Genomic DNA, 60,948 nt, shown 5'->3' on the forward strand with positions numbered 1-60,948 from the left:
ACATTCTCTTTTTACATTTAACCCAAGTAGAGGATTATATGAGTATTCTTTTCCTGAGTTAAGAATCATCCTTAATATGTTCTTACACTGTTACGCCATGAAAGACAGAGATTGGATTTTTTTTTTTAAACAGGCTTGACAAAGACTAGTATTTTATGGTCATTTGGTGGTTACTAAACAAAGATAATGATGTATTTAAAATTTCCTTTTGCTTACTAAAAAGCCTAAATTCTATCCTGTTAGACTGCTGCCAAATGAATCTTCATAAAGTTTTCATAATCCAGAATAATGGTTAAGAGCATAAGTTCTGCACTCAAACTGCCTGGCTACAAACCTTCCTCCTCTGCAAGGACACTTAAGTAAATGTATTACTATGTGACTTTGGACAAATTATATAACCTCTCTGAGCCTCTGTTTCCTTAACTGCAAAATGGGGATAATAACTATATCTCTCTCATAGGACTGCTATGAGAATTAAAACACACATAAAGTTCTTAAAACGTACCGCATTTGGTTATAAATTAAGAATGAGTTATTATCACCAGTATCAAACTTGTCCCCAAACCTTCAGTGGCTCACCAATGCCCCATAATAGCAAACAATAATAGAGCATCTATCATGTGAAAGGCACTTTGCACTCATTATCTCTAGTTCTAAAACAACACCACCACAGAGATAGTACTACCATCATTTCACAAATGAGGAAATCAAAGTTCAACAAGATGAAGAAACTTGCCTGAGATTATCCAGCTAAGAAGTGAACCCCTCATCCATCTGACTCCAAAGCCCATGCTCTTTCCATCACTTTACACTGTGGTCAGGATAAAGGCCAAGTTCCTCATCTGCTTTCAAGGTGTTACATTTATTCACTCAATACACTAAAGCCACACTTACTAACTATAATCTGACCTTTCCTTATCTGTCTAAACTGGAATTCCACTTCTCCTCTGTTATGTGCCGTTCCAATTAAGCTGAACCAGGCATTATCCACCCCCTCATATTCTGTCTACAGTCTCACAGACCCTCACATTTGATCTCAAGTGGCCAAAAAAAGGACTTCTCTCAAAAAGGCATCACAGCACTTATTTGGTGGTCTTTAAACAAACCAGACTGGAAAAATAAATACATTTAACAGAGAAATAACAACCTTTCACTCTCATTATCGAGGAATCTTCTGCTACTATCTTCTCACATCTTACTTTTTTTTAACTTTTTTTTTAATATTTTATTTATTTGACAGAGAGAAATCACAGCTAGGCGGAGAGGCAGGCAGAGAGAGAGGAGGAAGCAGGCTCCCTGTGGAGCAGAGAGCCCGATGTAGGGCTCGATCCCAGGACCCTGAGATCATGACCTGAGCTGAAGGCAGAGGCTTTAACCCACTGAGCCACCCAGGCGCCCCTCACATCTTACTTTTTTAAAGATTTTATTTATTTGAGAAAGAGAGAGAGAGTGCACCTGAGTGGGGGTAAGGGAAAGAGGGAGAGAGTGAAGGAGACTCCCCGCTGAGCAGGAAGCCCAAGGCTGGGTTCAATCCCAGAACCCTGAGATCATGACCTGAGCTGAAGGCAGACACTTAACCAACTGAGCCACCCAGCATCCCTCCTATCACCTCTTCTACCTCTACTCTTCATTTAGTATTCCTGATCCTCCCTAGCAAATTCAGAAGCCAAAGATGACTGCCAAAAGAAAACCACCAGCACAAGAAACGTTTGGGGGAAAAAAAAACATTTGTTGATTCATTGGTTCCTAGATCAGAACCATATTCTAGAATATTCTATGATCTAGAGATAGATTGATCTTATTTTCCTCACATCACCACTAAAAACTTGCAAGTATTTTGCCTTCCTTTTGTGTGTGCTTTCCTGTCTCCTCCCCAGAAGATAAGCTCTATGAAGATATGAAAGGGTCTCTCAAGTTCAAGATATATCCCCAGAGCTCAGTGTAAAATCTCACATTTAGCAACAGATGGTTGAGTAAATGAAGTCGCTTGGCTTACCAGTTATGTAATCCTGGGTAAGTCATTTTATATTAATGAATTTGTAGATAACATTTGAAATAAAGTTATATACAAATCAAAAAAGATAACTCAGGGGGCGGCCTGGCTGGCTCTGTTGGTAAAGCATGCGTCTCTTAATCTTGGGGTCATGATTTCAGGCCCCACATTGGGTGTAGAGCCTATTAAAAAAAAAAGATAACTCGGTGGTGAAAAACTTGTTAAAAGTTAAATCTACCTGGAACAGCTGTCTCCAAATAAACCATCACAAGGATTAATACTCAGTGGAAAAACTGTTTACACTCAGGTGACCCAAAGTAAAAAGACGAGTTCCACTTGGGTTATTTTGAGCACCTCCTATGAGCCAGGTACTTTTCTAGATAATGAGAAGACAAGAACCCTGCTCTCAGAAAGCTTACATTCTAGTGGAGGGAGAAAGAAGATTTAAAAAAATAAGATGTCAGACAGAACACTAAGCCAAAATTATAAAACAGACTGATAAGAATGACTTGTGGCTTGTGCAACATTGGATGTCAAGAACAAACTCTCCAGAGAGTTTGGCATTTAAGTTGAAATCTGAATGGGAAGAAGCAGCCAACTATGAGAACATATGAACAACGGTAACTACTAATGCCAAAGCCCTCAAGGATGAAGCTGAAACCTGGTGGATCTAGCAGAGTGTCAAAATGAGGAGGGAGTGATAGAAATATGAAGGATTTTACAGGTTAGAGGAAGTTTTGATTAACTTACTCTCAGTAGAGGGAAGCCTGTGAGCGTTTTCAACAGTAGAATGACATGATCTCGGATTTTGGAAAGATCTGCTGGCTTATGCGACAAATGGAATAAAGAGGGCAAGGGTGAGAGCAAGGAATTTAGTCTGAAGGTCAAGCTGCTGTAATACTGAGCTGACTACAATGGTAGCAGCAAAAATAGAGAGAAGTCAATGGATTGAGGATATATTTAGACATACATGGCTGGTTTTTATTTCAGGGGTTTTTTTCTTTCCTTTGTTTTCTTTCTTTCATTTTGTTTTGTTTTTAATGCATTGAATATTACATTCAGTGCTCGGTTTTACAACTCTCAAAGTGTAATTCTCCCTCCCACCACAGTCATCTCCACTTAACAAACAGAGAGGAATAGGAATCTATAGTAAAAGATTAGGGAAGAGTTGGGAAATAATTTTGTATTCAAAATAGAAATATTAAAAATAAATTAAATAAAAATTTTTAAAAATATTAAAAATTATTATGTAGGGCTGAGTGCTGTGCTGTCGCTACTTCTAAAATAGCTAAAACCATAAATGCCAAGGAGAAGAAACAACAACAAAAAATCAACTCCAAAAAGCACTGGCTAGACATACAAAGGAAGACAAAATATTTTTACTCGTTTCTACCCTCTGGTGGCTACACATTACCATGGAATGTTTGTCGTTTTTAAAGCTCTGGGTAGGATGGCCGTTCACCACTCCCTTTCGAAATTCTACTGTCACAAGATATATTTAAATGGTGTTGGATAAAAAAAAGAAGAAGAAATGAAGAATGAGTCCTCTCTAGTTCTTGAAAATTAACTTAATCATAATAACAAATTCATGACGGGATATAATATTTCTATTTTTCTTTTTTTTTATAAGATTTCATTTATTTATTTGACACAGACACAGTGAGAGAAGGAACACAAGCAGGGGGAGTAGGAAAGGGAGAAGCAGTCTTTATGGTGAGTAGGGAACCCTATGTGGGGCTCCCAGCACCCTGGGATCATGACCTGAGCCAAAGGAAGATGCTTAGTGAATGAGCCACCCAGGCACCCCAATATTTCTGTTTTTCTTACAAGTCCACAGGATCACTTCTACTAGTACTTCACCTGCTCACTCAAGTCTTTTTTTTTTTTTAAGATTTTATTTATTTATTTGACAGACAGAGATCATAAGAAGGCAGAGAGGTACGCAGAGAGAGAGGAGGAAGCAGGCTCCCAGCCCGAGCAGAGAGTCCAATGCAGGGCTGGATCCCAGGATCCTGGGATCATTACCGGAGCTAAAGGCAGACTTTAAGCCACTGAGCCACCCAGGTGCCCCTCAAGTCTCGATTCCACAGCAAGATGTCATAAACAAACATTGTTCTGCCTTGTCTTTTTTTTTTTTTTTTTTTTTTGCTTGCTTGCTTGCGTGTGTCCTCCTTCTGCTAAGTTTTATATCCTTTCACCAGTTGTTTCCTCTTCAAAACATAACTGCAACTAAAAATGTGTTCTGTTCCTTGAACTTTTTTCCACCTTGAGAGCAGGCCTCAGAGTAGGAAAATATTACCTGACTTGGAAATGCACTCCACCCCCCATATTTCAGTCAACCTTCCCAAATCCCTTAAAAATATCTAATTATATATAATTGATAATTATGGCATAATTGACACACTCAACTCCTTTTTGAAAAGTTGTTAGGTATCAATAGAGACGTGTTTGAGCGCAAGGTACTACTCACCTCTCCACACTTTTCTCTGTTCCTTTGCAGGCCATCTCCGCGATCTGCCTCCAGCGGGCCTCAGTGGGCGCTGCTCTGGTTTTCACCACACTCCGTCACCAGTGGCTTTGGATTCAGCCATCTTCGTCTAGAGCTGGACTTCGCAGAGCATCTAAACGAAACCAGACCCCAGGACCTAACACATACACACCGGTAAGAACCGCTGTTCAGATTTATAACGTGCGTTGGCATTCTAAACGTTGAATCTTGAAATCATTGAATTTTTAAAAATTTATTTGAGAGAGAGAGAGAGCATGAAAAAGGGCGCCTGCATGGCTCAGTGGGTTAAAGCCTCTGCCTTCAGCTCAGGTCATGATCCCAGAGTCCTAGGATCGAGTCCCGCATTGGGCTCTCTGCTCCACAGGGAGCCTGCTTCCTCCTCTCTCTCTCTCTCTGCCTGCTTCTCTGCCTGCTTGTGATCTCTGTCAAATAAATAAATAAAATCTTAAAAAAAAAAAAAGATCATGTTTAAAAAAAAAAAAAAAAAAGCCTCTGCCTTCAGCTCAGGTCATGATCCCAGGGTCCTTGGATCGAGCCCCGCATCGGGCTCTTCTGCTCAGCGGGGAGCCCGCTTCCCCCCCTCCCCACCCACCCTGCCCCACCTTTCTACCTACTTGTGATCTCTGTCAAATAAACTAAAAAAAAAAAAAAAAAATCTTAAAAGAAAAGAAAAGAGAGAGGTCAGCGGGAGAAGCAGACTCCCTACTGAGCAGGAAGCCCAATGTGGGACTCGATCATGACCTGAGCTGAAGGCATTCGCTTAACCAACTGAGCCACCCAGGCACCGGAAATCATTTATTTTTTTATTTTTTTATTTTTTTAATTTCACCCCTGAACACAACTGTTTGCAGTCAGGAAGTACGCTAAGTCACCTCTGGAAGGACACCGGAGGCCACTCCACACGGGAGGTTCAGCAACCCCCTTGGTCGCACCAGTTCTCCGAGATTTCGCGCGGAGTGGAATCTGTGAAAAGCCTAAATTCAGGCACTCCAGCCTAAAGACCTCATTCCTGGAAATCCCTGGACTAAGAGAACAGAGAGACCTGATCAAGGAGCAAGGAGAGCCCTCCACCGGCTTTTTCCTCCGCGAAGCCTGGTGCCACCTCACAGGGCCAGGGCCTCTTCAGAGGGAAGACAGAGGTGTCCTGCAACCGCCTTGGAGCCTGCCCTTCTGGGGCATCCTGACTCTCTTTATCACTGAGATTCCATCGAGCCGAGGGAGAAGACGGCCTCTATAAGGATCCCTCCAGAGCAGACTCTCCCCACCTACCTCTCGCCGCGCGACCATCTTACCTTGGCTTAGCCCTCAAGTCCCTCGAGACTTAGCTTCCCGCCCAAAGTGCTCCTCTCCCTGTGATTGGTCGTCCGAGGAGCCTTCGGCCAATGGGGATGACGTACTCAGGCAGACGTCAGACCTAGGGCTGGGGGAGGAGGGAGGACGTCGGGCCCACAACGCGCCCTGCGCGAGGACGGCGGCGCGAGGTGTGTGGCGCCAGCCGCGTGGCCTCAGGCCCTCGCTGTCACCACGCCCCGGTGCAGGAGGGTGGCGGGGCCCGCAGAGGTACGAAGGCAACAGGGGTGGCTGCAAAGCCCGTGCGGCTGGGCGTGGGGGTGACGGCGAGCCCTGAATTCGGGCCTCGGGGAACCCCACGCTCCATTCCCAGAAATCTTCGCGCCGAGAGTTCTCTCTTCAAAGGAGTTGGGCCAGGGCGGCCAGAGCGTGCGGGACGTCCAGCATTGCAGGGCCTTCCCTGAAGCCCAGCTTTCTCCGCCAACCCCGATTCCTCAGTTCTGGACACGGAGAGGAACCCTCAGGTCATTGGCCCACCTGAGCTGCTTTGCTAAACCTTCCCGCACGAGGCTGGACTTTGGGAGGAAGCAAGGCAGGCTGGACAGAGGACCCAAGCACAAAGACGTCGGCGAGCGCAACTCTGACTGCAGAGCTCTTCCAGGTTGGGTCTGGGGGCAAGGCCGGGTGCTGGTGGGTTGGGAAGCCTCCCCAGAGCCTCTGTTTGGGACCTTGCAAGAGCAGCCACCCTGCGCCCCCATTTCTCTGGCTGAAATGGAAATTGAGCCTACCCCTTCTTAATTAACCCTTCCACTCTTTTCTTTCCTAATAGTTTGACGGGAACTGTTCAGATCCTCGGTGCCACCTGACAGAAAACTGCATGCCAGCGAAGGAACACCAGCTGTTCCTTCCTGTGCAGTGAGTGTGGGGGTTTCAGTGCAAAAAAGCTGGAAATGGAGTAGCCTGAATTCAGAATATCCAGCTTGTATCAGGAAGGGTAGAATGCTTAATTATGCTTTCTCCGTTGTTAGCCCGTCGATTAACCAGGCTGACAAACCTAAAGGCTAGAATCTTTGCCAATTTCCAGGCCGTATTAGGCTCGCTTTGGTCAAGAACATCTGAAGCAAGGGTGGCAGTGTCCTTATTTCTGTGAGAGATTTTCCCACCAAGTTCAGCACCTGCTTTTCTTTACTGTGCACCCTCTGCTGGTTAGTGTGATAGAGCGAGCTCAAAGAAAAGAAGATGTGTACAACTTCCCGGAGAATTTTCTATTCATTGTTGTTTCTTTAAAAGTGTTAAATTGAGGTTTATACCTGTGGAACTCAGAAGTGTCTTGCTCAGGAAGAATGCGAGCTGTCAGCACGGTAGGCGTTGAGTCTCAGTGGTAATGTGAATGAAGAAGGTTTGAGGATAACAACAATAGCTACCATTTTAGAAGTGATAGTTATTATGTGTCAGGCACTCGCAGTGCTAAGCAATTTTACCCGCATTGACTCATTTAATCTTTAAAACAGCTCCACCAGGTAAGTACTGTTATCATTATCACTTCCTAGATGAGAAAAGGGAGACTCAGAAAAGTTAGGTCATTTGCTTGAGATTATACAGCTAAGCTAATAAATAACAGAGCTGAGATTCAAATCTACGCTTGCTTCTAAGCTCCCACATGTAACCACTATGATATTTTTAAGAGACCCTTGGAATAATTTCTGGGCTTATGGTAACTCAGCTCGTGGCTATTATCTCCCACTTTTAAGATTTTCCTACCATTTCAAAAACGAAAAACAAATTAGGTATAGGCATTCTTCTGAAATACACTTTCTCATCTACAGGAATCTGATCTGTGAAAACCTAGGAAGTTTGTTAAGAGACCAACATGTGCTCTCCTGCCAGTTCCAAAATCCTATACAGGAATCCCCGGTTTCTCCGGTTAGCTTTTCTGCAGCTTCATCACCAGCAACAGACTGGTGTGTTCTGTGATGTCCTTCTGCAGGCAGAAGGTAAGACACTAATGCAGACTCAATTAAAAAGTCACTATAGAATACTCACTGTAGAATAAGATAAAATGAGTTCAGGGCCAGGGAATAAAGCACAAAACCAAGAAAATGTGGGCACCTGGGTGGCTCAGTGGGTTAAAGCCTCTGCCTTCAGCTCAGGTCATGGTCCCAGGGTCCTGGGATCGAGCCCCGCATCGGGCTCTCTGCTCGGCAGGGAACCTGCTTCCTCCTCTCTCTCTGCCTGCCTCTCTGCCTACTTGTGATCTCTGTCAAACAAATAAATAAAATCTTTAAAAAAAAAAAAAAACAAGAAAATGTGCTATCGCCCTTGAGCACTATAAGTTATTTGGTAAAGAGCTGTTTGTTTCTAGGACAGTTACTGTTTCCAAGAGTGAAAATGAGACTGTGCTTTTTTTCTCTTAAAATATGTAAGTAGGGGCGCCTGGGTGGCTCAGTGGGTTAAGCTGCTGCCTTCGGCTCAGGTCATGATCTCAGGGTCCTGGGATCGAGTCCCGCATCGGGCTCTCTGCTCAGCAGGGAGCCTGCTTCTCCCTCTCTCTCTCTCTCTCTCTGCCTGCCTCTCTGCCTACTTGTGATCTCTCTCTGCCAAATAAATGAATAAAATCTTAAAAAAAAAAAAATATGTAAGTAGAGGGGCACCTGGGTGGCTCAGTTGGCTAGGCATCTGCCTTTGGCTCAGGTCATGATCTCTGAGTCTTGGGATCAAGCCCTGTGTCCCTCTCTCTGCCCCTCCCCTGCTCCTTCTCTCAAATAAATAAAAATTTTTTAAAATATTTTATTTATTTATCTGAGAGAGAATGAGTGAAAGAGAGCATGAGAGAGGAGAAGGTCAGAGGGAGAAGCAGACTCCCCAAGATGCTGGGAGCCCAATGCGGGACTCGATCTGGAAGTCCGGGATCATGACCCGAGCCGAAGGCAGTCGCTCAACAACTGAGCCACCCAGGAGCCCTCAAATAAATAAAATCTTTAAAAAAAATAATTGAAAGTAGGGGCACCTGGGTAGTTCATATGGTTAAGTGTCTGCCTTCGGCTCAGGTCATGATCTCTGTGTCCTGGTATTGAGTCCTGTGTCCCACTCTTCCCTGCTCAGCAGGGAGTCTGTTTCTCCCTTTCTCCCTCCCTCACCCGTTGGTTCTTTCTCGGGTGAATAAATAAAATCTTTATTTTTTAATTTTTTAAAAGATTTTATTTATTTATTTGACAGAGAGAGATCACAAGTAGGCAGAGGCAGGCAGAGAGAGGGGGAAGCAGGCTCCCTGCTGAGCAGAGAGCCTGATGTGGGGCTCAATCCCAGGACCCTGAGATCATGACCTGAGCTGAAGGCAGAGGCTTAACCCACTGAGCCACCCAGGCACCCCAGTAAATAAAATCTTAAAAAAAAAAAAAAGAAAGAAAAAGTAATGAAGTAATATAAAGTTTATTAAGTGTAGAAATTCTGTAAAAGGTGGATAATTAAAATGTAACAGGGTGATTGTGAAGATGAAGCTAACATACACACAAGACTTAGAACAATGATTTTAATATACTAAGCACAATATAAATGTTAGACAATACTATTACATATATTCCCATTTTCTTGCCAAGCTTTTGCTTAATTTTTCTCATCTTCAAATTGAAGGTTTTTGTTGTTTGTTATTAGACTTAAAAATATATAGTTTATTTCCACTCTTTTCCTTTATACTTGGAATGTTCAGTCAGTATGAAGTAGAGCCTGGTATCATGTATTTTTTTTTTAAGATTTTATTCATTTATTTGACAGAGAGAGAGATTACAAGCAGGCAGAGAGGCGGGCAGAGAAAGGGAGGGGAAAGCAGGCTTCGTGCTGAGCAGAGAGCCCAATGTAGGGCTCGATCCCAGGACTCTGGGATCATGACCTGAGCTGAAGGCAGAGGCTTTAACCCACTGAGCCACCCAGGCACCCCTATCATGTATTTTTGTTGGCTTTTTAAGTCAGCTCCATGCCCAGCGTGGAGCCCAGTGGGGGGCTTGAGCTCATGACCCTAAGATTAAGACTTGAGCTGAGATCAAGAGTCGGACCCCTAACCAACTGAGCCACCCAGGCACCCTGAGCCTTGTATCCTATAAAAATCCCAAGACTAGGGGCGCCTGGGTGGCTCAATGGGTTAAGCCGCTGCCTACAGCTCAGGTCATGATCTCGGGGTCCTGGGATGGAGTCCCACATCGGGCTCTCTGCTCAGCGGAGAGCCTGCTTCCCTTCCTCTCTCTCTGCCTGCCTCTCTTGTGATTTCTCTCTGTCAAATAAATAAATCTTTAAAAAAAAAAAAAAAAAATCCCAAGACTAGGAGTCAGAGTCTTAGCTTTTAAGTGACAAATCCCAAGTCTTACTTCATCTCTCTGGAGCTCAGTTTCTTCATTTATAAAAAGGGATTATGACAACCAACATCGTGTAGCACTCTGTACTTTGCAGAGTGCATACAATATAGTCTAGTGTCTCATTTGATTCTTACAACAGCCTTGTGAGATAATGTGATTTGGTTCCAGTTCTACAGATAAATGAATTGAGGCTTAGGGAGTTAATTTTCTTACCTGTCGGTTCTCTTAGTAAGTACAGAGTTGGGATTCATTCCTTAATTCAAAATTTTTTTAAATTTTTTTTTTTCTTTTTTACAGATAGAGAGAGAGAGAGAGATTACAAGTAGGCAGAGCAGCAGCCAGAGAGGGGAGGAAGCAGGCTCCCTGCCAAGCAGAGAGCCCGATACGGGGCTCGATCCCAGAGACCCTGAGATCATGACCTGAGCTGAAGGCAGAGGCTTAACCCACTGAGCCACCCAGGCGCCCCCAAAATTTTTTTAAAAAGCAATTGCCTATTGTATGTTAGAACAGTGTATAAGCATGGGCATATATACTATATGAAGATAAAATCCCTTCTTATACAGAAATCATGTAAAGGGGAGAGAAACCTGAGATAACAGTGGATCCGAGTAACTGCAATATAATAAATAACACTGGAGTAAGCAAAGGCTGAGACAGGAGCACAAGAAAGGGGCACCTTCCCAGAAGTGAGGAGGTTCGAGGACATAGGTTAGGGTGATTTTCTTGGAAAAAAATAACCTCTTAGTGGAGATCTGGAGGATAATAGGAGTAGAAGGAAGTGGGGAAGATTTCCCCAGCAGAGAGAACAACATGTACAGAGATGTAGATACAACCAAGGATTTGTGAGTGGCTCACTGTGGCTAGAGGGCAGACTCCAGGAAGTGTATTGATGAGAGATACGGGGAGAGAAATTAGCAGCAACGTGTGAGTTCTGAAGTATTGTGCAAAGAAGTAGGTCTTATCTCAGAATATTGGGAAATGTATTTATTTTAAGATTTATTTATTTTAGGGCACCTGGATGGCTCAGTGGGTTAAGCCTCTGCCTTTGGCTTGGATCATGATCTCATGGTCCTGGGATCAAGTCCCACATCAGGCTCTCTGCTCAGCAGGGAGCCTGCTTCCACCTCTCTCTCTGCCTGCCTCTCTGCCTACTTGTGATCTCTCTCTGTCAAATAAATAAATAAAATCTTTAAAAAAAAAAAGATTTATTTATTTTAGAGAGTGTGTGTGCAAGCAGGGAGAGGCAGGGGGAGAGGGGGGAATCTCAAGCAGACTCCCTACTGAGTGTGGAGCCTGCCGCAGGGCTCAATCCCATTACTCCGAGATCATGACCCAGAATGAGACCCGGAGTCAGATGCTCAACTGACTGAGCCACCCAGGGGCCCCAGGAAATGTATTTAAAGATATTAAGAGGAAGGTCATGATCAGATGTCTACTTTAAAGATAGCACTTAGGCTGCATGAGATGGATTGTTGTTAAGCCCAGATAGGACGTCATTTTGGAATCCAGAGAGGAAATGGTGGCCTAAAACTAGACATTGAGAATAGAGAAAAATGTATGGTTTATAAGCAAAAAGAATTTAGAAAACTTGGAGCAGTTAAGGGCGTAGGGTCTGTAATGAAACTGCTTGGGTTCAAATCCTCTTCCTGTGACTTGCTAACCATGTAATTGTGGTGGGTATGTTACTTAGCTATGCCACGATTTACTCATCTGTAATAGCAGCTACTTCACAGGATTGTAGTGAAGAGTAAATTAATGAATACTGGTAAAACCCTGAGTTAGGATATTACATGGCATGCAATAAGGATTCAAGAAATAGTGTCTTTTTTTTTTTTTTTTTTTTAAGATTAATGTTTGAGGGGCGCCTGGCTGGTTCAGTCAGTGGAGCCTGTGACTGTTGATCTCAGGGTTTTGAATTTGAGCCCCATGTTGGGTTAGAGGTTACCTAAAAATTTTTAGCTTTTCCATCCTCCTTGCCACTTGCTGTGCGCTCCCTGGTCTCTCTGTAGCCATGCCTTGCAAAATCAAGGAAATCAAGGACTTTCTGCTCACGGCCAGGTGAGGGATGCCAAATCCGTCAAGATCAAGAAAAGTAAGGATAACGTGAAGTTTAAAGTTCAGTGCAGAAGATACCTTTACACCTTGGTCATCATGGACAAGGAGAAGACAGAGAAACTGAAGTAGTCCCTCCCCCTGGGTTTGGCAGTGAAGGAGCTGAAGTGAACCTGGCCCACTGATTTGAACTATATTGAAGTTTTAAAAATTAGAAAAAAGTCTTTAAAAATAAATAGATAAGGGGCACCTAGGTGGCTCAGTGGGTTAAGTCTCTGCCTTTAGCTTGGGTCATGATCTCATGGTCCTGGGATCGAGCCCTGCATCAGGCTCTCTGCTCGGTGGGGAGACTACTCTCTCTCTCTCTGCCTGCTGCTCTGCCTGCTTGTGATCTCTCTCTGTCAAATAAATAAAATCTTTAAAAATAAATAAATAGATAAAAATCACTGATTAGATACAGTGGCTAAAGGAGAACAATCAAAGATGACTTGTAGTTTCCAGGCTTGGGCAGTTGGATGTAAGAAATAGGAGGTTTTGCGGTTAGGGAATGGAGTTCACTTTCTAGAAAGGTTGATACAGGCTATGGCATGTTTAGTGGCTCAGGAAAAAGGTATTTGGGCAGAAGTAGGACCTGGGAGTCAGCAGCAGGCCTTTGGAAATTGAAGCCATGAGAGAGGCTGAGATTGCCAGGGAAGTACCCATAAAGAAGGTGGCTGAGGACAGACCACTGCCTGGTAGGTAGTACCTAACAGGGTCAGGAGAGAATTGAACCCTGATTGTCTACATCCAAAGCTCACATTCTATTATAAACAGCTTCTGTAAAAATTTTAAAACTCTCCTGTGAGTCTAAAAAAATTTGAACTCCTCCTTTGTGTCAAGCAGTGAGTTATACCTTCGTGAGCAGATAGTCTCGCTCATAGAGGTTCACTTCAGTGGAGGTGGACACTTACAATATGGATATCTAAGTGCTCTGATAGCTAGAGTACCTCCCCGTGCCCAGGAGCACCTAACCTAGACTTGACGTGGGATGGGGAAAGGCTTTCTGAAGAAGTAATGACCAAATTAGATTTTCAGGATTTTGTTTTTAAGATTTTATTTATTTGAGAGAGAGAGTGGGAGTGGTGGTTGGTCGGGGGTGGGGGTGGCGTGCAAAAGGAGAGGAAGCATATTCCCCACTGAGCAGGGAGCCTCACAATCCCAGAACTCTGAGATCATGACTAAAGCCCAAGGCAGACAGTCAGCCGAAACACCCAGCAGCCCCTAAACTAGATTTTAAAACATAAAATGGTGTTAGCTAGGTAATGGCAGAAGGTTCCAGGTGGACAGAAGGAACCGATTTCCCCTATTGAACTTCCATGGAGGAAAACTGAGAGAAAGAACAGCACATTTGGGTAGTAAAGACTGCTCAGTCCATGAACATGCCAGTTTGCTTAAGATAAAAGTGTCTGGGGCGCCTGGGTGGCTCAGTGGGTTAAGCCGCTGCCTTCGGCTCAGGTCATGATCTTGGGGTCCTGGGATCAAGTCCCACATAGGGCTCTCTGCTCGGAAGGGAGCTTCCCTCTCTCTCTCTCTCTGCCTGCCTCTCTATCTACTTGTGATCTGTCTCTGTCAAATAAATGTTTAAAAAAAAAAAAAAGATAAAAGTGTCTGGATTTCCTTCCAGGTGAGGCAGTCCCAGCTCATTGCTGTATCCTGTCAGCCTGCAGCCCCTTCTTCACAGAGCGCCTGGAGCGGGAGAGGCCAGCTCAGGGTCGGAAGGTGGTGCTGGAGCTGGGGGGCTTGAAGATCAGGACACTCAGGAAGCTGGTGGACTTCTTATATACCTCAGAGATGGAAGTATCTCGAGAAGAAGCCCAGGATGTGCTTTCTGCTGCCCGTCAGCTCCGTGTATCTGAGCTAGAATCCCTTCAGCTAGAGGGTGGGAAGTTGGTGAAGGCTCCCCAGGGCCGAAGACTGAACAGGGAGTGCTTACAGCCTCCAGCAGCTGCACCAATCTCTGCCAGGGTGGTGGCATCCAGCCGCCGCCCTCGGACTCCACTGCCTGTTACCCAGACTCCTTGCCCTCTTGGGCCAGTGAGATTGAAGTCCTCAGGGAAGGAGGAGGGGCCCCTAGAGAAAAGCAACCGACAGAATGCAGAGAACTTGTCTGGCAATCTGCCCAAGAAGAAGGCCAGAGCTTGCCCAACTCCACAAGAAAAAAGCTCTTCACCATCAAGCCACAGTCAGGGACCAAGAGAGAACAAGAGTGACCCTGCCCTTGTTTGTACAGCACTTTCCCCACCCAGTATGTACCCTTCTGTGGATGAGCGGCTGTTGCCCAGAAAGATCAGACTGAGTCGCTCAAAGCCGTCTCCTGATACCCATACATCCAAGCCTTCTAGCATGGTAAGCGGACCCACCTCAGTACCCACAGCCCCTGGCCGGCGCCTTTGGCGGCAGAAGAGTATAAATAAAGTACCAGAAGACAAGGGGAAACCAGGGAGAGCTAGTCCTCTACAGAGGACCCCAAGCCCATCTGGCCTTGGAAAGACAGGTGGGAGCAAGAAGCGGAGCCCTGAAGTCAGGGCACCAAACTCAGACTCTGCAGAAGAGGGGCAGGTTGGAAGGGTGAAACTTCGGAAGATTGTCAATGGGACATGCTGGGAGGTGGTACAGGAGCCTCCTCTCAAAAACTCTCAAGACAACCCTCAGATCCCAGAAGCTCAACACTCAGAAGGGACTGCGAGTACTCAGGCATCCTCACATAAAGAGCAGGGACTGTCATCTGCTCAGGTAGACCTGTGTCAGGACTCCCCCGTGTGCTCTAGACTCCAAGACATTCTGCTCTCTGCTAGCCACTCCCCAGACCACCCAGTGGTGAAGTCTGAGTTCGGGTCCAGTCCAGAACTGATAGGAAAGGAACCTGGGCTGGATATGGACTGCAGAGAGCCTTATGCATTTGACACAGCCCTGCTGGGGCAGCCCTGTGAAGCCGAGGAGTACCGCATCACGAGCGCTGCTGCCACCAGCGAGCTGGAGGAGATCCTGGACTTCATGCTGTGTGGCTCAGACATTGAGCCCCCCATAGAGTCTCTGCAAAGTCCTGGAGTGGAGGGCTGCAGGACCCCTAGCTATCACCTGACAGAAACAGGAAAGAACTGGATCGAAGGGGAAGAATGGTGTTTGCCAGACTTGGAACTCTGGCCCAGGGAGCTCACAGGACTGGAAAAGGAATCTGTTGGTGAGAACAGAGAGCCAGTTGAGCCCTTTAGCCCCCTTGTTATGCCCTCTGAGAACAAAGAGCCAATTGAGTCCCTTAGCCCCCTTGTCATACCCTCTGAGGTGAGTGAAGGGGAGGTACTTTCAGTAGGAGGCTCTTGGACTCCAGATCTGGAAATTACCAGTTCCCAACCACTGGATGGTCCGAGAGATAAGCTTCATATTGACTCTCTTGCCCTTCCCCAAAGGTCCTATGAGGACCTCTCACCTCCCTGTTCAAACTGGATGGACACTGGGCCAGAAGTGTCCCTAAGTATGGATGAAGTGTTGTATTCTGCTCCAGAGGCAGGCAAGGAGGTACCTGGCAACCCTGACTTGTTGGACCCGCGTCCTGCCAGCTCCGAAGAGGAAGAAGAGATTGATGTGGTGGACTGGACATCCGAGGGGAGGCTGGTGCCCACTGGTATTCCCTCTGTGTGGCCCGACCCTTCCTCAGAGTCAGACACAGAAGTGGACATACTAACGTAGAACAGGAAGTAGGTTAGGGGCAATGGTAGGGTGGGAAATGTTGGCTAGCGAAAGGTATATTGACAGAGGCTAGCATATACCCTGTCCTCTTAGCACAAGAGGCAGGTGTACTCCTAGCTCTCTTAAGGTCCCTTCTTCTCTCTCCAGGCTTTGGGAGCCAGGCAAAGTAGTACCATAGGTACAAAATTATGAACTTGAACCACCTTATTTCATTGTAATCTATTTTCCAGTTAACGATAAACAAGTGAAACTATAATCTGTGTGGTCCCCAACTATACTGGATCATAAGTAAAAACCAGCACCAGGTCTCCTAAGTTATGAGGCATCTAGTCACTGCTAATTCAATAATAAATGAGAAAGAATACCCTCTACAAAACACAAGATATTTTAGAAGGTGTGAAACAGTGCTGGGGTGGAACAAGTGGGTACGACTAATAGGACATTTTCCCATACCTAACATGTGTGGCTTATTTAGTCCAGTATGGGAGGTCTAGCCAGACCGCTGCAGGGGCCAAAAAGACATAACTTCCGTCATCACTTCCAAGAAGTGAGTTGAAAAAGATACATACTTTTTTTAAAAAATAATTTGCTCCCCCCCCCCCCGCCCTCGCACAATTTTTGCAAGTATTTCACATGATCTACCAGAGAACCTAGGAGCTCCAGGTTAATTTGTGACCTCAGAATATGAAAAAAAAAAAAAAAAAACAAAAAAAACAAAAACAAGGGGAACCAATCCCACAAAAAGCTGGTTTTGCCCATTTCTTATCAAAGATTAAGTTTTACTTTATTATTCAAACACTTTATTTCAACTTTTATTGAACCAAATCCAAGAACAATTCAATGCCTTACTAGCAGGTTGCCTCACAAGTGAACCATCCTTTCTGGAGGGAAAGAAACCACGACTTCAGGTACATGACTAAAGTTTGGCCATGTTCCATCATAAATGCTCCAACATCACCAGAGACAGGAAGCTGTAAACATGACAAGGGGAAAAATAGGTTAGAGAAGGGGTCCAGGCACTCCAAAAGCCCGAGGACACTGTGCCCTCCACCCCAGAACCCACAAACCAAGGAGAATTCAAGAATTGCATCCTCCCCCATTTTACTCAGCATATCAAGTGCCTGACAACATGTCCAAAGACTAGAGATAAAGACCAGTCAAATCCTTGGGGCCATGAGGGATACTACTGTAGTTTTCACATGGGATTAACAGAAAACATACTAGAAATAAAACAAAAAACACAAAAAGGTAGGGTAGGGATAAGCACACATGAGGTTACACAAAAATTCTGGCCAGTATATGGGCGGGAAATAGCAAAAACAAGTGTCAATAACTTTAACTCCCAAACGAGGAAACCAGTGGGATTTACACCACCAGCTTTAAGAAACAAAACAACCGCCATCAGGTGTGCAAAATAAATCTAACGGAAACAAAAAGGGCCCGTTTCCCCACCCAGGGCAATAATCCACATCTTCAAAGGGCGCAAAGTGCATTTCTACAGTCATTCACATTACCATCAGCACCCTATAACTTAGCTCAAAAACATGCATCCAATTAGCAAAGAGCACATCAACAGGAAATAATTTTACTGCCGAGTTCTAGTTTTCCTACCCAGGAGCAAAGGGGAAATCCTGAGCAAGAAAAGTTGTAGATCGTGTGTGAAATGAGGGCTGCTTCGCAAATACCCCAAATCCACCCAAGCCCCCTTCAAACCTCAGCGTTGAGGACTTCTATCCAAAACACCCTACAAAAGGTGCTTCTTCAGCTCCTTCACCACCTCTTGAGGCTCCGGGAACTTCAGTTTGCGTGGGGGCCCCTTCTTAATCCCAGTCCAGAGCTCCACACCTGGGAAAAGACCAAGAAAGCCAAGTCACTTTGGAATGCACCAGCACGCCAAATGCCGAGGTGCCCACGGTCTGAGACCAGCGCCTCCCGCCTGCTCCCGGGCCCCCACTCACTGCTGCCGTCTGGGCGCAGCAGCGTCACCTCGAAGCTGCCCCTCCGGGGCTTGGCAGGGTTCACCTCCACCGGAAGCTCCGGGGTCTCCAGGCGCAGCGCCTGGCTCAGGGCCGCGGCGTTGCGCCCGTAGACGCGTCAGCTCGTGCTAGAGAGAGACGGGGAAGGTCAGAGGCTGGGGCCTTGGCCTGCGACGCCCTAGTCCACCTCCCCGGGCCTCTCCAGGCCCCTCACCAATGCTCAATCACGACGGTCGCCTCCCCTGCCTTCGCCGGCCTCTCCTGTTTCGCCGCCGCCGCGACCACCGCCACCTCGGCCTTCCGCTTTCTCCCACGAGAAGCCATGGCGCCCGGAGCCCTGCCGGAGCCTTGCCTGGGCGCGAACAGGGGTCGGGCCAATACCACTCCGAGCTCCAACCACAGGCCCGGAAGCCAGCCGCCGGGACAAAGCGTCTCGCTAGCCGCGCAGAGCGTGGCCCGGCGCACACGTGGTCTGGGGGGCGGGCTCCCTGGGCACAACCACTCTTCCCGCGGACGGAGGGGAGGGTGCGCTCCCTGGGGCACAACCACTCTGCCCGTGGCGGGAGGGAGGGAGCTACAAGAAGCTCCAGACCGAATCACCCGCGCTTGCGGAAGGGCGCGAACTAGGCAGCTCTGCAACAAGCCTGGCTTCACACAGGCATTTCTGCAAGCCTCCGTCGGGTTAAATAGCTTGGACCACGACATACAAACCCCACCCCCGCTCCCTGGAAACCGCGGCCCAATCCCAAACCAAACCCATAGCCTAATTAGGCGAGGTCAGTACTCTGGGATTCAGGTAACTAGACTTCCCTGATCCTGGGACCATTGACGGGCAGTTGGAGAAACTCATCAGGATGGCCTTTGAAGTTGAGGAGGAGACAGGCGCTTCCTTTGCAATGGCCAGGCTTTTCTTTTCTTTTTTTTTTTTTTTAAAGATTTTATTTATTTATTTGACAGAGAAAGATCACAAGTAGACAGAGAGGCAGGCAGAGAGAGAGGGGAAAGCAGGCTCCCTGCCGAGCAGAGAGCCCGATGCGGGACTCGATCCCAGGACCCTGAGATCATGACCTGAGCCGTAGGCAGCGGCTTAACCCACTGAGCCACCCAGGCGCCCAGGCCAGGCTTTTCTAATAGGCAAGGAACACACAAAGGCACAAACAAAAGGAAATCCCAGTTTCTTTATTATGGAAAACCATCAACTGGGCGTTGGGAGTAGGGAGTAAGTGAAACCCCATTCCTGCCCAAGCGCTTTTTCTGGGAGGCCCCACCACACAAAGGAATGTCTCAAACCTATTCCCCTTCCTCCCAAACTCCAAAAAATAGGGGGATTATGCAATATTATCTTCGATGAGTACACTCAGTGGTTAAAGGTGCCTCCTTGGGACCAGTGACAAAATTAGCCTTATACTTTTTAATGAAGGCCACAGACCAAGCCAGAAGTGCCTAGAGAAGCAAGGGTCCTTGAGGGAAAAGTTCTAGCGCAGACTCCATACACAGGCATCTTCTGCTGGGTTGAATATAATCTAAGCAGACTGTGTAGGTCCACTAAGAGGAGGAATGAACACACAGCATGTTGGAGACATGTGAGTGGTGTACAAGAACTGATAACTGACCCAAGCTTGGAGGGAAAGCATTTCCTCATCCATGGCAGATTTCTCCCTTCTTCCAGTGAAAGTTGGTCACAGCAGTGGAGGCCATCCTGGAGGGTGCCTGTCAATTCCCTGGAAGCCTCTTTAAAATGAGAAGCAGCACCCTGCCCCTCTCAGGGATAGCCAAAGGAGAAAACATAAATAAAAGGCCGAGGCCTCATACAAGGCTTGTGGTTACAGGAGGGGCAGGGCATCAGAGGTGAGGAAGCACTGACAAGGCAGGGATTCTATTTGTCCTTCTTGCTTTCCCTATCTGGTACTTCCGTGGGGTTTGAAGCCACAGGCCGCTCCTCAGGGGCATTATCTCCACCCTTTGATAGCTTCTTGGCCCGCTGATACAGTTCATTCAAATTGAATTCTCGGATCACATTCTCCTGCACAAAAGAGGTACAGACGCACATCAGGGTTCTGGTGGGACAGTCCTTACTAGGAAGTAAGAAGTATTCAGACACTTAAACATAGACAGTCTAGGAAAAAAGGAAGGAAAGGACAGAAATCTATTCTAATCTAACTCTCCTTTTTTGGGTACCTGGAAGAGTCAACCCTGTACAGTTAAGTACCCATTATGCGACCATTTCTGTGCCAAGAATTACAGCTACATTATTTAATGTCCTCTACAAAACAACCCTGTGATCCAAGTGTTACTCTCTTCAATTTTCTGCTAAGGAACCTCAGGTCTTCAGACTATACTGACGAGGGCCCTTGAGACTGAATCTTAACTAATAACTGTTCCCCTGTACTAGGAGTTCTGGCACATGGTAGAAGCACAACAAATCTGCTGAGTGAATTCATGAATGAAATCTGGTAACTAGACCACATCCTCAAAACTAGTGGGCCAAGCAGCAGAGCCAGGAATCAAACCCAGGCTGGACTCCAAAGCGGACCACTGTTCTACACCCTTCTCCAAACCACTCGCTCACTCTTTCAGATACCTCAGAGAAGGTCCAAGAGACAGCTCGTCCTTTCTTGTCAATCTGTGGCCTCCGCATGACCTCCTTGCCACCTTGGAATAGGATCAGGGTAGGGAGCTGCTTGGTGAGGGGCGACGTGCTCACTTTGTATCTACAGGACCCAGAAAGGACTCTATAAATGCATGTCTACATCACTGCAAGTGATTTACTGCTAGGCCCTCTCTCTAGGCCCTTACATACCGTTTACTAACATCAGTGTAGCGTCCAATGTCCACCTTCCCAAAATTTAGTCCTGTACAGTTGTACCTAAGAAAAATATATTATTTAACATAAGGAAAGAAGAGAGTGGGTCAAGGGAAGTGGAAACACAAATATTTGGGGAGGGGGAAAAACGCCTTTGGTTGCAATGTGAGAAATCAAGGCCAAAAACAATGAGAGGGAAAGCACAGCACCTCTGCTTCCATCATCCCTCCCCATACAGTACTCACTTGAGGGAGAGGTCAGCATAGATAGGAGCAAATGACTGGCAGTCATTAGACCAATTGGCAAAGAATTCCACAATCCAAGTGACCCTCTTGTCCCGCTCTAGCTCTTCCTGCCACACACAGGGAAGAACCAGTGAGCCGAATCACAAAGGCTTCCAGAAAGATTCAGACTTGAGCATCTAATTCTTCACCCTGGCTTTCCCTCCCCTCTCTCCCTCACTCCTGAAACAAACCACAGTACCCTTGACTTCCAATCTGAAGCAGTTACTCCTCCTAGTGAGTAAAAAGCACAACTACAAAAACACCCACAAAGGACACAAGAAACAAGGAGAGAGGAAGAGAACTCACATCAATGGTTTTATCACTGAAGTACTTGATGTACTCAGGGCCCATATACAGAGGAGGTTTACACGTCATCAGGAACACTAAACATAGAAAACAGATGTCAGAGGAAGCATATAAGGCCTACAGCAGGGGATTTACTTCCAAACTGACTCAAAGATTTTAGGCCTCAAAGAATATGCGTTGTGGACATATGCAGACCACTGACACATTCCCTTCTTCTTAAAAAGTTTCTGTAGATTCTTATCACCTAGCCACATACATAATTAATTAGGTACAAGATATGAAAGAAGGGTATGGAGAGACCTATCTGGGGTTGGAATTTGGTTCCCACACTGATCTCCTTACCTATGCAGAGTGTGATGTAAAGCAGGCCCATGCGAATATCCAGACGGAAGAAAAGAATTGCATTGGCCACTTTACTAAACATGAAGATGTTGCCTATATGTTGTTCCACAGTGACTGAAACACAAAGAGGTCATAGGTCAGGCTGGGCAGCATGCTCCTATATCCTGTTTGTCACTCTTCCTGTGGTAGTTTGAAATGGGAGAGGGGGAAGAGGATAAAATTCCAAGCTCAAATTCAGCCCTGGCATGGAGTGAAGGACTCAGTCACCAGAAAATGCCCCTCTCCTAACAAGAATGAAAGCAGCTCCAGAGGGCATGTGGCCTGAGCTGGAGAAACTGAGGCGCAGGCTAAACTTACTGGATCTGCGGTTCTTCATCATCACAATGGCACTGAGGAACATCAGGATCTCCACTTCTCTCTGGAACAGAATCAAAGTGACCGGAAGGCCATAAACACAGATGCTTTGGGTGGGGACGGGAGCCAAATATGGACTAAAAACCAATAGAGACCCAAATTGGCAATGGTACCAGCAAAGAAGTAACTGGAGTTGGCAAACATGTAGTGGGAACACCACCGGTCAGGTTCTACCCTGCCACAAACTGGCTGGTGCCCTTCAGCAGATCACTTTAACCTCTGAGCTTTGGTTTCCTCAGTGGAAGAGTATCTGTCTCAAAATGTTACCGTGAGGAGTAAATGAGATAATGGGTATGAAAGAAATGCATAAAGCCCAATACCATATAATATTGTAAGACATTATTACCAACTCAAAATAAAACAAAATAAAAATTTTTCCCATCCAATATTCATAGTTTAATCCATGTACCTTTAATAGGCTTTGAGAGCTGAAGGGGGCCTCTCGGAACTTTGAAAGGCCCTTCTCAGTACCCTGGGCTTTTAGTTCTTTCTCACTTTCTAGACTCTAAGGCCTGTGAGACAGGCAATAATCACGTCAAAGAAACAAGGTAATTTCAAAGAGTAAAGACTGTAAAGCCTAACAAGGACCCTGTGAGAGAAAGCATGGGAAGGGGAGGCAACTACAGTCTAGGTGGTCTGAGGCCTACCAGACCTTTCTGTTTACCCAGGAACCCAGATCACTATTTCACACAGAACCAATCAACCACAATTTACAGCTAGAAGTCAGAGACCTTAGGTCCTGGGTTTTTAGCATCAGTCTCCAACAAAAAGTAATCAACTGGCTTTAGCAACAGACATGTAAAGTGGAGGCTAGGGAATACAACAGATCTTACTAAATATTCCAGAGCAGAAAGCAGCACATTTTCACAAATGAAGTTGGATTGGCAGCTGGCATTTAACAAATGTGGAAAGATGAACTTAAAAGAAAAAAAGAAAGGACCTGTGGTCAAGCAGGAGGCCAAACGTAGGAATGAAAGGAAGAGCACCTAAAGTCAGTGGGTCAATGGCAAAGACTGGCTATGTATACTCCAAACTCAGTTCCTGTTTCCTCCTGCACATACTGCAGCCGGATTCTCAGTCTACTTGAGCCGAAGGAGCACTGTATGACTAGCATTCCTGCATGGAATATGAGTGGAAGCCACGTGCCATGTCTGCGCCAGCCAGTAAGCAGGTGTGTGTCCTCGCATTCCAGCTTCGTGTCCTCATGGGCTGGCTGGCTGATGATGGCATGACCCTACGGCCATTGGGGGAGGCAGAAGGAGCCTGGGTTCCAGACAAACGGTATGAAGCAGAGTCCCTTTTGGTTGTTCTGCATGTTTGTTCCTTGTTTTTAGAACTTTTATTATGGAAAATTTCAAACATACATAAAAATAGGCTACTAGAAACTAGCAGAATGTGCCCCCCCCCCATTTGCCACTTTGGATTATTCTGCATAATAATTTTGAGCCTAAAAGCAATTAAGAAGTAGATACAAGAAAAGCTCCTTGCCCTCTATTTGTCTAAAAGCAAGACATAATTTTTTTCTTTTTTAGATTTTATTTATTTATTTGAGAGAGAAAGCATGTGCAAAAAGCATGGGGAGGAACAGAAGGGGAAGGAGAGGAAGAGCATCTCAAGCAGACTGTGCACTGGGCTCGGAGCCCCACACCGGGCTGGATCTCAAAACTCTGAGCCAAAACCAAGAGTCACAAGATTAACTGACTGAGCCACCCAGGTGCCCCAAAGCAAGACATAACTTTTTTAAAGTATTCCTTCAACCCTTACCAGGAAGGATAAAAGTTGATCAAGGGAGACAAGTTTAGACCCTATCATCCTGGAGACAGCACCAAAGGAAACTAACAAAACAAACAAGAGCCTTTATCTACCTTATTTTACCTTCCCGCAGCCTGCCTTTCTTGGAAACCTAGAACTTCTTTCCTTTGTCCAGTCATTTCTCCAAAAATGTATTGCTCTTTGTTGAGGATATGATATAAGTCAGAGTTCTTTTTTTTTTTTTTTTTTAAGATTTTATTATCTATTTGATAGACAGGGATCACAACTAGTCAGAGAGGCAGGCAGAGAGAGAGGAAGCAGGCTCCCCACTAACCCTGAGACCATGACCTGAGCCAAAAGCAGAAGCTTTAACCCACTGAGCCACCCAGGTGCCCCATAAGCCAGAGTTCTAACCAACCTCTGAGTTAATTCATTTTCCCTGGGTATCTCCAGTGCATACATGATATACATGTTAATATACTTGTCTTTCGTTTTTAATATTTTATTACAGGGGTCTCAACCAAGACCTCGGAGAGGTGGTGGAAAAATTAATTTTCCTCCCCTACAATACTTTAATCCCTTCTACTCAGATTTAACAGTAACATTTGGCAAAACAGTTCCCTTTCATCTATGCTACCCACTTTTTTGGGAGAAACTTAAAGCAAATTCTAAACTTCAGCATGTATCTCTTACACATAAGGACTTTTTAAATAGAAACTTTTTTTTTTTAAAGATTTTATTTATTTATTTGACACACAGAGAGATCACAGGTAGGCAGAGAGGTAGGCAGAGAGGGAGAAGGAGGCTCCCTGCTGAGCAGAAAATCCAATGCAGGGCTCTATCCCAGGACCCTGAGATCATGACCTAAGCCCAGGCAGAGGCTTAACCTACTGAGCCAAGCAGGTGCCTCAAGCCTTTTTTTTAAAAAGGAGGGGAGGGTAGAGAGGGAAAGACAAAATCTTAAGCAAGCTCCACACCCAGGTTGACCTGAGCAAAATCAGGAGTTGGATACTTAACCAACTAAGCCACCCAGGTGCCCCAAGGACTTTTTTAAAAGAAGCCCCCCACCCAGCCTTTTTAAGTTATTTATTTTAGTAATCTCAACTTTCAATGAGAGGCTCAAACTCACAACCCCAAGTTAAAGAACTACATGGTCTTCCAACTGAGACAGCCAGGCACCCTGGGACTTTTTTTTTTTTTTAACAAACCAAAATACCATTTCACACTTAACACAATTAATAATTCCTTACTGTCATTTGATACTTGGTCCTTATTCAAATGATAACCATAATTTCAAACTGTCTTTGTGCAGTTTGTGCAAATCAGGAACAAGTAAGCCAGAACTATGCAATGCATTTGGCTTATGTGTTTCCTTGATCTTCCTTTATCTCTAAAGAACATCTATTCTTGGGGCGCCTGGGTGGCTCAGTCCTTAAGCATCTGCCTTCAGCTCAGGTCATGGTCCCAAGGTCCTGGGATCGAGCACCCTTGCTCAGCAGGGAGCCTACTTCTCCCTCTGCTTGTGCTCTCTGTCAAATAAATAAATAAAATATTTTTTTAAAAAAAGAGAGCGAGAATATCTATTCTTCATTTTTACCAAATCCAATCTACTTATCTATTGAAGACATTGAGTCATTTGTACTCCTAACTTTCCCACTTTCTGGATTTGGCCGCTTGCTAACTTAAGGTATGTGTTACTCTGATGATGGTTTTCGATCTCCCATATTTCTTGTAAAGTGGTAATGAAACCTAGAGGCTTGAATACAATGCAATCCAAATCTTTTGCCAGAAATACATCATGGGTGGTGCTAAGACTCTCCCTATTGCCTCCCTTCAGAGGATACCCAATCCTTTCATCTGACGGTTTTAGCATTCACAGATGATCATTCCCTAGTTTTATCATTTCATTAGGGTTTGACATATGCTTTTGTTTTTATTTTGTTTGTTTGTTTTTGTTTTTAATAAGCTCTATGCCCAGTGATGTGGGGCTTGAACACATGGCCCTGAAATCAAGGGTTGTATGCTCCACTGACAGAGCTAGTCAAGTACCTCTGCTAAATAATTTTTAAAATGTTATCAATCCTTGACACTCCTGGGTGTTCAGTCGGTTAAGTGTCTGCCTATGGCTCAGGTCATGATCCCAGAGTGCTGGGATCAAGTCCCACATCAGGCTCCTTACTCACTGGGGAGCCTGCTTCTCCCTCTGCCTGCTGCTCCCCATGCTTGTGTTCTCTAACAAATAAAGTCTTAAAAAAATAAATTTTATCAATCCTTCCATGTTTATTAGGTCAAATTTATCTAAAGAAATCAATTATTTGGGGTGCCTGGGTGGCTCGGTCATTAAGCGTCTGCCTTCGGCTCAGGTCATGGTCCCGGGATCCTGGGATCCAGTCCTGCATTGGGCTCCTTGCTTGGCAGGAAGCCTACTTCTCCCTCTCCCACTCCCACTGCTTGTGTTCCCTCTCTTGCTGTCTCTCTCTCTGTCAAATAAATAAATTAAATTAAAAAAAGAAAGAAATCAATCATTTGTCTATTAAATCAGATTTTTCTAACAGTAGTCTAATGCTATGTTACAATGTCTATGTCATTCACCTCACTTCATGTCACCTCACTTTATCATCTGCTATCATCATCATCAGGATAAGTGTAGTACAGTAAAATATTTTAAGGGAGGTAGACAGAGACCACAATGACATAATTTCATTATGTTACTTTGTTATAATTGTTCTAATTTACTATCAGTTATTGCTGTTAATCTCTGACTGTATCTAAGTTATAGATTGATTTATCACAGATATATATATATGTATATATATATATATAGGACAAAACATTATATATATAAGGTTTGGTACTATCCAGGGTTTCAGGTAACCACCCGGGGTCTTGCAATGAATACCCACCGCCCCAGCTGCCCCACATAAGAGGGGACCACTATAAAAATAGGAACTCCTGAAGTCGCATGGCCACAACTGAACTTATCAGTAACACTGGGAAAGGGCAGAGGAAGTATGAAAGCATTAACAAGGGATGGAGAATAAAAATAAGGGAGTGGGTCCCAGTAAAGGTCAAGATTCACTTTGGGGGCTGGGAAAAAAAGACAAAACTCAGGTTGACCCTCCCCATCCAGAACACAGCTGTAGCTGTAGAGCAGAGAGCATAGAGCTTCAACTCATTTTTCTCTGCTCTTACTCAAGCACAACAAGTATCTCGAGAGAGATTTCTTCACAATTTATTTTTATTTATTTATTTTTTTTTTTTAACAATTTCTTTCCAACAAGTCTAACACTTGTGTTCATTTCTGCATCCTCAGGATGCAGCAGAGTGCCCAGCAGATAGGGCGCGCTCTGGAAATGTTAACTGAAGAGACGGCTGATGGAGTGTGCAGGTACAATGGCCAAAGAGTTGTTTCAGGTCGTATTCACTCACTAGTTGACTCATGAGTGACTAGTTTGGCAACTCGCCTAACCTAACTCATCTAACCACGCCGAGATCAACTTCTCCATTAATAAAACAGGAGTACTACTACCCTCCTTTATCTCGCTGGCTCAGGAGGCTTTACATGATGGGTAGCCCTGTCACACTACACACGTGTTAAGTTTGGGTACAGCTGTTGACCAGCATGGATGGTGAGATGGAAAGAACCCTGCACTCAAGACTAAGAGCCAGCCTGTTGTGCAAGTTCACCGGCGGTTTTCCCATCTTAATTAAAGCATGAAGAGGTTTAGGCTCGATGACGGCCCAGGCCCTACATTCTAACTATCTGTAAGTCCGCTACAGGCTCGGAACCTCAGGTATCCTTAAAAAGGTGAACCTCGGGGCTCCGCATGCAACCTCGGGGAACAGGGACAGTGAAGGTCGCGGGGTCCGCTCACCCAGTCAAAGTCACACGGGTTGCCGTCTTCGCGTTGCGTGGGGAGACTGTTGCAGAGAGGGGGTAGCTTCCTCACGAGTAGGAATGCAACAGAAAGCAGGGCTGACAGAAGATAGTAAGGTCGGGCCAGCCATCGTGAAAGTCGTGGCACTGAATACACCAGAGCAATTAAAGGTGCCAGGACCGCCATCTTCCCGGCCTTTGCGGCGCCCGCCCACCTCCGGCGTCTGTAGGTCTGATCCCGCCCCTCTCACCATTGAGACAATGGAAATTGGGTCTAGTCTCGGATGCTCCGCCTCTGCGCCCGGAACTAGATCTCTGATTGGGAACTGCAGATCGTAGGGGATTTGACATCTTATTGGTCGATCTAGCTGTCGCCTTCTCTAGCTAAGTCATTTTATTGGATACGCGACCGCGGCGATCGGAGACTACAGAGAAAACTTTAGTAAGTTTAGAAAGCACTTCCTGAACGTTCTCATAAAGCGACGGAAGTAGTTGCCAGAAAAAGGTAGGCGGGGTACCCAATGATAAGCGGCTCCTGGAGGAAGAGGGCGGAACATCGTGAAAGGATTGTCCAATGAAAACGACCGACGCCAGACACCGGGACCGCGCCGGGGAGGAGAAGACCATGGAGAATTTCTCGGCACTGTTCGGCGCTCAAGCTGACCCACCACCACCCCCAACCGCACTCGGCTTCGGACCAGGAAAGCCTCCACCTCCTCCCCCTCCTCCGGGCGGGGGCCCGGGCACGGCCCCGCCACCCACCGCGACCGCGGCCCCTCCCGGCGCTGACAAGTCGGCGGCTGGTTGTGGTCCCTTCTACCTTATGCGGGAACTTCCAGGTGAGTACTTGGCCTGGCCGAAGGCAGCCAATCATATCAGCGAGGAGGTGATGGGCGTGGCTCTCAGCCCGCCGGGGTAGGTGTGAAGGAGCCTAGGCAACGCGTGTCGGGACCTTGGAGCTCCAGAGGATTCACGGCCAGAGGGATGACATGAATTTTTGGCCTGGATTGGGAAAGGGGGAGAATGCATTTCCATAACCATGTTTCGCACCGTATTTGGCTCTGTCCCTCATACTGGTTTATTTTCCTAAAAGTTTCCTAAAAATTTTCCAGAGCTTGAGTTTGGAGTTAGGGAGGCCCGATATAACATCCTTGCAGATCTTAAGGTTTTTCAGATCTGTCCCAAACATGCTCTTGGTTTGGGGCACGTTGCCCTCATTCTAACGGCCTCTCTGTTTCTTCAGCTGTCGGAGGGAGGGGTTAGAATCGAACCCAAAAATTGTTTTGTTGAGTACCTTCTGGGTACCAAGCACTGTGTTCTAAATGCTTAAGATACAGCCGTGAGTAGGGCTGACAGGACCTTTGCCCGTTTTGGAGTTTACATGTCAGATGCTGCGGCACAGAACACACCAGATAACAACAGATAGTGGTTAGTGCAACAAGGAGAAAATGTGATAAAGAATTGAGGCAGAACTGCTTTAGCTAGAGTGATCAAAGAAGCCATCTCTGAGTAGATAATATTGGAGCGTCAGTGTAAAGAGCCAGTCCTGTGTGAGTGGGAGAGATAAGATGCAAGAAATGAGGTCAGAAGCCGTGGTGTGAGGGAAAAGCTTGGAATATCTGAGGGTCAGAAGACCAGTTGGATTCCAGTGAAGTTTCAAGGGAAAGAGTGATAGGAGATGAAGGGGGGAGGAGTAGGCAGAGGCCTTTGTAAAGCGTTCACATTTTAAGTTCAGGAGCCATTTTATTATTTATTATTTATTTTTAGTAATCTCCGTTCGGAAAGTGGGGCTTAAACGCACCATCGGAGATCAGAGAGTTGCATGCTGTGCTGCCTGGGCCAGCGAGGCACCTGTCAGGGGGAGCCATTTTAACACAGGAAAGTGACATGATCTGATTCACTTATTTGTAATTATCCAAACAGCTACATTAAGAATGGAAGGTGGGGAAATCAGTCAGAAGTTACTGCTTAGTAGTCCAGGAAAAAGATGATGGTTTGGACTAGGCAGTGGCAGTGGAGGAGAGAAGCGAACTGATGCAGGATAAACGTTAGGGACAGAGCTTATAGGAGTGAAGGACTGAATAAAGAAGTAGAAAGGAACTGAAAATACTTGTAAATTCTTGGATTGAATAGTTGGGTGGATGGTAGTGCTGAGACCAAGAAGGAACAAGTTTGAGGAGGTGGAAATCAAGAGTCATTTTGGACATGTTAAATCTCCGGCTTGGGTTTCAGTTCCCCCCAAGTCCTACTGCTACATCGGGAACTGAGGGAAATAATAATGCATACTGATACAGTGCTTTGAAGTTCACACTGCTTGTAGTTGAAAAAACTGAAGTTATGGTTGATGTCTACCAGCAGTTTCTCTGTCTATTCTGATTGTACCTATTTATGTCAAGCAGTTGACAGATACCGAGTATGTGTTGGGCAAATGCTGGTTTAGGTAGGACGGACGGTATATGGTGAGAAGGGGGGAGAACTAATAAGTCTAGTTCTCGCTTTTAAGGAGCTTATTTGACTTAGGGATATAAAGTATGTGGTTTAAGGGTAGTGACTGTATTTCTTGTTAAGGCTAATCTCATTTCTTCATGGTCATGCCTCATAATACAACTGTAAAGAACTACATGATGGAGACCCCTGGCTGGCTCAGTACATGGAACATGCGATTCTCGATCTTGGGGTTCTGAGTTCCAGCCCTGCATTGGGGGTAAATGTTTATACTGGTTTTTTTTTTAAGATTTTATTTATTTGACAGACAGAGATCACAAGTAGGCAGAGAGGCAGGCAGAGAGAGGAGGAAGAAAGCTCTCTGCTGAGCAGAGAGCCCAATGCGGGGCTCGATCCCAGGACCCTGGGATCATGACCTGAGCCGAAGGCAGAGGCTTTAACCCACTGAGCCACCCAGGTGCCCCTAAATGTTTATACTCTTAAAAAAAAAAAGATCTACATGCTGTTTTTTTTTTTCAAAATGTGTTCCTTGTTATCCAAAATGACGGAAAAAGTTGTCACTTGAGCCAGAGCTTTAAAATTTCGAATTGAAGAAAATTTCGAAGAATTGTCTTACAATTACATCAGCTTTCCTAAAACAAACTTCCTAAAAGGAAATGAGATGAGAAGTATGTTTCTCAGGAGATAATGGAGACTTATTTGGATGGACTAGAAATGTGACACAGGGGAGTAATGGTAGATCAGCCCCCAAAACTAAGTTATAGTAAGATGTGTTTTACTGTGAGTGCCAAAGGAATTTGAGCTTTTTCCTGAGGACAATGGGAAACTACTAAGATTTTTGAACCAGAGTATTGTTTCTAAAGATACCTGCAGAATATGGGTGCCATGTACTGAAATACAGAAGCCATGAATGAGGTGGGGAAGATTTGGAGGTTAAAAAAAAAAAATGAATCTGCAAGGAATTGAGTAAGAGGAAGTTGGAAATGTGAGACTGGTTCTTAGGAGGGGAATTTTTAGGGGGCTGGGGAGAGAGGTTTATAAATTATTTTCATGGAATTGATGGTCAAAACAGGAAGTTGGAGGGACTCATAAAGTGTTTAAGAAAAGCAGGAGTGCCTTCTCACCTGAGCCTTGAGGATGACTCCCTAGAAGAGGGTAGCTGACAGAGGGGGGGAAAAGGCAGGATGCTAGAATGACAGGAGGCAGTTCTTAGTTATGAGGAGCAGTACTGTGGCACTGAGTGTTCTGCTGCTGTAGTCGACCATACTTCTGAAATGTTTGACACAAGAAAGAAAAAAGGGAAGGGTAGGGTAAGGCCTTGGGGTATGGAGAGAAAACACCTTGCTCACTTAACTGAGCACTGACAGTGTGCACTGTGTTGGGCAGCAGAGATACACATATGAAGAAGAAAGACTGAGTCCCCAGGGGACTCAGATCAGAACCTGGGTTTTTCCAGGTGAATGATTATGAATAAGCACTTTCTTGTCATCATTTGCATTCTTCGAGTTCATCCTAACTGTAGCTGAAATTGTAGGCTAGCTAGCTCCATCCTTGGCCACTAGATCCTTATTAGATTATTAACAAGCTCCTATTTGAAAAAAACCATGTGGTATTTATACTGGTAGTGCCTTGCATCTATACAGTACTTTATACTTCTCAGTATTTTCATTTGAACCTTGAAAAAAAACTGTGTGCTTAAGATAGCTGTTACCCCACTGCAGAGATAAGAGGAAACTGAGGCATAGAGCACTGCTAGGATTAGACTTCCAGTTGCCCAGATGCTGATGGGACTATCTTTCTTTGAGGCAGAGCATTATACTTGGGCTTATGAGTAATAGAGATGGTGGTAACAAGTTAGTCAGCAGTACCTAAAAAAATCCCATTTCCTATGTAAAGGTAGTAAGTGTTTCTTGCTAGTTTAAAAAAAAAAAAAAAAATTCCTTGACCAGACACTCAAGCCATTGGGTCATATTTGGCTCTTACCTTGCTGGTAGCTGAGCTTTGAGGTAATACCCTGCTATGTCAGAGAATAAAAGTAATCATTAGTATGTTATATGAAAAGCACTCAGAACAGTGTTCAGCATAGAGTTAGCATCATGTAAGTGATTATTGTGGTGAGTCTTAGTTGGGGAGAGTGTCTCTTTCTTTGGATGGTTTCCATCTCTGCCCTCTTTGGATATTTGTGGATTTTTCTCCTTGTTGCAACTTACCATACTATATGTATTTTTAGTGTTCATTATATGTTGTTATTTACAATTTTGATGTTTCTTTAAAAAATAAATTTAAGTCTTTGTAATTCTCACTTAAAAGATTATTTAGTCTGAAATATAGTCCTTCACTTTCCCTCTGGGTGACTTAAAAATTCTCTCCTATTGGGACTAATATTTTTTTGTTCTTCTTCTCCCTGTATCCTCTAGGTAGCACCGAGCTGACAGGCAGCACCAATCTGATCACACACTACAACCTGGAACATTCCTATAATAAATTCTGTGGGAAGAAGGTGAAGGAGAAGCTAAGTAACTTCCTGCCTGACCTGCCAGGGATGATTGATCTGCCTGGTTCCCATGATAACAGCAGCCTCCGCTCCCTCATTGAGAAACCCCCTATTCTTGGTGGTTCTTTTAATCCTATCACAGGGACCATGCTGGCTGGCTTCCGCCTCCACACTGGCCCGGTGAGTCCCCTCTCGGGGAGGAAGAAGGCAAATGGGGAGGCCTGAAAGGCGTGGAGGTGGTTTTTTTGTCCAACTCTGTTCCTTTATAATGTACTGAGCAGAACAGATGGGAGCAGGGCATTTCCTCCCTCCACTCACCTGGACCTTCCTTTGGTTCCTTCAGTTACCAGAGCAGTGTCGTCTGATGCATATTCAGCCTCCCAAGAAGAAGAATAAGCACAAGCACAAACAGAGCCGTACCCAGGATCCTGTCCCACCAGGTAAGAAGCACTTCTGGTCAAAGCCAGAAACCCTGGATCTGGTTGGACCTTCCCCAGTTAAAAACCCAGTTAGGTTCCTTACAGAGCCCTAGACTCCCAAATTCTCCTTAAACTGGTATAAAGGTAATTAATGTTTCCTGCAGGTAGGTCTCCTGGGCAAGGAGAAAGTTGGAATGGTGCTTTAGCAGGGATTCCCGGTCCTTTCTGGCCTTTAGAAAAGAAGTTGCCCTTGACTAGGTTTTCCTGTGGTCTTCAGAGTTCCAAGCAATAGGGAATTTTGAGCTCTACAGTAAGGAATTTTGATAGGCACATACCATTTCCTACAGAAACACCATCTGATTCTGATCACAAGAAGAAGAAAAAGAAAAAAGAGGAGGATCCTGAACGGAAGAGGAAGAAGAAAGAGAAGAAGAAAAAGAAGGTAGGGTAGGGACCTGCTCCTGCAGCCCACTGAGTCTTCACCCTGTCCTCAACGGTCCTTTGCCTCAGGTGGGACCCAAGACTGAAAATCCAGGGCATGTTGCGGTTTTTTCCTGTACAGTGCTGATCAAGGCCAAGGCCACGTCCTAGTTGTTCTCTTACCCCTCTTTCCTTGTCTTCCCCAGAACCGACACAGTCCAGAACATCCAGGCGTGGGCAGCTCTCAGGCCAGCAGCAGCAGCAGCCTCCGCTAACAGGACTCTACTGGGATGGCTGTTCCTGCTGGACTGAACCTGCTGACAAAAGCTGCCCTCCAGCTTGGACACTGCCATGGAAGCATCCCCTGCAACCAGGACAGATGCCAGCTCCAACTGTGCTGGGCTAAGATTAATGCATTATGTGAGAGAAGGGCCATGCTTTTGTATGGCTCAGCCCAGCTGGCTTTCTCACGGACATCTCTTCCTCTCCCAGGAAGCTTTCCTTTCATCTCTTTTGTGCAATTGGTCTGATTTAGGACATTGATCTGTTAGGGTTTTTCTTTAAAAAAAATTTTTTTTTGCATTTATCAAACTGGCTGAACTGTGGCTGCCTGTTAAGAGGTAAGTGCCTTTCCATGTGAGAGTCAGGTTTAAGCCAGGGCACTCAGAGATCTGAGGAGAATTTGGGTCCTATCATTACATTAATTAGCTGGCAGGGAGACCACCAAAATGAGAGTGGAGAACATGGTGCACAAGTAGGCGGAGCTTGCTAATACCTGTCCATGGTGGACACGTAACACTCTGCTCATCATGGGGAGAACCAAGCACCTGGATGAGGCCCCTCCAGAAGAGCCGATCCAGTTAAGGCTTATCTGTCTTCTAGGTCAGTTTTGTGTTAAAACAGAATAGCCAACTGAAAAAGCACCCGCAATCCAGCGTATTTCAGCAAGGTCAATTCCTGGTGAAGCTGTGATTTTTGTTTTTATTTTTTTTTTTTTTTAAATCTCCCACAAGCAAAGGTAAATGCTTTTTTTCTTATTGGACTCTCTGACCTGCCTCATTCCTTAGTTAAGATACTGAAACTTAGGCTGATACAAAAACATTTCCAAGCTTCTAAGATAGCCACAAAAAGGCAGCCTAAACTAGCAGAATGTGAGATTCCTTCAGTCTTTATAGCAGGCCAGGTAACTGGAAATGTCCATGAGAAAACCCAAGCTATTGTAATCTGACTTTAAATAAATTTGACAGAACAGCTGAAATCTGTTGCTATGAGCCAAGGTTGTTACTCCATTAGTAGGTGGAAAACCATTCATTCAGCTACAGGTTTAATCTAGGATTTCAAGAGCAAGACTGTATATGCTTATGTCATGGACAGTGAAAATAATGGGTTCTGGCCAGTTTCCAGGATTTTGTGTCTGAGGCAGCCTATTTAAAATTAGGGTATAGCCTTTGCTTTGGACAAACGGAAAGACACCATGAGCTATCATATTAAAGTGCCAGCCATATCCAGGCAGTCTGCCTCTAACAGGCTTTCATCCCTCTATCATCCACGGTCTCACCTCTGGCTACATCCAAAAAGCTTTACGTCCCAGAGACAAAATTCTGTATTAAAGAACTATAGCAGTCAAGAGTTCCTCTAAGCCTTGAAAAGACAAAGAGCTTAGGCGGTCACAAACAGTGTCTTCTAGGAATTTTTGCATTAAATCACCAAAATAAACAGGACCTGCTGTTTTAAGTGGTTACTTCCACTACAGTCCTGCCTAAAGGTGGGCCAGGACTAATAAAGAAGCTTCTGAGGTTTTCTTTGAGACTTCCCACCAGAGATCATTCACCTTGCCTTAACCAGACAAAATAACACAAGTCAGGGGGAGCTGGTTAGATCAGGATTTCTTTTTATTCCTTGTTGGTTTAAAATGGCTAATAGAATAAAAAATAAAAGGGCCTCTGTCTAGAGGCTGGGGTCTCCCCTATTTAGAGGTTAGAACCCAGGTACCCCCACTACCCAGCACCATACTGAGGTGGGCTGAGGGGTAACCCCCAAGGGACAATCGGAGGGGCCTAGGCCTGCCACTCCTTCTCTCTATCCCATTTTTGGCATGTGATGAAAAATATTGCTTTTTGGATTCGTCTCTCCCGGCCTTGGATTTAAAAATAATGTTAACCATGTGAGTTGGGGGAAGGCTCTGAGGGGACTAAAGAAGCCCCACCCTAATCCCTCTCCCCGAAGAAGGGGTGGGGGGATTATCCAATATTGTTCCTGGAGCTCAGCCAAGCTCTTTTCCTGATCTCCCCACCACCACCAAAGTCATGGGGCTGTGACCCCTTTTCTGGGGAAACTAAGTGCCAATGAACCTAGAAAACTAACTCTCCTCTCCAAGTCCTTCCCTCCTCTGACCAAGACCCCAGACTCGCCTCTCCCAAGGTTTCTTTCCTGATTACTATGCACCAATAGCAGTGGGGTGCGGTTTCCTTAGTTGGTAACTGGGACAAAAGAGAGGGAACCACTGGGAAAAGGAAGACTTCAATGGATGTCCCCACTTCTTTCCTGCTGGTCTGAGGAGTGGGAAGAGTAAGATATCCCTCCTTCTACATATCCCTCCCTCATTTTCCCATCCGAGGATAGATATATAATTTCTTTGATATTTATAATATATATATATATGTATATATATATATATATACATATATGTACACACACACCTGGTAACGCAGAGAGGAAAAAAATAGAATCCGTAACAATAATAAAAAAAATTATTTCTGGTTTAAAAATGATCTGGTTCCCTCCAGGGCGAGCAATTGCACAAATGTCCACTGAGTCTGGTCCAGGGGTTAAAGAAGGGAAGGTCTAAAAGGTGAAGGGGGTTGCTACCCCAGTCTCAGGGCCCCAACACTCCGACTCCCCACCCCACTGCATTTTATAAAACGCTCCTCATCCTCTTGGAATCGGTGGTTTAAAAAAATGTCCATGCAGGGGAGGGGAGCCCCTTGAGGAAAGGAAGGTGGCCACCTGGGGCCCTTTGGTGTAGGCGCAGAGGCGTGGGGGAAGGGAGGTGCCGAAGGCTCACACGGAAATCTCATAGGTGGTACCACCCACCCCTGACACCTTCTTGACTCCGCCCCTTGTGGGGCTGCTGAGAGGCGGCTGGCCTGGGCCAGGAGAGGCAGAGCCTATACTCTTGGGCTGCCCATTGGATTTGCTGTAGGCGGTCTTGAGCTGTACTTCATCTCTAGGAAGAGAAAAAAAAGCGAGGCGTCAAGCCGGACACAAAACACAGAAAAGGGAGACCGTTTTAAAAGTTAAGAGAACTGACGTACTTTTCTATATACTTTCTTACCCAAACATTTCCACCCGTTTTATTGTCCTGCTTAAAACAAACCTGATGCCCTATCTCCTCTCTTTATTCCTTCCCTCCAACAGCAACTATCTTAAATACTTACTCTGAGGCAAATAAATACATTTCGGGAAGAGAGGATTAAGAAAAAGTATTAATCGTTAGGGTCTTAACAGGAATAGCCCATGAAGGCAGCTAGAGTGAGTGAGTGAAGGGAGCTATCTACAAGCAGGCACCTCTGAGTGCACTTGCACACAAGTGAAGTCATGACAGTAATGCTATGCTAATTTTAAGTCCACTGAAGTTCAGGATGGACTCATACTTACTTGGGAGTCAGTAATGGCTGCAAGGCTACTTCCTCTGCCTCAGAGACACCAGCTGGGGCTTTTTGGCTGCTGTAAGACATAGATCGGCCCAGGTATGGGGCAGTGGGGCCTGGTTCAGGGGACCCTAGTCCCCGGCCTCTTAGCCCATCTGGCTTGCCAAAACGGGGGGCAGCTGGGCGTCCCAGTGGAGTCTTGACCAAGGGTGATCTCTTTGAATCATCTGAGGAGGAGCTAGTACGAGGGGCATGGCCTGAGCCCGGTGTTGACTGAATGCCTGAGTCCCCCAAGCCTGGTTCTTCCTCACGGCCCGGGAGTGGGGGTGACTGGCGTAGCAGCTTCTCTCGTTCCTGGAGGGAGGCCACAATATGGCGCGACAGATTGTCGTACCGGACTGGTGAGGGCTCTCGGTGTGTTGGGCCGGTTGGCACCAAACGTGGGTGCCTCTCGGCTTCCCGTTGCTGGGCCAGCCGGGCTGACAGGAAGGGAGAGGTGTAGCCTAAAGGTGGGTCTGGCTCAGGCCCTGCCTGCACTGACTCGAAATCAGGGCTGTCGGAAGGAGTGAGCAGGCTGTCATAAGAGAGGCTTCCATTGCGTGTCTGGTTGGCCAGGCTCTTATAGGAGGTGGAGGTTGTGCCCTCTGAACGAATGGACTGCAACTGGCCCAGCTCAAAGCCAGTGCCCTGGGCCGACTTGAGGCTGGAGGAACGTGAGCCACTGGATAGTGGATCAAAGTGAAAGCTTTTGCCAAAGGTGGGAGAACGGAAACTCTCTGGCTCCAAGCTGGGCTCCGAGCGGTAGCTGGGATGGCGGCTGCTCTCTGCAATTGAAGTTGGCTCCTTCAAACTGTCCCCACGACTCAACTGAGGGAGAAAACAAAGCATGCTCTTAATGTTCCTCCTCTTGTGACAGAAGCTAGGCCCCAGAGCTTAAGCAGTCATGCCCTGCCAATATGCTTATTGGAATTTTTTCCATGCATCCTCTTGTTCAACACCTAGAGCAAACTAGCAAGTTGGAACAAATAATACCTCATTTTAAGATGCAAAAAATGAGGCTTAAAGAGATTAAATAACTCACCCATGATGGATTTTGAACTCAGATCTGATGCTGTGATCAATGCTTTTACCTAGTATGCTACACTGCCCCCTCTTTGATGAAGGACACACTATCAAGATTCAGTCCCATTAATATCTGGTTTTTTCCCTTCCCTTCTCCAAAATTCTTTTTCCCAGAACAGCTGACATACATCACAACCCTCCTTCTTCCAGAATGTTCAGTACCTTGGCGCTGGAGGAATGAGGCATGGCGGCCGACGTACTGCTGCTACTGTAGCCCGGCCGGTACTTGTACATGGTAGGTGTGGGAGGGCTGTCCTTGCCCAAGAGGCTGCTATCTGCAGGAAAAAAGGCCCAGGGACAGACTTTATTTTTTTTTTTTAAAGATTTTATTTATTTATTTGACAGACAGAGATTTCAAGTAGGCAGAGAGGCAGGCAGAGAGAGAGAGGAGGAAGCAGGCTCCCTGCAGAGCAGAGAACCCGATGCGGGGCTCGATCCCAGGACCCTGAGATCATGACCTGAGCCGAAGGCAGAGGCCCCAACCCACTTTAAAGGACAGAGGGAGAACCAGGAAGGAACGAATACACCAGCCAACAGAGAAGTCCCAGGAACATGATTTGCCTGCAGTAAAGACTACAGACTCATAACGGCCCAGAACTCAGAGAAGGAGAGAATGCACCAAACATGTCTAGGATGTTCTACGGTCTATCTGGATACTGACAGTTCCTTACCTACAAAAGTCCAATTCGCTGCCACTAGCTACGTGGAATCCCCTTTCTCCTCTCCTAGCTGCCCAAAGTGGCCAAAGGCCCACCTAATGGGTGTTCTCAGTGACAATGCACGTATTACCTCCCAGGTCTTGCCTGTATGTCCTCTCCACAGCACATAGTAACCTTCTTACTCTTGCCACTGTTCTTACCCTCATTAGTAGCCAGGCTGAGGTGTGTTCGTAGCCCTGTGTAACGGCTCAGATCCGGCTTAGGAGGAGGTGGGGGTTCAGCATCTGCAGACTGGCTCTCTGTTATCTCCAAGCTTCCCTTAGACTGGATGAATGAGGGAAAATCAGATTTGGAGAGTTGGGTGTAAGGACAACTCAAAAGTATTAAACTGTTTTAGAGGGCGTGCTCAGTCATCAATTACGTATCTCTAAACTGAGACTAGAAGACAAGGGACGACAGCCATTTTGGGGATGACAATGGATAAAGAAAAATTTTCAACAAGGGTTTAATCCTGTCATTTAGGTGTTCATTTCCACCAACTATTTGTTGAGCTCCTACTATCCGCAAGCTGCTACATTAAAGTCCTATGGAAACATGGAAACGAAGGGACTCAACTTCTACTGTCAGTGGACTTAAAATCTAATGAGAAAAAGAAGATATGCACTTAAGTAATTAATTTTTTCTTTTTAAGTAACTCCACACTCAACATGGGGCTTCAACTCATAACCCCAAAGTCAAGAGTCACATGATCTACCAACTCAGACAGCAAGACGCCCTTGTACTTAAGTAGTTTTTAACACAAGTTACCAGAAACTGAGAAATACTATAAGGGCAATGTCAACTGAAAAGTTTCCATCTCTCTGCCATTAAAGTCCCCAAGTTACCTACTTTACCTCCCTGAATTCCTCACCTTGCTTCTCCTCAGCTCTCCCTGGATGCCATTGTCCATGATCTTCACAGTTATCTGCCCATCTGACACTTCTGGTCGAAGGAAGGGAGGTCTGATGACAATCGTCTTCTCTTTCTTTGGTCTCCCCAAATACCTGAGTGTCAAGAGTAAGAGGGCTTTCATTCATTCATTCTAAAATACCTAGTGGTTGCCTATCTTGTATAAAACATTTTTAGAAATAAAGAACAGTCTGACCAAGACAGCAAAAAGCTCAGCACTGAACTGATTTCTTAGATTCCAGGAAGAACTGCACCAAGACTAGGCCTCTGGGCAAATACCTAGTTCAAGCCACTCTGGAGTAAATCTCACCCTCAACTCTCCAAGGAGAGTAGCCATAATACCTGAAAGATATCGACTGAATTCAGGGTATCCACTAAAGGACACCATGGCTCTCCCTTGCAGGTACTTCCCAGTCTAAGAGAACCCTTCCTCAACAGCAGTTTCCCATCCAACTTCCCCTATACTAGAACAAGTCCAAAGACAAACGTTTTGACCAACAGTGAAAACTAGACCAAAGGGCTGGGTGTACCTGGGTGCCGGGGAACTGCAGAGCACACGGCTGACATTGTTACAGCAGCCATTGGTGAAGGGGTTCACACCTCCTCGGAATTTACCCGTAACCTAGAAGAAGGAAAAATGGGCCATTATCACTTAGATGATGGACCTTGACCTCCAAAGGCCAAAGCACAAATTGATAACCAACTATTGTGCACCCTCTACTCAGAAGATACAAAAATGAGTAAAAACAACCCTACCGTCAAGAAATTTATAGTCGTAAAAGTTAAGAATGGGAACTCTAGGGGCGCCTGGGTGGCTCAGGCATCAAGCGCCTGCCTTTGGGATGGAGGCCTATATCTGGCTCCCTGCTCAGCAGGAAGCCTGCTTCTCCCTCTTCAGCTCCCCCCATACTTGTGTTCCCTCTCTCACTATCTCTCTCTGTCATAAATAAATAAAAATCTTAAGAAGAACGGGAACTCTAGACTCAGTCTGAATCCTAGGGCTACCTCACCCAGATAGTGTAGCTATCTGACCCCATACATCAGTGTTCTTACGTGAAATGATACACAGCTCTCTCAAGATTGAAAACTAAGATAATATACATAAAAGAAAGCAGGTAAGGTCAGCTTTATTATAAGCATAAGAATAAGCATTTCCCTTTAAGTAGTACCATGAGCTTCCTAAGAGCTGGCCTAAGTCTACTACTGTTTCTATGAGCTCAGAGCTTAAATTGTCCGGTATACAGTGTAAATCCTGCAAATGTCTGTCAACTAAGAAATGCTTCTGGGGCACCTTGGTGGTTCAGTTGGTTAAGCATCTGCCTTCAACTCAGATCATGGTCCTGGGCTCCTGGGCCTGAGCCCTGTATCAGGCTCTCTGCTCGGTGGGGAGCCTGCTTATCCCTCTCCCTCTACTTCCCACTACCCACTGCTTATATGCTCACTCACTCTGTCAATAAATAAAATCTTAAAAAGAAAGAAAATGGTTCTGTTCTTATGCTTTCATGAGGAGCACGGATACTTCATCATAAAAAGTATTCATCAGGCATCGATCTCTGGAAGCACTCCACAATACTCTCATTAGAGGGCGAAGATTTGCAGGCCCAGCTCTACAGTGCGTCTCCCATCACTTCACCCCGTACCTGTTCATTGGTTGTGCGTCCCCTAGCCACCAGCACCACATGAAATCCCGTGAGGCCAGCTACAGGGATGAAGAATAAGCCAGCCACACACATCACTGTCATTCTAAAGCCAAAGAATCAAGGAGAATAGAGCAACATGATCTCACCATCCCCAGCCCCTACCAAGAGCCACCTTCCCTTTGACCCTTGCTACCACGGTGCTCAACTTTCCTCCTCCTCCCCGCTCCCAAGCCCACAACCCACAGAAGGATACGTGACAGCCGTGCGGACCCCTGAGAGTTCCTCCATGTGGTAGAGGACATAAAGGAGGCCAAAGCCAAACACACCCATGATGTGTGCTGTCAAGGAGAGGAGGAAAAGGAAGAAATAACGGTAGTTCCGGCGACCAATACAGTTGTTCACCCAGGGGCAGTGATGGTCAAACTCCTAGAGGCAAAAAGAGAAACACTGAGAAGCATCCTTGGACAAGAGCCCTAGATCACTTCTGTTAAGAAAGAGACCAAACGGGGACACCCGGGTGGCTCAGTCGTTGAGCATTAGCCTTCGGCTCAGGTCAAGATCCCAGGGTCTTGGGATCAAGCTCTGCATCAGGCTCCCTGCTCAGCAGGAAGCCTGCTTCTCCCTCTCCCACTCCCCCTGCTTGTGTTCCCTATCTCGTTGTCTGTCAAATAAATAAATAAAATCTTAAAAAAAAAAAAAAAAAGAAAGAAATGGACCAAATGTCAGAACTGAAACGCTGCTTTCATTAACAGGCGATCGTGTTCACCGTTTAGTTGCTAAATTAACAACAAGCTCAGGCACTTTATCTTACTCTATCAATCTGTAAGGAAGACCTTCCAGAGGCTGATCGAAGGCCAAGGCCCCCTCTCAGAGTTTATCCAAGGTGACCAAGGAACTCTTGACATCATGAACTCTGAAGAGATGAACATCAGAGGCTTTACAAAAACATGAAGCTTCATGAGAAAAAAAAAGCCCTGGCAGGCAATTGCTTATAGCGAAGTAAAAACTGACTGGGGAAAAAAGGGTTAAAAATAAGAGACAGGAGACGCAGAAGGACACGCAGGAAGAGAATATAGCTGTAAGATCTGAGTACAACAGACAGCATGCAGTGGATGCAGGAGATAACACAAACCTGGGACAAATGACCAAAAAGATGAGTCAGAAAGGCTACAGGTGGGAAAGCCTATTCCCACTTGGGGTCCCTCCTACAAGAGAAGAATATGCTCTACCTCTCATTTGTACATCACTGATAACTTTTTCCATTTCCAATTTCGTCTAAATTATAAACACTAAAATGTACACATATATACATAAGAATAAGTGTTCCCTATTTATAGCTGTTACATAATATAAAACTTTTAAATTAGAAAGATAAAACTTTTAAATTAAGTTTTAAATTTTAATTCCGGGATACTAAATGCAGTATTGTATTAGTTTCAGGTATACAATACAGTGACTCAACAAGTCTGTATACTACTTAGTGCTAATCTTGGTAAATGCACACTTTAATCCCTATCACCTATTTCACTCATCCCCCTACCCTCCTCTCCTCTGGTAACCATCAGTTTGTTCTCTATAGTTACAAGTCTGTTTCTTGGTTTCTGTGTGTCTCTCTTTTTTCCCTTTGCTCATTTGTTTTGTTTCTTAAATTCCACATATAAGTGAAATCATATCTGTGTTTCTCTGACTTATTTCACTTAGCATTCTACTCTCTACCTCCATCCAGGTCGCTGCAATTGGCAAGGATGAATAACATCCCATTGTGTGTATGTCCCACTTCTTTATCCATTCATCTAATTGAGAACACTTTTTGACAGAGCTAGAATACAGCCCAGATAGTCAGCCAGGGCTAGATTGCACCCAAGACCCAGAACACAGAGGATTCAATTCTTATTCAACGGACAGGAAGAAGAGAACTTAGATTTAGCACCCAGGTCCACCCCCATCAGGCTTCCTACCTCCACACAATTGTCACAGACACTGCAGTGGGAACATCGAGGAGGACGGTAGAAACGGCAGGTGGCACACCACTTCATGCGCACCTGGATGCCCTTAATCTCCACTGTTTTGTAAAGGGGAGCTCGGAAATCATCTTCCTTGTCTTCATCCTCCTCAGCTGCAGAGAGGAAAAATCAGTTAAAAAAAAAACAACTATGCCAGAACTGTACTAGGCATGAAGGATCCAGTGATATTTAAAATATGGCCTCTGCCTTCGAGGAATTCAGTCTACTGGGGAAGAGAGAACAGGAACTAATAACTAATACTGTGAGATCAGCCCTACAATACAACACTACCAAACACACTGGAAATGAGGTTCAAGACAGTATGACTCACAGGTAGCTCTGCTACAGGAATGCTGACACTTGGTTTACATACTACAAATATATCTGTAATGAAATAATTTACATATCAAAGCACAAATGTAATGAGTCTGCATAATAGTTCAATGTCTACACATACATGAAAACTACAGCAATTCAAGAGAGGAATTCAGAGCAACCCTTTTTATCCATGCACAAATCCCTTCCCCAAAAGATCTTCCCTAACTCTATTAATTCCCTATATATTTCAGTATTATTTGCTGGCTCAAGATAGTCTCTCCTTACCTGAATGCCCTTTCTTTTTTTTCTTTTTTTAAAGATTTTATTTATTTATTTGACAGAGAGAAATCACAAGTAGACAGAGAGACAGGCAGAGAGAGGGGGAAACAGGCTCCCTGCTGAGCAGAGAGCCCACTGCGGGGCTCATCCCAGGACCCTGAGATCATGACCTGAGCTGAAGGCAGAGGCTTAACCCTCTGAGCCACTCAGGTGCCCCACTGAATGTCCTTTCAATTTCAATTATCAGAAACTCATGATCCTACTTTATAACTTAAAGGGCACTATTTGCCTTCTCATCTACAGTGTACAATTTTTACTTTTTATTATTAATCTAGAAAAAAATACACATGGGAAGGAAAAATAAATGAAGGTATAGGGATTAAAAATTAAGTTTCCAACTTTCACTGACTGGGGAAATGCTTTAAAATATAAATAGGTGAAAAAAACGCCAAGGTAAAGAACGGTACAAACAAAAGATCCCATTTTGAAAATAGAAAACAAAAATCCACACTTGCGCCTGGGTGGCTCAGTCAGTTAAGCCATTTTGTCTCAGGTCAGAATCTGAAGTGGTGAGATCCAGCCCCGAGTCGGGCTCTACGCTCAACAGGGAGTCTGCTTGAGATTCTCTCTCACACACCCCGACCCGCTGGCGCTCTCTAAAATAAATAAATACATCTTTGAAAAACCAACAATGACATACATTTGATATAGGTAAGTAGTATATGTAAACGTTATACATATAAATTTTTAAACCACTGAAAGCAAATAGGAACAGTAGTTATCTTCTTTTAAAATTTTATTTATTTATTCAAGAGAGAGAACACGAGCACAAGCATGAGGAAAGGCAGGGCAAAAAGGAGATGCAGGGCTCAATCCCAGGACCCTAAGATCATGACCTGAGCTGAAACCAAGAATCAGATGGCTCAACCTACTAAGGCACCCAGGAACCTCAATAGCAGTTACCTTTGGCTGTGAAATTATAGGTGGTATTTGTGGTTTTTATGCTTTCTACATCGTGAATATTTATTCCTTATTAAAATCTTTACTTTTTAAAAAAGTTTTCTTTTAAAGGAAAAAAGTTAAAATATGACTCTTTCCACACCAGAAGTGAGCACTTTTTCTTCTTAAAGTACTATATGGTTCTTAGGTTACTCTTATAACTTAGCACAGTATAGCATATTTATTCCTAGAAATGTCTTCCCTATCTTTCTTTATAGACCGATGAGCTATTTGAAAGCAAGGACCTTTAAAACAGAACAAAATAAAACCCATCCCAAATGACAAGGATGTCTTCCATCCAGATCAATAAATATTTTATAGACATTAAAGGCTCATTAAGAAAGCCCTCCTTGAGGTGCCTGGGTGGCTCAGTCGGTTGAGGATCTGCCTTTGGCTCAGGTCATGATCCCAGGGTCCTGGGATCGAGCCCCGAGTCAGGATCCTTGCTCCGTGAGGAGTCTGCTTTTCCCTCTCCCTCTGCCTGCTGCTCCCCCTGGCTAGTGCTCTCTCACTCTCTGGGTGTCAAATAAGTAAATAAAATCTTTTAAAAAAACAGCTCTCCTGGAGCGCCTGGGTGGCTCAGTGGGTTAAAGCCTCTGCCTTCAGCTCAGGTCATGTTTCCAGGGTCTTGGGATAAAGCCCCACATCGGGCTCTCTGCTCAGCAGGGAGCCTGCTTCCTCCTCTCTCTCTCTCTCTGTCTCTCGCGCGCGCACGCTCTGCCTACTTGTGATCTCTGTCAGATAAATAAATAAAATCTTTAAAAAAAAAAAAAAGCCCTCCTTGGCGCTAGAGACTCCAAGTTCCTTAGGTTCAACTAATCTTTGAGACAAAAGTCACAAACAAAGCACAGTGATACAGGCTTTGTGAGCACAATGATCTCAAGAAAACCTCATTCTCTCCAAAGCCTTCTTCCCAATTTAAGTCTCATCCTTGCAAGTTAACTTCACAGGTAAGAGAAACATTGGTTACCAGCAACAACCCTTATCAACCTCTCTCTAAATCTAATGATGGTTCCTGACTCTTACCTCCTCTCCTCTGCCAGAACAGCCTACTTCTTCTCTAAGCTTAACCCTTCCAACACGCATGGGGAAACCACATCCTCCCCCATAAGGTAATTCTTCTATTATTCCCCTTTCCAGTTTCAACTTCCTTCTCCTCTCCAGTTCCACCTCCTCATTCTATCAGAGTGCTTTAATCTTCTCTATCACAAAAACAAAACAAAAACAAAAATAAACCAAAGCTCTCTCTCTCCCCTAAGACATTCCATCTTCTGCCTTCTCTTCTTAACCGGGCTCTGTTTCCTCACTGCCCATTCACTGCCTTCCAAACCATCAGTTTTGCTAATTTAACTGTATTTTTCCCACATACATACCTAAACACACTACAAGAACTATCCCTGCCAAGATCTTAAATTCCTTAGTTACCAAAATGATAGGCAATTCTGAGTTTTCAAACTACTGGATCTAATTTCTGATACTGCTAACCATCATGAACTTCATGAACCTTCCCTAGTTCCCACTTTGTCCAGTTTCTTCTCCTACTGACCTCTCTTGCCCAATCCCTCTCCAATGGCTCCTCCTTCTCCTCTGTTCATTATTAAAATGCCAGTGCTGGTTAGATCTGACCTTGGTTCATTCCTAATCTTCTACTTTCTCTAGACAATCTTACTGCTGTTGCTTCAAACACCACATGGCTGAAGCCTCTGAGATCAAAGTCTCTGAGTCTGACTACTCAACTGGCCAGTGGGCAACTATATCTGAATAAACATACTATCTCGAGTTCAACTGTGTGTAAGAGGCTATCTTCCCTCCAAACATGTTCAACATTCCTGTAACTCCTATCTTGGTTTATAAAAATCAGCATCCAACTTATCTCCCAAGTTAGGAGCCTTGGGACTACCCTAGACAACTCCTTCACTCTCTCGCTCTCCTCCAATAAACAAATGGTCACGAAGAAATGTGTTGATTCTGCAGGGAAAAATCTCTAAATCCAGCCTTGAATTCAAGTTCTCATGTGGTCTACATTATGGCAATAGCCTCCCCAAAAGTATCTGTATTTGCTTCAAGAATTATTATTGTGAAAAGAAATCTGAGCCCATGATTCCTTCAATTAAAGACCTCTTGCTGTCCAAATGAAGAAATATAACCTATTTAATTTAGCACATCGTCTTTGACAATTTGGCTCTCATTCACCTCCTACCTCTTCTGGCCCCACTATGTGCTTTATCTTCCACCCCACTGAGCTCGGCATTTGTGGCACATGCTGCTTCCTGGACCTAGAATGTGCTTCTCTGCCATCCTTACCTGATGTCCTTCCTGCCACCTCTTTGCAGCACTGCTCCCATTTCCTGGCGCAGATATAAGTGCACACTTTTCTATGGCCTCAAAGAACTTTGTTCATGCCTTCACTACGGTTCAAGCCACCTGCTGTAACTGTCAACCCTTCATCCTAGATCATTACTGTGCCTGGGGACTCATATGTTCAAAGGAATCCCTGCTGAATGAGTAACTGAAAATCAAAAGTTGACCCAAAGTGAATGAACAGGACTAGAAGTTATGGCACCTATTCTGGAAGACTCTGACCCACTTTTCATCATTAGACTATTGACGTATTCCAAAACCCCCAGAGTCCTGAGGCCCAGGACTAAATGCATATGTCCAGAAACCGTTCTTTTTCAAAGGTAGTTGAGGAGCTTCCAAGAGAGGAGGAGATCTTACCTCGAGGGAAAATCCCTGGGTCCATGAAGGTGGCCATGCTGAAGTTGGCCAGCACAAAGAGAAAAACAATCGCATTGTAGATGGGCACTGCAGGTGACACAGAGAGGCTTAGTCCTGGACAGCTGCACAGATAATAAAGAAAATGAGGGGCTACCCCTAACACTTGGGACACCAACCATATAAAAACCTGAAAGGTTTAGCCCCCATACCTATACATCATGTGTGCTTCACCTCTGCTGTCCCAAATTATCTTCATCCTTCAAATCAAGTGGGTCTAGTTTTCCCATAGAAATGCTCATTTCAGATCAAGGTACGAGGCTCAGAATCTCTCCTACCATAACCCCTTGTACTAAAGGTCTGTGTTCTTCAGATTCACTCTCCCCCTGTGGCTCTTTCCACATTTTGGAATCTGTCCTTATCTCCTTTTAAGCAGGCACAAGAACGAGGGACTGAGTATGTAACTGACGCCAGCTACGTTCCCTTTTCTTGCACAGGCCGAGGCTGCTGGATCTCAGCCATGCCCCACTGACCTGCACACAGGCGCAAAGCATGGGATACCACCTGCCTCTCTGGCTCCCCTTCTCTCTTCCCACCTGGCTTTCAACCACTCTTAACTGCCTAAAATTTCTTCACTGTACCAGATATTCCTGAGAGTTTTATTCAACTAAAAACCAGTTCTCAAGGAGGGGAGGGGGACCACACAGAGATACCTATGGGTATCAAGACATAGAACTAGACCCCTTGAGGTCTATAAATGACATAGAAGAGTAGGGGAGAGGAAAAAAGGAGGGAACAGACCAAATCAGCCCTAAATCCTATAGGAAAAAGAAACTGGCCAAACATATCCAATATTCCACAGGGTCCAAATCAAGAGATATGCTTTAGGTAACTTTTCTTTGACACCCCCCCAAAAAAGAGAGGGGTGCCCCAGTCCATGATTAAACTCCATTTCTCTCAGGATAGGAGTTCATAAATAGGAATGCTGTAAGAACTCTCCCTTTCTGATTTCCTGCGAGATGGAAATTTCAGAAGAACATCTGATGTCCAGGTCGCTTTGTCAGTACTATCAAATGCTCCGTCTCCTATCTCAGCTCATGAAGAACTTCCCCTTACAAGACAGCGGCTAAATACCCTAATCTGCTTTGTGGCTGAGAACTTAATCTCCAGAATGAGGACAGCATCTGTCCTTGTCCCCTCTATCTGGACCAGCCAGAAGGAAAGGAAGAGTTCACTGAAAGGAAGAAGGGGCCAGGAGAACAAGACAGCAAATGAGTCTGGAGAATTAATCCACAGTAGTCCTGGATTCTGTTGAGAGATCTGTCTCCATCAAAACAAAAAGCACAGCCCTGAATGGTGATTCAAGATGTGAGGAATTCATAGGAATTGAGCTCCTTAATCGGAAGAAGAGATAAAACTGATTGTCACAAAGCATCTCGCAAGTCTTCACCACCTCCATCTATTTATTCAAATTTGCCATTCATTAAAAAAAAAAATTAAGTGCTTATTTACCGTGTGGTAGGCTTTTAGATAGTAAATACCAACTCTTTGCTTCTCTAGGTAGGTGAGTAGGTAATTGGGAAACGAAATAATGAAGCGAGGTGCAGGCACTGATTTCAAGGGAAAACAGACCTTGAGTCACAGCCCTCGTTTTCCTCTATCCACATCTCCCAGGGAAGCCTCTTCCTCTAGGGGGTTCTCTGGTTCCGAAAATATGTCCCCATACTCTGGCAGGGTTTGGGGAGGAATACAAGCAAGAAGAGTCCTTACAGAGACCCACCCAAAGGATGACCTCCCAGGTTCCTTAGGAGGGAGGGACAGAAACTAAAAACCAGTCATCCAGGTCAGAGCCCCTCCCTGGCGCTTAGCTGTCTTGCTCTGACTTCCGCCAGGGGAAGACGAGAAAGGGTGACTCACTTGACTCCTACAGCCTGGGAAGATAATTAGAAGGGAAGAAGAAATTAAATCCTTAGAACACTGAGGTGCCCATGATTTAAACGTCTCGTTCCTAGAACTGACGACTGTAGCTACAGTGGCCTCTCGAGCTTCCAACAGACTAAAGGTTGCTGGATCTCTGAAGGGAGCTAAGGTCAGAGCATGAGATATCAGCCCCTTGCAGGCTCACACAGCAGTCTTTCTCACGCCATTTTTTCTTCAGTTTTTCCATTTCCAAATGAAGAAAATCACCCAACTTCTTGGGTACGCTGCCACCCACCCATCCCTGGATAATGAACATCACCCCTGCAATCTTCTCCCCACCCCCAAAGATCTCAAAGTGATCTCTACACCCAACGTGGGGCTCGAACGCATGCCCCTGAGATCAAGAGTCGCGTGCTCCACCAACTGAGGCAGCCGGGGGTCCACTCCTGATAGCAACTCATCCCAGCTGAAGCTCATCCCAGCTGAAGCTCGTGTAATCCTCCGATCTAGCCAGTTTCAGTTTCGGTTGCCAAAATAAAGCCCAGAGTAGCTGGCATCTAGAAACAATTTAAGTAACTCCACTTCCCAGGCAGCATCTGCCCCTTGATTGAAATCAAGGACCCACTGCGTCCCACCTTCACACCCTAGCTGATGGAACACTCAACCGAGGAGAGGCGAGAAGCAGCAGAGCCTGTTCCTGCCACATCCCATATACTACTTGGCTTGGAGAGGCTTGCTGTTGCTATAGTACTTTGCCAAATTCCTAGGTGACCACTCCAAGCGGCCTGTCTGAATCTGCTGCCTTTGAAGGAAGATGAGGCCTGGGCTAAGGAGTTGTTAGGGCTGGTCCTCAGCCTATGGCAATAATCACAGAGCTCCAAAGCAAAGGGAGTGGCTGGAGCCCAGAAGGCTGGCTGACTCATTGATGAGACTCCCAGACCTATACCAACCCAGGAAGAACAGGTTCTTCTGCACCCCCATCCAGCACTTCTGTTTTCAGACAGAATGGGTTTCAATACCTACACTCCTGGGGCACCTGGTTGGTTCAGTCGGAAAAGCATGCAACTCTTGATCTCAGGGATTGTGAGTTCAAGCCCTACGCTGGGTGTGGAGATGACTTAAAAAAATAAATAAACTTAAAAAAATACCCACAGTCCTGAAAAACTGAAAAAGCCCTAACACTTCTATTATAAAAAATGGTTAAGCTGCTGGTAAGAAAAAGTAGGAGTCAAGAAGCTTTGGATCTTAATCCCATCTCAATCAATGCTCTGCTATGTAGCCTTAGGTAATCTACAGAAAACTCTCCAATCTTGTTACTTCAGCTACATAATACAGATAGGAGAATGCAGGAGACGGTATCTGAAAAGACCCTAGAAATCTTTTCATTTCTATTTATTTATTTTCCTAGAATTCTTTTTAAACCAGCTAGCTTAATACTGAGCATTCACTGCATAGAAAACATGCGCCCCCCCAATACATTAATAACTATCACCATCATCATCAATTATCACTCCAGTTCCATCTTCATCCCTAAGTCCACCTCCCCTATGTGAGGTACTAGAAATTCAAGAACACTTAAAACAGAGGTGCTAAGCTCCTAAAGAATAGGTCTAAGCATTCCGCCCATGCCTAGCACATAGTTTTACTCTATGGCTAGTGTTTCTTGTTCCGGAGGCAAGGCTGGAATGAACAGCCCACTTCCTGCCCCTGGGGATCTTCAAGATTCCACGGGGAAAAAAAATTTTCCCCTCTCAGGTGGGTAAGTTTTTCCCTAAGATACCTGATTGGTCGTGTCTTACGCACACTTTCAAGCAGCTGAGTACAAGATGTAGGACTTGGGCACTTATTCCTGGATGAAAAAACGTGGGAAGTAAAAGGAACATCCACTGCTCAATTAATGCCCTAAATCACGAGGCTGCTCCCACTCAAATCAGGTGCTAGCACTTCTGCAGTCAAGATAAAAAGGACCAGAGGGAAAGGCACTAAGGTTACCCAACTCTGTGGGTAAAGGGTTGGGAGGAGCCAGAGGCAGAAAGTGAAAAGAAGCTCTCTCATAGACTGGACACCAGAAAGACCATCCTGGATTTCTGGACAACCCTGACTTGTATCCTGCCTGTAGAGGACGGCTTGCAGCAGAGATTTTAGGACTGTGCCCTCCCTACCAACTTCACAACTATACACAATGAGATATTGGTTGACTCAACTAAGAGCTCAAGGAGATTTTAGGGAGGCAGTTCAGTGATTTATTTCAAATGGCATTGCTGCGAGCTCTAAGAAAGATGCAGGGGTCCCCAAGGAGGCAAAGAGGAGAGAAACCAAATGGCTGGGGCTCTAACCAGCCTCACTTGACCCAGAGCAGCCCTCCTCTCATGTTTTACACACTGGGGTTCCACCTAAGATCTCACTGGAAAAAGGGTCACTCTGTTTAAATAAACTACTCTTGGTCATCCTCCTCATTTTACAATGAGCAGACTCACAAAGATTAACAGACTTTACCAAAATTAGTCTCCTGACCCCCAAACAGTGCTGATTCCTCTTACCTAGCACTGCCCCCTACCTTTGTCAATCACAAAAGGGGACTGAACTAAGACAGATGAGTATCCAGGCCCATTATCTTAAAACACAGGGTGTAGGATCTAATCAGGAGGAAGAAAGTTACTTTAGCAGACACTCTCCTTCCCCAACAGTGGAAACAGAAAATTAAAACAGAATCCCCAGGGGCGCCTGGGTGGCTCAGCGGGTTAAAGCCTCTGCCTTCGGCTCGGGTCATGATCCCAGGGTCCTGGGATCGAGCCGCGCATCGGGCTCTCTGCTTGGCTGGGGGCCTGGTTCCTCCTCTCTCTCTCTCTGCCTGCCTCTCTGCCTACTTGTGGTCTCTATCTGTCAAATAAATAAATCTTTAAAAAAAAAAAAACAGAATCCCCAGTAACTCTCCCACTTGGTTTTGGTACAGAACAAATTCAATGAACGGAAGGGATCAGGGTTCTGGAGGGAAGGCCTCAACTGTTCTATTCAAGCTTCCCCAGGTCAGATCACCTTTTGGCGACCAAACCCAGCTGATAATTTCTGCTCACAGCTTTCCCTACCTGCCAGAGAAACACCAAGGGTAAATTGTTCCTAATGAGTTGAGCCCTACATGCCTCCACTAATTATGTCTGCCAACTGAAAAGGACTCTCTCTCCTACTCTCAGTCCTCGATGTCCCAAAGCTGTTCCCAACTGGGACTTAGACTGCTCTAAGAACAGACAGTTATAGCCCAGTGAAGAGAACAGGAAGATGACAAGAGTTACAGATTCAGGGCCCCAAACAGGAGGTGGTTCAAAAGACAGCCTTCCTCTAGGGCACCTGACTGGCTCAGGCGGTAGAGCACCTAACTCGAGATCTTGGAGTTGTAAGATCTTGAGCCCCACGTTGATTGCAGAGATTACTTAAAAATAAAATCTTAAAAAAAAACCAACTAATGAAACAAACAAAAGAGAGGCTTCTTCTCGTCTATTTGAAACCAGAAACTCTTTTTTAGGTTGTATATAGTTTTAAACTGCGGAGGGGGGGTCCTTCCAAGGAACCAAACCTCAAAAAGGATATAATCTGTGGGGGGGAACAGTTTTTGACAACAGTGGCAGCTCAGCCCAGATATATACTTACAGAAGAACTGCTAAGCTCAGATGTAAAGGAAGAGATGAGAATTTCACAGGTACCAAGAGCTAGGTGATAGAAGATAAAGAGGGTGTTTGTCTCTATGAGATGGGCAGGGGAGAATCGAGGAGGAAAAGAACCCAGAAACTGGCTCTGAGGAAACTGCCAGGGGGGACTCTAGCCATGACTTGATTTTCTAACTTTGGATTAGAGGCAGTAATTCCAAAGTCCATTACTGTTCTCCAAAACTCTTTTTCCTGGGGCTGAGAGACCAAGAAAAAGGAGGGCCCCTATTTCTCTGGCACCAGGGAATAAGAAAGTAGGTTAAATAGCTTCAACTATCTGTCGAGAAAATGCCTATGTCAGGACAACTCTTTGTGGTGAAACTGGTATAACCAGCCATGCACTTCGATGGCTTCAGATTAACAAAATAAGAACGATTCAGCTTGCTCCTTCTCAAGAACAGATGGACTGAGAGACTGCTCAGTCAGCCCCCCTGAATTTCCTAGCTTCCCGAAGGCCTCGCCTTTTGAAGGAAAACAGACCCTCCTCAATCAAGCAGGCTTAAGGGTGTCAACCTGGTGTTGTGCCATACCCTCTACCCTCCTGACACAGCACCACAGCTGCTACAAAGGATACGAAGACCCCATATAACCATCCCTTGGTTAAAATTCTGATTCTAGGGTCACCTGGCTGGCTCAATCGCTAGATCATGTAACTCTTAAACTCCGAGTCATGAGTTCAAGCCCCACACTGGGTGTAGACGTTACTTAAAAAATCTTTAAAATAGGGGCACCTGGGTGGCTCAGTGGATTAAGCCGCTGCCTTCGGCTCAGGTCATGATCTCAGGGTCCTGGGATCAAGCCCCGCATCGGGCTCTCTGCTCCGCAGGGGGCCCGCTTCCTCCTCTCTCTCTGCCTGCCTCTCTGCCTACTTGTGATCTCTCTCTCTCTGTCAAATAAATAAATAAAATCTTTAAAAAAAAATTAAAAAAAAAATCTTTAAAATAAAAAAAAAAGTGATTCTATTTACTGGCCATAATAGCAGAAACCAAAACTAGTCTAAGACAGAAGATTCGTAACTCCTTAGTGACAGTCAATATATGAAGAGAACACTAAGCACGCTGAATTTAAGGAGGAGAAAAAAATTATGAGGAAAAGTCAGATAAAGAAGAGTACAGAGAAAAGTAGGGCTGCATTAGACTCTTGAGGGACTCAACAGGCATGCTCAGGCTGCAGAGCTGGCAGCCAAAGAATCCATGACCTCTACCCTCCAGAAGAACACATAAAAAGCAGGATGATGCTCATACCTAGATAAGAGATTCATTTTTTCCCTTGTTTAAAAACTAAACAGAAAAACATCATTACTTCGCTGACTCTATTGGCCAAACAATCCAAATCTTTTAGAATTCCTTTTGATCCCCGAAGTTCAATTTGGGGGGGAAGAGAAGTTTCTTCCCCTACTCAGACTTAGTATCAGTTCTTAGATTTCTCCCCATAATAGTAACTGCCCCCTTCCCAGCAACTCCCGCTTCATTCATCCTTCAGTGAGTCCAAACCGTTTTTATTCCCTACCATTTCAATCCATTTCCTTCCTCTTCCCAGTAACCTCCCATTGCTCTAAACAGCACCTCACAATTAGGTCTGAGCCAAAATCACGGCAGAGTGAACTCCCCAGAAAATCTAGCATGCTCCAATTGTTTCAAGAGCTACAACTAGAACACTAACTCGGTGACTCAAAAGTTTAAGGCTCAGAAGCCTGCTACGTGTTAATTCATAAACAGGTAACGGCGAAGAGGCCAGCCAGGTGGTCGGCAGCCAAAATACTGTGGGAAGAGGAAAGATAAATCAGTCTTCTCCAGTGACAAGCAGAGGAACAAGTCTGAATATCCTAAGCAGGAAACCCTTCGGTGGCAACCGCTTTTCCAAACAGGACCAGGGAATGCAGGAATGACTGCAATCCCTTCGGCAGGAAAGGATGTGAAGGCATTCTACCAGGACTTTTCCTAAATAAAATCTGCCCTTTCCCAGTGGCCTTCGCTGGCCAGGCTTCGGCCCTTAAGAGTGCAGAGAAAACCATCTGAGCAAGAGGAAAAGCACAGCTGCCTCCTTGGTAGATCTCTTAAATCAATTCTGTAATTCTCCAGTACACTCAGCTCCAGACATCCTGGGGAAAAGCCATTACTATCTGAAAAACCTCTAGTCTAGTTCTTTCTTGCACAGAACCAATTGCTTAAGCTGCTTCAAGCCTCTCTGGTGGTTTCCTCCTACCTCCTTCCTAGTTCACGATCATCTCATGATGGAGAGCTGGGTAGGAAAACACAAAGACATCTGTGATTCCCAAGGAAGGGAGGCAGGGAAACGGAGAGGATTCAACAGAGTAATACTTCTAACAAGGCTGACAGGGTAAGCTTTTCCTCCCTGTGCTTAACCACATCTCTGAGATGTGCTGTTGCCTCTATCCGACAACAAGATGCCCAGGCACATGGCGAGAAACTAGCAAAACTCATGTGACAAAAACACCCCTCACCTCCCCCATGGAGCCCCCCCACCATGCCACCACTGGGAGAAAACTCACGTAAAGGCAAAGAAGAGGGTTGTGGCTCCCACTAAGAAGATGGCGGCTGCTGAGACTGGAACATACTTGCTGGGCTTGAATCTCTTTCCAGACTCTGCGGGCATGTTGGAGCTCTGATGGGAAGTCTGCCCTGCCGCATAGCCCAGGCCCACACAGCGGCAGAACAGACAAGAAAACGGGATGAGGGAAACAACGGAGAAAGAGAGTACAGAAGGAAACCAGGGAAACAGAAATTTAAAATTATCACCCTTCCCCCTCCCAAGGAAAACGAAAGGTCAAAAGATCTCAAATGAAGGAAAGCACATGGGAGGGGGAAAGGTGATTCCAAATGATGAATAACCACCTCCCCAGAACAAGGCAAGAGGGAGAGATTAAGAAACACAACTTGTACAGTTTAAAAACTGGAGACGAACAGTAGGCCGTACACATGCAAACAGTTGCAGGTGGAGAACACAGGCTGTCAGACAGATCAGGGAATAGCTCATGGATGGAGGCAAGTCTCCAACGGGCAAGCAGGAGAGGGTATTAGGGTAGGGGAGAGCACACGGGCAAGGAAAAATTCTTCTGAGGAGACACTCTAGCACCTCCACGACTACCACACTCCACCAGATGTGAGCTGCACCTAAGAGGTGTGCCCTGTGTTTCTATTTTAATCCAAAAGGGAACCTGAGGCCCCTTCCAGTTTTAAACAGAAGGTGTTTTTACTGAGTCCTCGTCCCTTTTAGGCAGTTTTCTCAATGCCACCACTCCCACACCTTGACTTCAGGGCCTGTAGTCTGGCAATGGTGATTTAATTTTATTTATTTTCTCTTGATGGCTAAAGCTGGGCAGCAGCTGTTACAAGGTTGAGTTGTAAATCCTTTTCTTCGAAGGGGGAGGGAAAACAGAGAGAACACGAGCAGGCTTGTCTGTCTGTCTTCAATCTCTTCTTGTTATTCCCAAACCCTTTAAGGGCTCCGTCTCCTACAGAGTTCATGCAAAACTAAAGAGAAACGTAAAATCCCTGAAGCCATGTTCTTCCCAATAGTAGCAAAATAAGAAGAAATCAATTCCACTCAATGATAGTTCTAAAAGGGTACTGTGGATGAAAGCAAAGTTCCAAAGAGGTCCCTATTTCCAGGTTAGTCAATGTCTTTGATCTTTCTTCTTCAGTCTTGGGCTTTCTAGATGCAGAATTCAATGGGGTTACAGTGCCTCGCCTGGAAAAAATAAACAAATAAATAAATAACACAGATATCTTCATCAGATACATTCTTTCAGAGGATATCTTAAGAACATCAAGGTTAACACCCCACAGGCTATTCTGTTTAAAAAGTGCCTTTTTATGGCATACACTTCACTTATGTGCATGTGGGAAAGGACTATGAATTGGGAGAACAATGGATTCAGAATCCTTCACTCTTCTAAGTGCTGTTCATACTGGAAAGAGAAGAACATGGTTTCACCTGGCCTGAGGTCATCAAAGAACTAGCTCTCTTATAAAGGGTACATCTCACCTGACACAAATGGGCAGTAACAAATATCAAAAATATCAAAATCTAAACACAAAGAAGGGCATAGCAGTGAAGGACAGTTCTAGAAAAGAGATTTCTCTTTGGACAAAGAGGGTATTTATTGCAACAATGAAAAAAGAAAAAAGTAACCTCAAAATTAGGACAGTATGTCTCATTTCCTTTCTGTGTATGTCTCTGTCTCTTATCTCTCGATGCTTTTTAGTTATAACCCTGAAGAGGCAAAAGCTGAGTTTTTGGTTTGCCGGAATTACCCATGAAAGCATCTGGTGAGAACTGTCCTTGAACTGAAAGGTGAGCTGCTCTCTCTAAGAAACTGAGTCAACCATAGGGGCTGGTCCTTTTCTTCCCAATTCAACAATTTATTTCTACACTGTCCTATCAGAAGTCAACTGAGCCTCACATTCCCCATATGACTAAGAGTAACAATTATTTCTGTTGACTGTAGTAGCCAAGTAACACTTTGGATTTTATAGGATGCTTTTCATCTGGTGATCTCAAAGCACTTAACTCACATTATCTGGTGACACAGTCCCTTAACCCACTCCATAAAATTGAAGGCTAGAGAATGCCTGAGGCCATTCTACTTAATCACTTGAGCAGTCAGTTTAAGAACCAGAGTTCACAAGCCCCTCTGCCAACACAAAGCCATTCTACCACTTTCTCATCCACTACACCACTTGCCCAGTGACTGCATCTTGGAATCTGCAGACCAAAAATTTTACTTCAGTTAGAATTTTTAAAAAAAAGTTCATTTGACCCAAGCAGTTCAGTATTTCCCTAAATACCAATGGCAGAAATTGCTACGTTGGAAGATTCAAACAGTGAAATAAAAATGTGCCCTGGAATTCATCACTTCCTCTCTTAACCTGTGGCATGGAAGGCAAGACACCTTCTTTCAAGATGCACTGCCTCTCTCCTTAAAAAAACAGAGCATTAGAGGGCCAAACAGCAATATTAGAAGAGAGTACAAGAAATTATGAAAGGCCTAAAAAAGATAAACCCCCTCTAGCGCCTGATTTTATGATTATTTAACACAGTTTCTATAGTAATCAAAGCTCAACCTTTTCAATTTAGGCCTAAGTAACTTTGTGAACAATGAGAAGCAAATTCTTGGGTTTGTGGACAGTACTAACTAGTAAAATAAACTTTCCCCTCAAAGCCCCAAAGAGTAGAGAAGATGTAAAGCTACACTGCTTTAGTTTTACCTAGAGTAAGTAATATCATTTAGACACAATATATTAGGGGCACCTGGGTGGCTCAGTTACTGAGCGTCTGCCTTCGGCTCAGGTCGTGATCCCAGGATCCCGGGATAGAGCCCTACACCACATTAGGCTCCCTGCTCAGCAGAAAGCCTGCTTCTTCCTCTCCTACATCCCCCTGCTTGTATTCCCTCTCTCGATGTCAAATGAATAAATCTTAAAAAAAAAAAAAAACACAAAACACCATATATTATTTCAGATCATATTTTCTGACAGGAGAAAAGTCACGTGGGTTAATATTGCCATAGTAATGCAGGATCATAAAAAGCCATGCAATTTGGGGCGTACCGTACTGGGAAACAAAAGTGATCAACATTTGAAATGTTTAGGGAATATACATTAGAAGGTAGAAAACAAAAATGGAACAATTTATTGGGTATAATAAAGACGTACCAAGTCTAAGGACAAAAATGTGCTGTGGGCAGTAGGGATGAGACTGCAGGGTGAGTATGGTTCATCACAACCAGCAGTCTGGATCTGTACCAGCATGAGAAAGGTGTACAAGAATGTGTATGACATATTCAGACACAAAGTAACCAATGGAATAGAAATATGTACACAGAAAACAAACTACAGAACATACTGTATAAATGTTTAATGCAAGTAGGTACCGCAAAGGGGTGAATGGAGATCAGCAGTACCACTGATAACAGAAATTATCATTTGTTGAAAAAAAGTAGTGTAACACTGCAATATAGTAAATCTGAATACAAAGTAGTCAAGGTATCATGAATAATCCACATGTCAAGATGTTGGCTGGAGTCAAGCAGAAGTTTAATAAGGGTATTATTACATACGGAAGTAGCCAGTACATGGCAGTACAATTCTTATAAGCACTAGGTGAATCTTTAAGAATGAGCGATAATGAGCAATCTGAAGAGATCTGATAGAGTACGACGGATACTGGGATACAAGGATAGGGATGTGATATAAAATCAGCCTAGTCAAGATGGCATTAACCAGGAAGTGAAAAATCCAACGCAAAAAACGGTCTAGGGTATAACACATACCCGATCCTACACCTCTTTCCATAACTTTTAAGTCACTTTCTTACTTCTCGTTAGCGTCATTTGCCCAAGTGGGTAAAACACTTTCCACCTCCCTGTCCCACAAAGACATTCCTATAGGTAAAATACTGGCAAACGCATTCGAGCTCCACTGGCAAAAAGTACAAAGTACTAAAAGCACGGAGCACCCAGCTGGTGGGGGTAGGGAGGAAACGGAAAGATGGGAGAGAACAGGTAACAGGATGAGGCTTGAGCCAAAATAAGTATCAGTAGAAGGGGGCAAGGGACCTGAAATGCGGGGAGGTAAAAGGGACCAGCACCCCTTCCCCACCCCGGAGCTGGGGCAGGGAGAATCACCATTTGGGGCAGAGTTGGCTAAGACCGAGAAGACGGAATTCGCGGCGGTAGGGCCCACTGAGGCTGCGAGAGACGGCAGAGCCCGGGGGCGCAGGGCCGGGGGCGGAAGGGGCGGCGGCCGGGCGCGGAGGTCTGGAGCCAGGACCGGGCGGCCGGGCACTAACCCGTTCAGAGCCCCGGTGGCCGCGGATCCCCGGCCTCTACTCGTCGTCCGTTTCCGAGGCCCACGGGTCCCGCCGCAGTTGGATGACCCGGCCCGGGGGAGGAATGGGGCCTCATACCACCTCCCCCCTCTTCGGTCCCCCTTCCCTAGAGGTCACACTCCCCTCCCACCTCAGTGGCCCGCCACTTCCGGTTCCGCAGGGGCCGGTGTCCCCGGTACTCACCCCCGGCGCGGTTCCCGTCACCGCCGCCGTCGTTGTCGCCGCCGCCTCCCGGCAGTGCCGTCCGGCCTCTGAGAGGCCGCGCGCGGCCCCCGCACGCTCCACGCCCGCCCAGCTACGCGCGCTCCCGCTCGGCGACGCTCGTCTTCGAGCCGGCGCGCGGCCGTTGCCCTCAGCGCCGGGTCTCGAGCCCTCCCAGCGTTCCCATTGGCTCCCTGTCCCGGGCGCGCGCGACGCCTCGCGCGGGGCACGTTTCTCTCATTCATGCGGCTCGCGACGCCGCGCCCGCCCCCGTTCACTCTCCCATTCACCCCTAGCCCCCACCCCCACTCCGCTCTAGGGCGTGCGCGCGATCCCGGCGACCGCGGCGACCTCGCGGCCTGATTGGCTGCAGGAGCACAGCGCCGTACGCACGCGAGAGAACGAGCGCGCGCGCGCACGGCCGTCGGGTTCCGCAGGCGACTGGGCGAGGAGGACTGGCGTACTGCGCAGGAGTCAGAAATGGGGAAGTGGC

At 45.5% G+C, this 60,948-nt stretch overlaps 5 protein-coding genes and 1 pseudogene across 6 annotated transcripts; 3 read left to right on the forward strand and 3 right to left on the reverse strand.

Moving 5' to 3' along the window:
• The first annotated feature begins 7,662 nt into the window (after window positions 1-7,662).
• BTBD18 (BTB domain containing 18) lies at window positions 7,663-15,916 on the forward strand. The gene is made up of 2 exons (XM_046017484.1): window positions 7,663-7,786; window positions 13,854-15,916. Exons 1-2 carry the CDS (start codon window positions 7,663-7,665, stop codon window positions 15,914-15,916), a joined length of 2,187 nt encoding a protein of 728 aa, XP_045873440.1.
• LOC123949832 lies at window positions 12,150-12,361 on the forward strand (annotated as a pseudogene).
• Window positions 15,917-16,699: 783 nt separating the features above from the next.
• Window positions 16,700-18,613, reverse strand: SELENOH (selenoprotein H). Its single transcript, XM_046014603.1, has 4 exons — window positions 18,107-18,613; window positions 17,875-18,020; window positions 17,630-17,761; window positions 16,700-16,887 (listed from the first exon to the last, which is right to left on the reverse strand). Exons 1-3 carry the CDS (start codon window positions 18,595-18,597, stop codon window positions 17,661-17,663), a joined length of 738 nt encoding a protein of 245 aa, XP_045870559.1. The 5' UTR covers window positions 18,598-18,613; the 3' UTR covers window positions 16,700-16,887; window positions 17,630-17,660.
• Window positions 18,614-19,050: 437 nt separating this feature from the next.
• On the reverse strand, window positions 19,051-27,895 carry TMX2 (thioredoxin related transmembrane protein 2). 2 transcript variants are annotated; one of them, XM_046014600.1, is made up of 8 exons: window positions 27,669-27,892; window positions 21,985-22,045; window positions 21,628-21,741; window positions 21,286-21,362; window positions 20,941-21,047; window positions 20,693-20,758; window positions 20,474-20,603; window positions 19,051-19,915 (listed from the first exon to the last, which is right to left on the reverse strand). In XM_046014600.1, exons 1-8 carry the CDS (start codon window positions 27,855-27,857, stop codon window positions 19,769-19,771), a joined length of 891 nt encoding a protein of 296 aa, XP_045870556.1. In that variant the 5' UTR covers window positions 27,858-27,892; the 3' UTR covers window positions 19,051-19,768. The 2 variants fall into 2 exon arrangements, with proteins under 2 accessions (XP_045870556.1, XP_045870557.1); XM_046014601.1 differs by lacking the exon at window positions 19,051-19,915 and having other exon boundaries at window positions 20,511-20,603; window positions 20,704-20,758; window positions 27,669-27,895.
• A 109-nt stretch (window positions 27,896-28,004) lies between these two features.
• MED19 (mediator complex subunit 19) lies at window positions 28,005-35,169 on the forward strand. The gene is made up of 5 exons (XM_046014602.1): window positions 28,005-28,509; window positions 32,533-32,789; window positions 32,953-33,049; window positions 33,376-33,470; window positions 33,655-35,169. Exons 1-5 carry the CDS (start codon window positions 28,245-28,247, stop codon window positions 33,721-33,723), a joined length of 783 nt encoding a protein of 260 aa, XP_045870558.1. The 5' UTR covers window positions 28,005-28,244; the 3' UTR covers window positions 33,724-35,169.
• A 152-nt stretch (window positions 35,170-35,321) lies between these two features.
• ZDHHC5 (zinc finger DHHC-type palmitoyltransferase 5) lies at window positions 35,322-60,728 on the reverse strand. Its single transcript, XM_046014599.1, has 12 exons — window positions 60,438-60,728; window positions 55,915-57,113; window positions 47,785-47,906; window positions 43,426-43,583; window positions 41,721-41,893; window positions 41,468-41,570; window positions 40,358-40,449; window positions 39,790-39,922; window positions 39,080-39,203; window positions 38,383-38,495; window positions 37,106-37,965; window positions 35,322-36,674 (listed from the first exon to the last, which is right to left on the reverse strand). The coding sequence occupies exons 2-12, from the start codon at window positions 56,016-56,018 to the stop codon at window positions 36,509-36,511; spliced, it is 2,148 nt and encodes a 715-aa protein (XP_045870555.1). The 5' UTR covers window positions 56,019-57,113; window positions 60,438-60,728; the 3' UTR covers window positions 35,322-36,508.
• Between the last annotated feature and the right edge of the window lie 220 nt (window positions 60,729-60,948).

This window comes from Meles meles, chromosome 8 (assembly GCF_922984935.1).
Source record: "Meles meles chromosome 8, mMelMel3.1 paternal haplotype, whole genome shotgun sequence".
Taxonomy (NCBI): domain Eukaryota; kingdom Metazoa; phylum Chordata; class Mammalia; order Carnivora; family Mustelidae; genus Meles; species Meles meles.

Coding starts and splice junctions, on each gene's coding strand:
- TMX2 (XM_046014600.1), bottom strand. CDS start 27,857: ATGGCGGTCCTGGCACCTTTAATTGCTCTGGTGTATTCAGTGCCACGA. Junction 21,363..21,627: donor TTACATCACACTCTGCATAG/GTAAGGAGATCA, acceptor TTCTATGTTTAG/TGTTCCTGATGACGTGTAAA. Junction 20,759..20,940: donor TATGCTGACCTCTCCCTCAA/GTGAGTACTGTA, acceptor TATTTTTCTTAG/GTACAACTGTACAGGACTAA.
- ZDHHC5 (XM_046014599.1), bottom strand. CDS start 56,018: ATGCCCGCAGAGTCTGGAAAGAGATTCAAGCCCAGCAAGTATGTTCCA. Junction 38,496..39,079: donor CAGCCTGGCTACTAATGAGG/GTAAGAACAGTG, acceptor TTTTTCCTGCAG/ATAGCAGCCTCTTGGGCAAG. Junction 37,966..38,382: donor CTCATTCCTCCAGCGCCAAG/GTACTGAACATT, acceptor TTTCTCCCTCAG/TTGAGTCGTGGGGACAGTTT.
- BTBD18 (XM_046017484.1), top strand. CDS start 7,663: ATGTGCTCTCCTGCCAGTTCCAAAATCCTATACAGGAATCCCCGGTTT. Junction 7,787..13,853: donor TGTCCTTCTGCAGGCAGAAG/GTAAGACACTAA, acceptor ATTTCCTTCCAG/GTGAGGCAGTCCCAGCTCAT.
- MED19 (XM_046014602.1), top strand. CDS start 28,245: ATGAAAACGACCGACGCCAGACACCGGGACCGCGCCGGGGAGGAGAAG. Junction 32,790..32,952: donor TCCGCCTCCACACTGGCCCG/GTGAGTCCCCTC, acceptor TGGTTCCTTCAG/TTACCAGAGCAGTGTCGTCT. Junction 33,050..33,375: donor CCAGGATCCTGTCCCACCAG/GTAAGAAGCACT, acceptor CATTTCCTACAG/AAACACCATCTGATTCTGAT.